Source organism: Dermacentor andersoni, chromosome 3, assembly GCF_023375885.2.
Source record: "Dermacentor andersoni chromosome 3, qqDerAnde1_hic_scaffold, whole genome shotgun sequence".
In the NCBI taxonomy this organism is placed as follows: Eukaryota; Metazoa; Arthropoda; class Arachnida; order Ixodida; family Ixodidae; genus Dermacentor; species Dermacentor andersoni.
Window position 1 is genome coordinate 124763545 of NC_092816.1, and position 72089 is coordinate 124835633.

Here is a 72089-nt window from a genome sequence, read left to right on the forward strand (position 1 = left end):
GAAAACAAGTTTCTCCTGTCGCCTTTCCTCTCTTACTCGCGCCTGTCATCTATATACATGCTCTGAACCACCCACCGACGTGGTGTGCGCAACAGAAGCAGCCCACAGCAGCAGCAGCATTAGCAGCAGTGGGAAAGTCGAAGGAAGAGGCAAAGAAAGCTTCGCTTTAAAAAAGTTGCAGTTTCACCCAAGACGAAGCATCGATTGTGACAGCAAATTAGTAGACAGCTAGCTATATGAAGTAAGGATAGTAGTTTTATCAGCCGCATAAACTTGTAAACATTCGCTTACTGACTTAATTAACAAACACGGTGTCACGCGTGCACAGGTAAACATGAACACATCTCACTTGATGACCGCGGAAACTCGCTGTCAAAACGCTGTAGTGAGGAAGCGCGGCAGCAGCAGCGAGTGAATTGACCTTCGTGCTGCCTTCCACTTCAACGCAAACTAAGCGTCGAAAGCACAGCGTAGACAAAGCTACAAGCGCTCGGCGCACTTTGTCCACATCGCAGATCGCTTTGAAAATGAGGCCCCCATCGCTTCTCCCACTCTAACCGCGGCTGCGCACGGCACGGCTGAGCGCGGCCGCACGCAGCTTATCTTGGGGGTAACATGTGGTAGACGCAAGAGGCTGGCAACCCGACATAGCTAATGGCTTTGTGTGTGCTGTGTTGTCGTTCACCTAGATCACGCTGAAGCGAGAGGCAGCACGAAGGGCATTTCGCTCGCCGCTATAGTCACTCTGCATCACGTCAGCATCCTGACAGCGAGTGGCCGTGATCCTCGAGTGAGATTTGTGCGCATGTTGCTTGTTAATTTAGTTATTAAGCCAATGTTTACATTACTTAGTACGGTCCATAAAGCTACTGTCCTTAATTCCCACAGCTGCCTCATAATTTGCTACCACAATCAATGGTGCGTTTCGAAACTGCTACGTTTCTTTACCCTCCCTCGGTACCTTCGAATCGCTGTAAAAAAAATTAGTTTTGGCATGTGTTAACTGACACTTCGATGCGTTTCACAGAATTTGAAGGCTTATTTCTCATAATTGCACTAAGAACAGAATTTCTGCTAAAATGAGCATTAATTCATTACTGCTGGGCTTCTATTCCTAAATTGCTACAAGTACTTTAAGGTGATCAACTACAGGTTAGTGAAATCTTCTTAATCAGTCTCCTTAATCCCTCCACAATTTACCATAATAGTGCCCACCTATTCAAGTAATCCAGCTATATGACAGAACTGCAACATCTACAACAGGACACCTACAATAAGTATGTTTGTATTAATATATATATATATATGTGTGTGTATATATATATATATATATATATATATATAGACAGGGCGTCCTAACCATTATGAACCAAGATTTAAAAATATGCAAATGCCGTGTAGCTGGACATAACCGAGGTAACGTTGAGTGCCATTTTGGAGATACTCAGATTATTTTTACATCCCACCTGATTACATAATTAGCCTTAATTAATAAATTAACTTCTCAAACATTATAATTAGATTAAAAGCGTCAATGAGAAAATGGTGGGGCAACATGAAAAACTCCCCATACAGCTTTCTGTTGCTCAACATGTGCTACATAAAAGTTTTTCGGAGCGCGAAAGAAGCCCATGAACACACGCAAGATTGCCGCACAACTGACCGCTCTACGCACTTTGCATGTATAAGGCTGTACAGATCCTAAACATTTGGACATGCACATGCGCAAAATAATGCAGATAAAAATGTCATTATGAGGTCTTACATTTCAAGCCAACAATATGGCGCTGTGAGATGCTATACTGGGGGCTCAATTTTTTTTATCACGTGCGGTCATTTAACACACATAAGAAGCTTGGTAGATGAGAATTTATGCACCCCACCCCGATCAGACGAAACTGCCACAACTGGGAACTGAACCGACGACTTTGTATTCAGCAGCAGAAAACCATGGCCATTCACTCTCTGTGGTGGATTCTCACATGCACAGATGAATGAACAGGCAGCAGGACTGTCAGTGGGTTACCTCCATGTTTTTCAAACTGCAAGAAAAGTGATGCGCAATTCAAAGAAAATAAACTATATTTTAATGCACAGTTTGTAGTTTGGCTTAATGCAGATATACACAAAATATATTTCACTGAATATGATCTCTTTACAGAGAAATGGCACTTCCATGTACAGGCAATCATAGCATTGCATTAGCACTTCTCATGGCATAGCTAGGAAACAAGCGCTGACACTCCTAGTAATGGCACTTGCTCACAAGGCAAATATAGATGGCAGAAACATAGCATCTGGCACAAGCTTACACATAGCACACAGCTTGAGCTCTTCTTGTGGTGCTCTTATTCTAGCAATTACTAAATTTAAAGGTGCACTCACAAGAAAGTATATTGTCTAATTTTCTTTTTTTTTCTTGATTACGAAGCTGTCGATGCACAAGTAAGGCACAAGGCATCAATTTCTCCAACATGAAAAAAACAACATTGTCTTAGAATGCAAGCAGTTTGGTATCCACACCAAGTGCAGCAATGCTATGGGTATGGAACAACAAGCAGGTTACACCGTGAAAACTGGAGGTGTCATTTGGGTGGTATAATAAATGAGTGGCTAGTATGCCAATGAGCTCAGTGCAGTGGCCAAAGGCAACACAATTATTGTGTTGCCAAAGGCCGGTTGTGCGTCTCCACATTGGCTCTTCCATCGTCTCGTATTCTGCGTATCTTCAATTTCGACAGGGAATTAGGCCATGCCTCAGCTGTCACTTCCACAGAAACCCAGAGTACCTCTTTCACCTTCTCTCCCATCTTAGCCTATCGAGTGCTCGGTGCAATCAGCTTTTGGCAGCATGATCGCAATATGGCTCGGGAGGCCGTTTCACTAGGCCAAGCATTGAGTGTATCACGAATGTGTGGTACTTCAGACCACCAGCGGCAATTTTCATGTCGTAACCTGCAGCTTGCTACGCATCCACACCACAATACACTTGGCATGTGTTTGAATCAGTCGTACCAGAAGACGTAATTGTTTTGTTACGCTCTTGAGGTATTAAGGTTTCATACTATAATTACTGGGTCAGGAAATAATGTCTGTTAGGAAATGAAACGGAAAAATGTTGCTTTTTTAACATACATTGCTCAACATGTACACTTTTTAGAAATAAAATGTTCTGTATCGGATACAAAATGGCACAACATTTGGTGTCATAAGCAGACGCTGGCAAGATAGTGCGCACAGGATAACTTTAATGTTGTTCATGAAACTTACGGCCATTTGCTCTAGGCAGTACTATTTCTGAATTTCTTTTAGGAGAATAAAGAAAAATGGGCCCTGTGTGTGATCTTTCCTATTTTAAAATGTCTCATCATGCCAATCGGTAACAGCTAGCTGTTTTGTACAATGCAAAAATGTATGTGCCATGGTATCTGACATCAAGTGAATTTTGCCACATATCTGGAACAAAACACTGTAGCCCTTGTGTTCCCCTCCCTGCTTTCATCACCAGTACCAGCAGAGATCGATGCCTATAGCCTGCAATGCATCTGTTTTCTTGCCTTCTGATACGATTGTATTGCTGTATATGCATGGAACATTATACACTATATAGCCTTTTGTACTCTGCTAAAGCGATTCTCAGGGCATTCAATAACAAGGTGTTGCAACAACCATCTCCAATTATTAAAACAAGCAGATGAGGCAACGTGCTCCTTTATGTTAGTGAAGATACACAGCTTTGGAAGGCATCAAAATTTCTGCCAATAAGATTACTAACAAATTAATATAAAGTACCATTAAACTTATAAATTTAGCAGGAATACTGAGACCTTCGTGTGCCAGTTTCGAGACTCTGTCTCAAAACTTGCAAAAAAATGCATTGGCAATCTTTTTATTTTTGTGATGCTTTGTTTAAGCTCTACTGGTCAAGACTATGTATCAGAACACCAATGTATTTCACAGAAAACATTGGGCAAGATACCTCAGAGCTGTTTCTAGTCTCAGAATTTTACCTAAATGAACGTGACTTGAGCACTAATTGGTTTCAGTTTCGGAACAACATATGCCCTAAGTTATATATATTTATAAGGTATGTTGAGTGAAACTGAGATAATTATTGACTGTATGTGTGATTACTGCGCAAATTCTGGTGTTTGCGCCCCACTGCCAGATAATAAATGAAGACAGTCGAGGCAGAAGCACTCAGTATATCCGACAGCTATAAATGCACTTGAACACAAGTAGGAACCGGTAAATGTAGCACTAGAAAAAGAAGAGAAAACATGACTGCATTAATATTGCTCTTAATGTCACACCGAAAGTATACATCATGAGCTTATTACAAAAGGTGTTAGCTTCTTTTACAGCCAGCTATGTTTCATACTTCATATCCTGCTAAAAGACATGCAAGAATAACTTCCATGTATTAAAGCTACCTAGGCTTTCTTGCAGAGCTAACAATTCATGCACCAACAGCTGCTCTTTCTACCTGCATGACATTTCCAACAATATCTTGCACATCAGTCATAATGTACACTGACACAAAAATACATTACTTTGTCATTGCAACAAATAAAAAGTCCTTGTACAGCTATAGTAAACATACATTAGTTTTTCTGCACAAGGCAGATTCAGGAAATTAAAATATGTAACTGAAACATAAAGAAGGCCACGCACAATCAGTCATCATAATGAATATGAAAGAAAAAAAAAACTGCCAGCTAATGCACCACCAAGAACAATCCACACAGTTATAAATGGCAAAAAAAAAGCCATTACTTACAAGTGCTTACACATGACAATTAACAATTAATGAGTGCTAAAAACAAGCAGAACCCAAAGAAAAATGGGGTGGACACAGGGCAATCGTCACCCCCTCCACATTTTTTGTGTGCTGTCTTTATTTTTAGCACTCATTATTTATGTCATGCATACACCAAAGATGCCAGCAAGTCCTTTTAAGCACTTACACAACAGTTCCAGCAAAGGTACACAAGAATAAACATGACCACAAAGAAAAAAAAAAATAAAGTCAGGCAGGTTAGCAGGTACAATACGAAAACTACTAAAACAACACTCTTTCAAACACAGGGCATTATAGAAATGCTTCTAAAAACAACATATTAAATGTAGATTATAGACAAAAAAGTGACAGCTTCGAGGCGAAACTTAGCGAGGAACAAATTCAAAACTGGCAGTATGTTTCCAAAACAATCAGCTTAAGAAAACATGCATTCATGCTTAAAGCTGCAAAGGGAACTTCCAAGGTTCAACTTCGATTGTATAACATGGGCAAAACGAAAAATGCTGAATACAAAGCGGGCAACACACAATGCAATTGCACAGGACAGTTGCAGAGTAACAGAAGATAAACATAAAATTGTAAGGCAGGTACGTTTACTATTGCTGTTAATGATGCCAACTGAATTTCAAGGGAAGTGCTCATATATACTAAGTTTCTGTAATGCTGAGAATAAATTTTTGTCTAATTCTATTTTTTACTGTTATGCTGAAGAGTGAGCAGGAAGCCTGAACAAGCATAATGGACACTGTTCTGAACAGCCCAGAAAACTATTACATATAAATGAGGACTCAGCATTGCCAATACTGCTGAGATTCCTGAAAATGTGCATGGCTTTCACTGAAAAGTCCAGCGTGAGGCCGACTCTTATTTCTTTAGCCATATCCCATATGAAGCTGCACCCCCCAAAAAGCTAAACTGATTCCAAAAAGAAATATTATTTTACATTTAGAAAAAAAAAAAAAAAAGCACCTAGCTCTCTTCAAAATAACCCCACTGGAGTCAATACACATGCCCACCATTTCCTCTCAATGTTTGAAGCAGCTCTAGAATTCCTCAAGCTCAAAACTCTTGAGAGGCACCTGTGAAGCTTTCTTCAAGGAAATTAAGATAAAGGTCAGAGGAAGCTCGGTTCAATCACTACAGTAGGCAGGGAATGCCGGCCCATCCCCAAGAGGCCAGATACCACGTCACAAACGAATCATTGTGAGCTGGGGTGCTGTTGTGATGGACAAACGGATCGCTGCATTCTGCAATTTTTCACGCTTCCCTCGTGCATTCTCTCTCAATAGCCTCAACACTTCCAAGTAAAATTGTGCGTTGACTGCCAGTCCAAGAGGAGCTAATTCCCACTGCACAATTCCATAAAGGCGAAAAAATAAAAATAAAGAAGAAACAAAGACCATTGCGTTCAGACTAACGAACTTTTTGCAATACTTTCTTTTTAATCTTGCTGAGAAAAGCATTAATAAAGGGAAAACTAGACATCCACCCAATCGTAGCAATGGCTACAAAGGAAACCCATATGGGTTCCTCGAAAGAAAAGCCTCGCAGTTGAAGAAAAATTTGTCCTGGTCCGGGACTCGAACCCGGGACCACAACCTTTCCGGGGCAGTCACTCTACCATCTGAACTAACCAGGTGGCTACAGATCGTAGGACGCAGTTGACTTCATCCACAACTTGAAGCAAAGGCAAGAGTTCGACGTAATAGTTCTGCGGAAACCCACAAGTTGGAGAGAAGAAATTAATAAAGGGAAAATGAGACATCCACCCAATTGTAGCAATTGCTACAAAGGCATGTTCAAATAGCTGAAATGCCTGAAATGCATGCCTGTTTTCATGCATGTTCAAATGCCTGAAAAGCTGTTTGGTTACAGAGCCACACCCATAGCACCACCTTTTGTCGCCTATCCAGTACAAGTCCGTTCATTTAGTTAAGCGCCTCCTCATACAGCCAAAGATACTCTCCTTAATTGGTGAACTGGTTTGAAATTAAATTAGTTGTATCTAAAAATGCCAGAATGTTTATTTATGCCTTAAGCTGCCAATGTGTAATAAAATAAGAATCATAGCACTAAATTTACGACTCCCATGACTCTCTACAGAAAAGGGATATCCGTACATTGCATCTATGAAAGTGCGAGAAGGAGACATATATAAGGTAAGAGCCCACATGACATCGTTTAAGGTCAATTTTGCAGAAGTCCTGCTCACAAATTCGAGGCGCGATTCCAAGTGGTATGCATTGCACCAACTTTTTCCCACTTTAGATACTGTAGTTTTATGAGTTCACAGTATTGCGATTTATTTTTGTAGTAAAGTTGGTTATAAATTTGATGCTTCATATTTATTCTCCTGGTTTTGACAACATCTGCAAAAAAAAAATTAAACTGAAAGTCTAAAAAATTCACTAAAATTTTAACCTTTCCTTTTAAATGCAACAAATTTTATCCTGATCAGATTAATGAATGCCGAGGAAAACAATTTCTCTGTTTCGATGGGGGCGAAATGTGAAAATACCCGTGTACTTAGATTTAGGTGCACATTAAAGAACCCCAGGTGGTCGAAATTTCCGGAGTCCTCCACTACGGCGTGCCTCGTAATCGGAAAGTGGTTTTGGCACGTAAAACCTCATAATTTAATTTCATTTTTAACAATTTCTCTGTTCTAATGTAATTAAATGAGAGAGTCCAAGCTAAACCTTTCGCTTAAGAAAAAGTCGTACTCCAGCGTCATGCACACAATCGCATGGGTCAGAATCAGTGACGTGAGGGTGGCAAACAACTTTTTGTACTCCAGCGGCATGATACAGCCGGCTTAACTGGCGCCATGAGGCGCACTCTAATGTCGCCAGTGCATGGAGAACTCCTCTCCTATTTCCAATCAGCCATGATGGGCCATGTCAGCCAAGCGCCCTGGCATTCTTCGTGGACAGTTGGAAAGAATGGCCCAGTCAGAGTGCGCCCCTGCAAATGTGGCTCTCTGTGCTCTCTGCAACAGCTGCTGTGGAAATGCGCGCTGTTGGTGAAGTTGTGGCCGGTCGCAGTGTACGTAAAATGTAGAACTTTCGCCAAGTTCAGCACCGCCAATGCAAGGTGGCTAGCTTCGGTCAGTGCAGTTCAGTGAGCTGAAAACACTGGAGTATAACTTGCTCTTCAGCACCAGGACAAACTCACTGACTGATTCATGAGATTCATGTTGCCAATAAACCTGGGTGCTAAGACAGGAACCGTAGTTAGGTGCTCTAGGTTAATTTTGACAGCCTGCGGTTCTTTAACGCGCACCTAAATTCAAGGTAAACAAGCTTTCTTTCAAATTTTGCCCCAATTAAGATGCGGCCGCCTAGGCCAAGGGTCAAACCTGCAACCTCAATGCCACAGACACTGCAGTTGGTAAAGCTGGACAGCAATGTTAAGGAAGCGAAATTACAAAACGGGAGGAAATCAAACACTGCAATGTTTGAACACAGCACTTCACAATGTTTGATACGGCATGGCAATATGGAGACACATCCAATTTGAACATTCGAACATTTTAGCTGCATGCCAGGCGCACTATGTCTAGCTGGGAAGCCGAGGATGGTTGGAAAATTCTGAGCCTGTTCTGGGAGTGCCGTCTGGCATCTGACGAGCAAAACACTGCTACCGTATATAGCGAATGGCACGCACATGCTTTTATGGAGCAGCAAGCACTCAAGAGTGTTGTCTTTAGGTTCCACTGCTATGTTTGCGGCTTGAGCTATGGCACACAACATATGAAAGAATAATCCGCAGCCGCAACACTGAAAGCACGCACACTCGCACACTTGAACATTCCATGAACCTTTATGCAGGACTCTCTGTCCGCAGTAAAAGAAAGTTATGTTTGCATGCTGCTGTCTTTGCTGCAATAAAAACACAATGTGCACTTTATTGAAAAATTACTTTGCACATGTGTTAGTAGTTAACAACACTTACAAGAGGCAGTGATTCAGTGAAATACAACACAAGTGATAAATTTTACGAGCACAATGGATGGTATGCGAAATCCCGCAAGCGGGCTTTCTTGTGCACCTAACTTGCCCCAGTCAGCATGGCCTCGTTTCCATTAGCAACATTAAGGCCGAGACATGCAAGCAACTCGAAAGCTTGGATGGTGCAGGAAAATGGAGGGCAGCAGGAATGTCACTAGCCAGGATTTTGACCCCCTAATTACAATTCCAAACCAAATTTAATTTAGAGGTTTTATATGCCAAAACCATTATATAATTATGGGGCACACCACATTACTCAGGACTCATTTTGACTGCCTAGGGTTCTTCCGCGTGCACTTAAATCCGAGTACACGAGCATGCTTGCATGTTTGGCAGGTTTCGCATAGCATTCATTGCGTCCCGTTAATTCCCATAACTGAACGGTTTGGAGAAATCAACTGGGCACAGTGTGCTTTGTTCGTGAAGTGAATTTTTTTTATCATTCTCGTGAATGCAAATGTCTCCCCTTGGCAACATGCATCCACCAGGTGCAGCTGCCAGCAGCTCGCACCTAGCTGTAGCCAGTGCGTCAATGGCGCCGTATACTACACTGCAAGTCAGACCCATATTAATGTATCACACAGTACTACACTTCTGCTGGGTTGCGAACAGAAACTCACACTGCATGCAAGTGTGAGAGCAACAGACTTGTGACCTTTGCTCCAGAAGTATGGTAGACAAGTAAGCGTGTAGCATGGCTATTTCAAGCTCTTCAGCAGGTTGATGCAATGTCAGTGACCTGCTTTTTAGTAGACAAATTAAAAGCAAACAGGTTGCAGCTAACTACAGCACATTTCCATTTGTACGAAGTTTACTACAAAAATTACTAGAGGGCACTAGTGTCTATGGAAGCTGCAAGTATGGTGGTTCAGTCAACATGGGAATGATAGGTGTTACATGGATTTGCCTAAACTTCATCCTTCTGGCTTCGAACGAATTTGTGACTGGTAATATACCATTGCGGTATAAATGCAACAATGTGCAACAATTAGATATGTGCATAGAGACTAAATGCCTGTCTAATTGTTTAGAAAGTTATGAGTGCTCAGAAATCTAAAAAGCTGAAGTGCAAGAAACGGTGCCACAAAAAAATTTAGTTTCCCCCGTAACGTGAAGCAGCGACACAATAGCTCGTAAAATTGATGACAGCTGGTGCAGGAAGCCTTAGATTGCTTCTTGCAATGTTTGCGGGAGTGAATACAGTTGAACCCCTCAATAACGAAAACCCTCAAAAACGAAATTCTCTAGGCAACAAAGAAATCTGGCACCCCCGGCGAACGTCCGCTGAGTTCACTGCATTTGCCCCCCCCCCCCCCCCCCAACAATGAAGAGTTTTAAAGAGGCCCTAAACCACTTCTTATCAAAGTGGAGAAAGGCATTTGAAGTGAGAATAGACTATTTCAAAAATGCCTTGTCGCAAAAAGTACTTCAACATGTTCAGCAGAAGCGGAGTTATTGGCAATCAAACACGGCCTCCGCTGTGCTCCCATTCATTCTTTAATGCCTTGCACTGCGAAGGCTATGGTGAAGTGGGGTGTGCTCACAACGCCGCACCTTCTTAACGTCACCGTGGCACGCAGTTCAAATTTCATTTTGGATGTTAACATAGACGTCACGACTTCTGCCTTTGGTGCCTACGACGCGCTAAACATAAGCAAAGTGCGGTTGTCCTTGGCGAGCCACAGTGCTCTTAGCCAGTGGACTCGTGGCGGCACCCCGCGGAGGCCGCAGTATCTCAGCTATGTAGCTGACCGCAGCTTGATGTCAGCTATGGCCAATAGCAGCCGTCGAAGGCAATGACAAACTAGTGCATCCGATGACGAAACAGTGCATCTAGAAGAGAATGAGGACAGGGCTTTCTGCTGAAAAGCGAGCATTTGAGAGAAAGGTGACTCCGCGAACCGCTTCTGAGCTCCACGTGCAGCATACAAAAGCAAAACTTGACTGAGATGCTACCGGCGCACTATGCTATTTCACCAAGCCCGAGGGACGGTTAAGGGCTCCTTTAAAAAGCTGTCCCACTATAACAACACTTTGAGCTAGTGATCTAGATTTATTTGGCACATGAGCCAGTTGGGAGCCCCAAACTAGGAAAATTGCAGCAGCACAGCTATCCAACGAGTCGGGCACATACATGTCTGCCAAGAAGCATCGGCGCGGCTACTACCGTTTATATTTGATCGGATAATGATAACTATAGCAATGAGATTTTGTATGTTCACTAAATATCGCGTTTTGTTAGCTCATCTGTTGACAACTATGTAGGCACTTCACGTTTCACCTGACCACACTGCCCCATAGATTGCCCGCTGCCACACAGTGTCACCGTTTGCTGCATGCATGCCAAGATAACCCGCACCTTGCTTACGTTCTGTGTTTTGTTTGGCCTCTCAGAAAGATGCCGCCTCCTGTTAAAGAGCGCAACTTTTCTATGCTTCAGGAGAAGTCTGCGATCATCTCCGAAAGGCAGGAAGAAGTCGGACATTGTGGAGGAGTTCAGTATCCCATGCAACTCACTTTTTAAAATATAAGCGGCTACAAAATAGGCAACCGTCTTGGTTAAATTTTTGTTCTGGAAAGTAATGGGTGTGCTTATTTGTCCATTTTCGCAACAGCGACATTTTCGTATGAATGAAAAAAATTTTCTTTCCCGGAGGTATTGTTATTCATGGGTTTCACTATATTCACCGGTGCAAGAGCAATCTTCTTTTGAGAATTAAAAAAACGTGCGAGTCATTCGTTTGTGGAAGCTGCACCTCCTGTAGTGGAGCAGAAAAACTGGGCTCCTCTTCCTTCTCTCATCTATCCGAATTTAGCCACTGGTATATTTGCTTAAACAACCCTTTAGCCTCTTGCTACTGGATTAGTTCAGCTTTTGTCAAGTTTACATTAGAGCTTCCCGATTAATAAGCCTCACGCTATCGATTAAGAGGCCTCATGCTATCCATAATACAGGAAACAATGTCGTCAGTGCCATCCAGTGAGCATGAAAAGAAGCTGAGTGCTAGAAGAAGACTAATGAAGACAAAGCAGATGTACTGAATCATTGTCGTTACATGTAGAAGAAAACTTCTTTTAGGTCTTCCTTGGCCATTGGGAAGGCGACGTGCTAGAACAGGTAGAAGGCACAGATGCCAGCTTTATTCAGTGTACAATTGTTCAGCGGGCGTTGGCCAATCAGGGCAACTGCTGGCACGGTCACACTATCCAGTACCATTACAGTGATTGCGTGATTTGATATTGTATTTTGTATACTGTATTGATTTTGTATTGATTAGATGCTGCATTTGGTTTCTCTGCAGTTATTTGCCCCCCAGCTATGATTTCAAACCACTCTACGTGTACATTGTCTATGCACCCCTCCCCTTTTATTCTCCCCTGCTGTAACATTACCGGAGTGAATGAGAGGTACAATCCTGAACTGTCAACTTGTTCTTCATCAGTTCAAATCATTGTGGCTCAAAGAGAATTTTTTTTTTCTTCTCTTTCTAATTTTCTCACAAACGACTTAGGGATTACAGCCAGCGCACTGACGAACATCAAATCGACCAAGGAATCGAGCTAGTAACAGTTACCACTGTAAAATATCTGAAGCCAAGCCCGATTCGGCAAAGAGTAACAAATCCATGTACAGTACTAACCATCATTCCAATGCTACCTGTACAAGTTCAGCACCAGGCTAATTTGGTGAGAGTAACCAACTAACTTTTTTTCAGGAAGCTGTAGGTCATGTTCACTTTTACGGCACGCATGCTTAGTTTGGGGACTACAGAACCTTTGGCAACCACATAACGTTGTGGGGTGAAATTGTACTCCAAGTTTGGATTTCTTGTTTTCTTTTTCAGGTGCAGTTCATGTGTGCTTCGATCAAAAAATATTTTTTAATGTCGCACGAGATGCTCTACGTAATATTATTGGAAATCAGTAAAAAGCAAAGACTGCTACGAAAATGTCTGTCGCTAAACAGAACTTAACACAGTCAGGTTCTTCACTTGAACAAAAAATACCTCCTCAATAAACAGTCACTCATATGAATACATGATGGTTACCTGTAGTAGGTAAGGAACAACGCAAACCATGCAAACACGCACTTGGGGCAATAGTGCAGCTACCGAGTCAACATAAAAAATCTGAAACAACACTTTTACGATAAGAAAGCTGCACTACTAAAAGCTAACAAAGAGAAAAAGTTTTGATCTCATCTGCTAGTTTCACGACATCGTATAAAAAAAAAAAAAGATGCAAGAAAACAAGTGCTAGCTGCTTCCTTGCACTGAATATGATGGACCTGCAACCATAAAATATGGCAAAGGGCAACAAAGAACAAGAATTGTCTATAAACAAATAGCTTGTGACTAGATAAAAACACAGTGGATTGCATTTACACACCTTGTAGTTCACATGAATAAGGCTACTACATGGCACCACATACACTGTGGAGATAATGTGTAATGCTTGCACGTTTATCAGTGTCTGCAGACACCACTGCTCTGGAACTCTTAGCCCATTGTGGTCACAATGACTGTGAAATGTAGTTGCGAGTATTCAAAACAAGATGCATGCTCGCAGTCTTGGGCGGCTCAGTTGGCATACATGGAACTACAGAAGTATGACTGCGAAATTAGAAGAGCTTAATTTTACACTGAATTATTAACCTGGAAGTGTGTGTCACATTTCAAACCTTCGCACACTTCGCACATGCCAACAACGGAGTGGGACATCCCACTGTCATCTCATCGATGGTATGGAAGAGTTGCAGTTCCCGTGATAAATGTGAACAGTACCGTTGCACCTGTGGTACTCGTCAAAAACGTCTGCGTAGCCGTGATGCCGCCACCACTCGCACAGCTGTCTATTCCACGTGCACGGAAGCACGTAGAACAGCTCGGGGCACTCCCAGCCAAGGAGCGAGTAGAAGTCCTGGTCTCCGAGGTTGCCTCGAAAGCTGTATTTCTTGACCAGAAACTGGACTCCCTCAGCACTGAGGAATTTCTTGTAGGTGGACGAGTTCCTAACGGCCTCGAGATCGATGAGCAGTACGCCGCTGTTGAACCCGGGGTTTCCACGCGGCGGAGGCTCGCCGCACTGGGTACCCGGGTGCTCCTGCCGATATTTGTGCAGACCGTGACGATACACGGGCTGAAGCTCGTGCCCCAGCCCCATGATGGTGCCCGGAGGAAACAGGGCAAAGTGGCGATGCAGGACAGCAATGTCTGAGCGCAGCTGGAGATCAACATCCAGAAGGATGAGGTGACGGACCTCTGCAGGAAACAGCCGATGTACGCCTGTAGACAGGAAGAAGAGCTTCTTGCTGTAGTAACCTGCGGAGCTGAAGTGGGGCTGCATGAAGGACATCAGGTCCAGGAGAGGAGCCAGCATATCATCCACGTGCACAAGCTCCGCCTGCGAGAAGAAAAATATTTTACTGCAGTGTGCATTAGGGATGTGCCTTGGTAGCAGAAGAACCGAGGCAGCCCTTTAATGACTCATGAGTAAAATTGTGTGGCGTGAACAGATGAAGACACGAAAAGAAAATGATGCATAGACAGCACTTAATAGCCCCAGTGTGGATGGTCCCTGAGCAACAGCTGAATATTCACACTAAAACAGGTTTTCTTTCTCTGTTTTCTTCACCGCTAGTTTATGCTACTGTATCGAAAGATAAGCTAAATATGGTCAAAAAGGCCTCATTTCCCGTACAAAGTCCAATAAAGCATGACAATGTGGACTGCGAGTTCAGTTGAACCCACAAATGCATATAATTTAGGGTTCTTCAACTTTGGGTAACACCAGATTTTTGTAGCCCCAATTTTTTATCAAAATCAGGTTAAATCTGACTTCTCCCTCAAGTCCTTTCTTTTCATGAAGGGTGAGGAAAGATGCAGCTGCCCGAAGGCTGCATCTTGTCTCTGAGCCACCACTCTGCATTGAAAAAGAACAAGGGAATCTCATTCGATCAGGAGCTTAGCCCTTAGCTCGACACAGGTAAGAAATAAAAAAATTAAAATAAAGGAAGCGTGACATCAGGCTGCGAGCCTTCCAAAGGAAACCTCCTCAGACGTTGCCGTCTTACTGCTCTCATTCACCCATTACACACCCGGAGCACTGAATCCTAAGAACAGCACACCGCGCAGTTTATTCCAGACAAGTCATGATGTTTGACTTGAGGCAAGTTTTAATACCGTCGAAACTGTCGCTGCTTACTATCGATCGTAACCCATGTCTCATGCCACTTGCTCACCCAAAAGGAGACCCTCGCCTGGGTTAATTATTCGTAAATGTTCCAAGGAAAATCCCCAACGTTGGGCTGCCAACAAAAATGCCTATTTTTCTGCAGTTTCTCCTTTTAAACATTTAGCCAATTCTTACCTCAGAAATTTCAAAAAGTATAAAACCCTAAAACTAAGGGCTCCACATTTGCACTACAAAGAACACATAGCTGAAACATCTTTCGCCTGCAGCACACACAATGCACCAAGAGTGACGTCACAGCAATGCGAGGCACATTTAAAACCAACTGCTGGCTTCCTGTCGCTGTTAACGACAGATCAAAATATAGAGTTTTCCCAAACCCAGCCAATTGCAATACAAAGAGAGAGAGAGAGATAAAAGGGAAGAAGGAAAGGCAGGGAGGTTAACCAGACTGAGTCCAGTTTGCTACCCAACACGTGGGGAGGGGAATGGGGAGTGAAAGAAAGAGAGAGAAAACATGAGTCTCTACCGCACTTTCACATGCGCTAAGATAGGTGTAGGATTTCTATAGTCTAGCAATCAAGTCTGTTGCCTTCAGGTAGTGAAGAAGCGCTCGAACTACTTTCTGGGCTAATGAACTGTGAGGCCAGGCTCCCAAGACCTTTGCTTCTGTAAATGGCCTGTCATCCAGTCTATTCAAGGCACACTGGAGAGTATTACGTTGGTTATCAAAGCGAGGACAGTGGCACAGACAATGACTGATGGTCTCTTTGCACTTGCACTGAGTGCACATTGGTGAGTCCGCCATTCCAATACGATAGCTGCAGGAGTTTGTGAATGCTACTCCTACCCACAGCCGACACAGCAGTGTTGCAACACGTCGTGAAAGCTTTCCTGGGGATTTACGTTTTAGTGATGGGTCGAGGTTGTATGAACGACACATAAGAGTTCTGTGGTGAATGCCAGTAACTTAATGTGATGGTACGAGGGAGACGGTGAAGCTCTCTTGCAGCGTCTACTCTCGATAAAGGTATAAGGAGCGTTGGTGCGCCATCCTGGGCACGTCGGGCAGCGTCATCAGCGAGGTGGTTACCAACGATGCCACAATGTCCCGGCAGCCACAGAAAGATGATATCATGGCCTCGTTCAGAAGCACAATGGCAAGTGTCATTGATTTTAGACACCAGCGGTTCATAATTGCCACGTCGTAAACCTCGCAAGCTCTGGAGGGCTGCTTTCAAATCACAAAATATTGCCCATTTGTTGGGCACTTTTTTCAATGTATTCGACAACAGTGCGAAGAGCAGTCAGTCCGGAACCTGTAGATGTCGTTAAGTGTGAAGGTTTAAACTTGATGACAGCCGATTGAGATGGTATAACAATGGCGCCTGTCGAATTTTCCGAGACGGAACCATCCGTGTAAACATGGATTTGGTTAGTGTATGAACAATGCAAAAGTTCCAATGCGACCTGTTTGAGGCACATACCCAAGGGGAGGCCCGTGGGGCCCAGGCCCCTCCCAAAATTAAGCAGCACCCCCCCTCCCCCTGCCCATACCATCACACACATTCCTAAAGTGCCTACAAATTAATCCTGAGACTTGACAACTATTCGGCGGTTAACATTTTGCTGCCTTTTTCACTCCTTTTGGATATTGGTAGTTATCAGAATCTCCTGGGCTGTGAAGGCCAGTTTTCTCATCGATTCGGTGCCCAGGCATTTAACTCGAGGTGCATTCAGTTGCCACCATGTATTGCAACGGTCACGCGCATGGCTCTTGCTTTGTTAGTTCAACCTTCTTTGCTTAGACTGATCCAGGCACCAGGAAAGGGATTCAGTTCGTAGTCAGCTGGTCTGCACTCTCGTGGAACGAGTTGTGGCCGGAGAAAATGCCAGTTGCGTTTAACTTTTTCTTTTGCTTCATTATTTCCTCGAGTGGTGGACCACCGCGATGCTGGCAGATCCTCAGAACCATATACCCGTGATATCGGTCAGATAAGGTGTAAAATAATATCATGCGAAACAGCGTCCGTCTGCAAACCCAGCAGTAAGTTTTAAACCCATAAGCAACATGAATGTCACCCGTTATCTCGTCTGGTTTCTCTCTAATTGTACAGTACTTTTCGTGCAAAATTGGCAACTGGAAGCAAGAGTTGCTAGGAGTTGAGAAGTTAAGCGATCTCTACTGAGGGAGAGAGCCATGGCAACAGCCAAACAGGAAAAGTGAAAATTAACAAATTTATTTGTTGTTTATGAAAACATATATGGATCAACATCTTATTTAAAAAGGAAGTAGAGAAAACGCCACCAGAACTGGAGAATGATTCCGTGTGTTTTGAATGACGCTTCTACAGTTATCAGTCGAGCCACCTGATGGAGACACTTATCTGCTGTGCTTATGAAGGTGTTTTTCTAACCTTCGCGGTGGTCGCAGTACGTCTAGAGCCGCAGCGTCCTGTGCTCTACGCAGTTGTACGGGACTGGCGGCCACGTAGCATTACGCAACTTCCCAAACAACAATACGAGGTGGAGTTGGCACTTATTTGGTAGAACTGTAATCGAGGGATCCCAAGGAACTGCAATTGTTCTGCGAATATGTATTTCTCTACAATTATTTCAGAGCTATATCAGAAAAACACAACTACAAATCTTTATTTTGCACTTTCACTTGTTTACTTGTTCTTGGCAGTGTTCTTCCTGCGCTTCTTTCCTATGTGAGTCCATGTGATGCGGTTCCTTGTTTGCCAAGTAAAGGAGAGGTGCATCTCACAGGCGTACCTGTGAGATACACCTTATTTCATTTCTCTTTTGCTGGTTTGCGCATCTTTATGGCGAATGGCGGGCATTATTCACATTTGTGCTAGTAAAGATACACCCCCCTCATTTGCATAGAAAAGTTATCTTGTGTTGCACCCCCCCAAAAAAAAATCCTGGGTACATGCCTGAATGTTACGGTGATATTTAATCCTAGACACACCCTAAGCAATCTATGATGTTAGAGCTCTTCCACAGTTGGCAGGGAAATGAGATGGGCCATAGTTGAATGAGGCACAGTCTAAGTAACTTACAAAAAAAAAAAGAAAAGCAGTTGGAGGCAATGAATAAGGTGGCAAGAAGTTCACTTATTAATTTATTGATGAAGTTTAATGTAACAAAATAGCCCAGGGGCTAGGGACGTGCGGTATTTTTACTCCTTAGTGTTCACTGACGTGCAAGCAAGCATACTGGATGAGCATTTAAGCAAAGAGAAAGCTTTAGGTTGGGAGTTCCTATCTAAATACATGAGAAAGAAGAAACCTCCTCTTTCTCATCAACCAATGCACCAATTTTCATCATGGTTGGTGCATTTCATCATCACCATCAGCCTGTTTTATATCCGTTGCAGGACAAAGGCCTCTTCCTGCAATCTCCAATTACCCCTGTCCTGCACCAACTGATTCCAACTAGCCCCTGCGAATTTCTTAATTTCATTCGGCCACCTAGTCTTCTGCCGTCCTGGAATGTGCTTCCTCTCTCTTGGCACTCATTCTGTAACCCGAACGGTTCACTGGTTATCTAACCTACGCATTACATGACCTACCCAGCTTCATTTCTTTCTCTTAATGCCAATTCGAATATTGGCTACCCCATTTGCTTACTGATCCACACCGCTCTCTCCCAGTCTCTTAATGTTACACCTAACATTCTTCGTTCCATTGCTCTTTGCACGGTACTTGTTTTCGAGCTTCTTTGTCAGTCTCCACGTTTCTGCCCTATATGTTAGCATCGGTAGAATGCACTGATAATACGCCTTTCTTTTTAATGATAATGATAAGCTTCGAGTCCGGATCTCACATTGTCTGCCGTAAGCACTCCAAAACATTTTCATTCTTCTGTAAGTTCTGTAAGTTGCAGAGCAGGTGGCAATTGCTCTTGCATTGATGGACAGTGTACGTGACACGATTTATTCAGACTCCAAGACCGCTATCAGGGCCTTTCAGATGGGAATGGTGGCTCCCCAGGCCTTACGTATCATCCTAAATGCTAAAGACCTCAAACATCACTCATTGGCTTGGTTCCCTGCGTACCTTGGAACCACTGAGGGTGCCTCACTATACCCCAACGAGGAGGCGCACGCAGCGGCATGAGGTTTGACTGATCTTGCGTCAGGTAACGCCTCTCCTGGGCAACCCGAGCCCCTCTGCTCGTACAACGAGATCTTCAAACACAATTATCTATCAAGAAGACTTCTGCCTTTGCCGCACTCCTCACTGTGCAGGGCCCAGGCAGTCACTCTCAGACTTCTACAAACAAGCACTTACCCGAGCCCCGCGGCGCAGCACACAATGTACCCCTAACGCTTCCCAAGCCCGGACTGCCCCCTGTGTGGTGGTTATGCAGACTTCGAGCATGTCCTGTGGGGATGCGCCTCTGCAGGTCCCCCTTTCACCCAAGAGGAAATGATGAAACTTAATAAGGCCTAGGACCAGACCTCTCAAATCCTGGCAGTCCAGAGGGCCTGCGAGAGGGCTGTCAGGTTTCACCTGATGGTTCCTGAGACGGCCTAGCCAGGTGAAGCTGAGTTTACTCGCATCTATTGTGGACCAAATAAAGTTGTTTCACTCACTCACTCTGTAATTTTCCTGCTCATGATCAGGGTCCCTGCGAGAATTGGCTTAGGTAAACATACTCATTCAGAGACTCTACAGGCTGACTGGCGATCCTGAACTCTTGTTGATCCTTATCTTTGTATTCTGCACATTAATCTTCAACCCCACTCTTACACTCTCTTTTTTAAGGTCCTCAATAACTCGTTATAACTTGTCCCCAGTGTTGCTGAACAGGACAATGTCATCTCCAAACCGAAGGTTGCTGAGATATTTTCCATTGATCCTCACTCCTAAGCCTTCACAGTTTCATAGCTTGAATACTTCTTCCAAGCACGCAGTGAATAGCATTGGAGAGATTGTGTCTCCTTGTCTGACACCTTTTTATAGGTATCTTCCTACTTTTCTTGTGGAGCATTAACATAGCTGTGGAATCTCTGTAGATATTTTCCAAGATATTTACATTAGGCGTCCTGTACTACTTGACTACATAATGCCTCTATGACTGCAGGTATCTCTACTAAATCAAATGCTTTTTTGTAATCTATGAAAGCCATATGAGAGGCCAATTGTACTCTGTGGATTTCTCAATTACCTGATTGATGACATGGATGTGACCGATTGTAGAGTATTCCTTCCTGAAGCCAACTGTCTCTTCGTTGAATGAAGTCCAGTGTTGCCCTTATTCTAATGGAGATTATCTTGGTAAATATTTTATATAATACTGGAAGTAAGCTAACGGGCCTATAATTTTTCAATTCTCTAACGTCTCACTTTTTGTGGATTAGTATAATGTTGGCATTCTTCCAGTTCTCTGGGGCCCTCGAAGTTGACAGACAGTTTGTTTAAGGGCTGCCAGCTTTTCAAGCATTATGTCTCCTCCATCTTTAATTAAATCGACTTTATTCCATCTTCTCTAGCCACTTTTTCCCATTTCATGTCTTGCAAAGCCCTTCTAACTTCATTGCTAGTTATAGAAGGAGCCTCTGTAACCTGTCCATTACTACTTCGAATGGAGGTATTCTGGCTGTTGTGGGTACTGTACTGGTCAGTATAGAATTCTTCAGCTACTTTTACTATAACTTCAAGATTGCTGATGAATCTCTTAATGTATACATCTTGGTTTGTTCTATGCCAAGTTTCCTTCTCACTTATTTCATCCTGCGTCCACGTTTCACTGCTTCCTCAGTCTTTCTCACATTATAATTTCGAATATCCGTTATTTTCACCTTGTTGATCAGTTTTGACACTTCTGCAAATTCTATCTGATCTCTGAGCTTACCTACTGGTTGCTTTGGTGCCTTACCTCCCACTTCAACTGCTGCTTCTCAAGCCCAGCCTAGTTATGGTTTCATTCATTACCTCTATGCCATCTTCATCTCTCTGTTCTAAGGCTGCATACTTGTTTGCAAGTACCAGCCTGAAACTTTTACCCTTACTGCCTTACGGCCTATTTCTTCTTGACCAATTTTACTTTTTCTCTCTTCAAATTAAGGTGAATCCTATCCCTCACTAACTTTTGATCACTGCACCTTTACCCTACCCAACAGTTCTACATCCTGCACTACGCTGGGATCGGCAGAAAGTATGAAATCAATTTAAGTTGTTGTTTGACCATCCACCAAGCCACTGCCGTGGGTAGTAAAAATAAGCGAGAACAGCTGAGGAGAAAAGAAAAGGCCGCAAAAGATCCATTAACAACGGCAGCTGCAGATGAGGCAAGAACTCTGTCGAAGCAGCAGTTCCATAGCAAGGACTGGCACAACTGGAGAGGGGAACTAAGCATGTTCATTTTGTTAGTTTAGTAGGACAAGCCTAAATGTGCTGCACTTTGAAATACAAGAGGGTACATAATGCTGTGGGAGAAATCCACCGAGGCTGAATATAAAAATCTTTTGCAAGCGTACAACACTGCTATTGCCCCAGTAGCACTGTAAACAGCTTTCCACCTTATTCAGCAACAGAGTACCACTTGTTCGACACTATTCTTAAAGTTAAACAGCTTTGATTTTTACACTGCACATAAAAAGAATGCAATCTATTCAGCATTGGTGTTTGTTACTTTTTCTTGTTTTGAGATCAATACCACATTATGACAGTGCTTCCAGGCTATCTTGAGAAATGCTCAGCCACTGTTGTCATCTATGCTCAGCTTTGATCTGCAACAGTGCCTCCTTCACATGAAGAAAGCCAAACAATTTTTTCATATAGTGAAATCTTTTTTAAAACAGTGTGACCAGCATTAGTAGCAAGTGATAGATGTCAAGAAATGTGGGATAACTGATAAGTTTATCAGCAAGGGTTTGCTGCCTCCCTAATTACTTCAGGCCACTTGTGACTACTGCAGAATTGAAGCTGGGCAGCGTTCCAAGACTTATGCAGGAAAACTAGGTTAACTGGGCAAGTCGACAACAGCTAAACAATGCGAAAAGCAAAGGCAAGAAAAGAGGCAACTCAAAAGAAAGGAAGATAATGGAGGCATTTTATGAACACAGTGACAGGTTTTGCACGAGCCAGCCTCTAATGCCGCCCTTTGAATGTGATGACATGCTGCTATAGATGTAACTGTCACAGTGCCCCTCTTGCTGTTTTCTTTTTGTAATGCCAGCACACATAGCGGACACATTAATACATTTCTGTGTAAAGACTCCCTCTGGTGAAATAAACATGTGCTGAGAGCACTTGGTGCTGTTGCGTAACAGTCAACTTGACCTTGACGTTGATGAAATCAGTCATATTATCCTGGATGTCAAATTACAGAAGAGAAAAAAAAAAGGACAAACATACTGCTGCTTGATTAGGCAGTATTTAGCCGATTTAACATGTCCCTGAATCAAACGTGCACCCAGTTTTATGGGTCAAAAGAAGAACGCTAATGCAGGAATGACATTAGAGCTAAGCAAAGTAGAAGTGTAACACGCACCTGAATATTTAACAAGAAAAATGTAGCATACCTCTGATTGTGGCGTGCAGAACTAGATGAGAGCAGAAAAGTTTACCTTTACAGAATCGAAATTTATTTGCGCTCAATTTACATTGTTGTCACTCTCAGACAGCACTTTATTGCTGTCTATATAGACCACAACATTTGCTCAGTACAGTCCACTGTATGTTTGATATTCCACATCTATTGATTGACGCTGTTGCAATAGCAAACGGAATGGTGGCCCATGCCTATACTAACCACTTCACTAGTTCAACCAGCAACAGTCGACGCAGTAAGATAGACAGGAGTGCCAACTCGCTTGATAAGGCATTCCAACTTGTGTTTCAGCGAGCCAGATGCTTTGTGGTGTAAACCGTAAAGAGATGAGGGGTGCAGAGGCAGAGAACATGGTGAAATACTAGGCATTTTTTGTTGGTGAAACATCAGTTGGCCATGCCAAATGCATTGCAAGATGGGAGAGTCGCAGTTTCTGTCATCTTACTTCGTGCCTGCGACACACGCATTGCTCTGGAATGCGAAGAACATGTGATGAGGTTTGTTGGTAGCTTAGCATGTAAAACAAATTGTATTTTGAATAAGCTTTCACAATCAAAGACTGAAAGTAATGCGTCATTGCCATGCTAAGCGCGAACTAGTTCTGTTAACATCTTGTGATGACAATAGCAATGACGTTGGCAAAGGTAGACCTGGCAATAGGCTGTTGGCACTGCAGTTTTCGTTCTCATTCTGATCGACCGGGCAGGCATTTTTCTGGCCAATTTTCTCGGAATGAAGGAGCACTTAGATTCAGGTAAATGTGGTAAGCATGCTATGTTAGCTGCCATTTTTCCATGAAATAGGCCTTTCTGTCAGGAGGTAATGCATGTCTAATGCATTCACTGACGTCTAGTGCCAACATGACAGGCACTCTCTGGGGTCAATAGTGGGATTAGGTGAAGCATGTTGACTGATAACGTTCAAAGTATTTGTAAAGTACAATTTCAGACCGAAGTTTTGATGCACAGAAATGTATGAGCGTGGGCTGGGACTTTCGGGCGGTATGATGGAGTAGGATGGACCGCCAACTCTACTACCATGCAATGCATTTGGCAAAGCCAACTAATCCTCCAGCGATAACAGGTGCCCAGTAGTGCACCATGCTCTTGGCCTCCATTCATCTCTTCTCTTATTTGTGGCTTTCCAATGCACTCTCCTCCTGTTTCCCCTTCCCTAGCTGTTGGCGCCAATTGTGCGCATCGTGTAAGGTTCAAATCGAGAAACAAAAATGTAGAGAACTTTTTTAGCTGTCAAAGTACAGTAAAACCTCGTTAAACCGTACTCACTTAAACAGTAGTTTTGTTTTGAAAGTAGTAAAGTCAAATCCCCGACTCAGCAGCCATTGAACAAAATGCGTATTGTATCTGCATAAATAGTACCACCTTAATGCGTACGTATCGATTAACACGTAGTATTTCCACTGTTCATCGCGCAATAACTTGACGCATTGTCCCCATCGGGCAGCCCGGCAGAACAAAAAGCCTCAGAGATCAGAACAAGGGCCTCCAAGCACCCTGTGCGTTTGCGCATGAAGCCACATGAACATGAACATCATTTCAGCGCCGTGCCAGAGCCATAGAGTTTCCTACAATATACTAGAGGGAACTCTGGCGTTGCAGTTATTTACCTACCATGATAATGATGGGAAGTACATCGATTTGTCTAATCTCCATGCTTGTGGATTCAGATGTTCTTATGGCTTTGTATATTAGGCTATATATTCCTTCATTGTCGTAAATTTCAGAGCAATCTATACTCTTCAAAGTGCAGAAGACACTGCAAACACCAATCGCTACCAATTGCAAAGACTGAGCTAGTTGAGGTGGCCAAATCGAAATGTGCGAAGTGTCTCAAGGCACTGGCATGCCCGCGATAAATTCATAAGGGCGTTTCATGTTGCTTGTCGATGCAGGCGCCTGTGGCTTAATGGTTTCAATATCAGGCTTCTCTTCTGTGCTGGAGTTCCAGGTGTTCGAATCCTGCCGTCAGATGATATTAATAATGCTTATTTAATTATTTACTGCATAGTTCATTGTTGAAAATGACGAGTTTACAAAGTTGCAAAGCCATTTTAAGCCAGAAGGACGAAGTTTAGGCAAATCCACGTATTTCCCATAATTCCCATGCTGGTACAACCACTTCCATTGTAGCTTCCATAGACACTAACGCCAGAGTTGCCTCTAGTAATTACTGTATAAAACTCTATGGCCAGAGCATTGTGGCCTTGTGCAAGCAAGGTCTCGCATTATGTCGAAGCTTGGACAAAAACACCGAGTGCTCAGCATAGTATGAAAATTGGACATCATTCGTGCTATGGAACATGGCACGAAGAAGTCGGTGCTGGCACGCAACAAGGATCTACAGTTGACGATGGTGCGCCGAATTTGGAATGCGAAGAAGTTGCTTGGCAGTGCTGCTGCAACGGCGAACAGATGTTGGCTACGAGGACCGACTTTTCACCATCGTTGCCTCTGTTGTTGCTGAAGGGTCACCTAACAATAGTGATGAGGACGACGTGGAAAGCGATGGCACGGATGATTCAGGCCCAACAGTGGCAGAAGCTGCACGTTACGTCAGCCTCATAAATGCAATCATCACGACGAGAACAGCACCCTGCATTGAAAAAGCAATTTCTGCAACTTCTGCAGCGCTACTGCACCCATGAACGGAGAATATGCAACGCCAACGAGGAATCTGCCATGCGAGTGTTTGCCAAGTGTTTGGCTGAAACGCTGGCTGGCAGCTTCAGTAAGTTTGAGGCCACTGTCGTCGCTGCCATGCCACCGCGGCATCATACGAAAATAACAGACTTTTGTTGTACCAAGTGAATAAACACTGCATGTTTTTGCCCTTTCACTGCACTCACCGAGTTCCGTTTTAGACAGGTAAGTGGGCGATCTCATGCTATTTGAGTTAAGCAGTACCACCGTTTAGTGCATACTTTTTTCAAGATCCGGCCAACTATGGTTTAACAAGGTTGCACTGCAATAGGTGGCTGGATGCAACTTTTTGCTGTTGTTGCTGGTTGAAGCAGGATATCACTACAGCCAGCACATTTTAAATGGCCCTTCACCAGGTCTGGCCATTTTGAGTTGACAAGCGCATACAATGTGCGATAACGATTGTGTCTGCAATGTATTACATCGCTACGCACTGCGGAAAGATCTGAAATTTCAAACCGAACATTGTTTTCCCATCTTCTCGTGGCCGCCGTGCTCCAAGCCAGAGGATGACGTACACATACTAGTGCGCCAACGCACGCTGCCCGCCTTCTTGGCCAACCCTTTCGTGTAGGTATGTGCCATAGTGTAGAAGCCATCATCACAATCAACACGTGGACACGCTTCTTGGCTGTTGCCCCATTGTGGGTATATGCCATAGTATAGAAGTCATAATTACCTACACGCGGCAATAATTTCAAAGAATTAGTTGGCGTTGGCAATCGTGGCCTAACAGTTAGAGAATCGGGCTGCTGCACTGAGGGGCCAAGGTACAAATCCCACTTCTCTTTTTTTAAGAGTCATGAGGAATCTACTCCGTGAGAGCCTGACCAACAACAGGCTGGCCTACCCAGTCTAAACCATGGAATGGTAGGAAAAAAAATTTTCACTTAAAAGAAAGTATCACAGTCGCCTTAGTGGCGAAATTATGAATGTGATACCAACATGTGAGAATATTACAAGTGTAAGACTCATAGTAGTAGTGGCAGTATAAGTAAACGTAAGCTGACTAAGTAAAAATGAGCTGTTGTCGCTGTCCTGTTTGAATCCTGCCATCGGACAATTTCATTTATGTTTATTAATTAAAGCCAACGTCTTTCTTAGCAACCGTCCCACCACTTTTCCGTATTGGGTATGTTTCAAACCTCTTTCCTGCACCAATCCCAGAGGCGGTGCACAGCCATGCCAATAAAATTACACCATTTTAGGGTTTGAGCTCTGTTATTGTTTCGCACTTTTAATATTTAAGTCTGAGATTACTTAAGTTGATAGGCATGTGCTGTTGGTGTTTCGTTTCAGGACATTTGTTTGTGCACAGCCATTCTCAAAATTCTGAGGAGTAATCTTATCAAAAATGTAAGATGTGGAACGAGCAACATTAGTGATAGAAAGGTGTGGCATATAGCGTGCATATATCTAAATATGCAGGGTGCTTCGCACCCTAAAGGTTAGCACATGACCGGGGTAGTGGGAGAAGTATGGTAGAGGCCTTTGCCCTGCAGTGGGCATAGCCAGGCTGACGATGATGATGATGACAGGGTGTTTCATGTGACATGAACCAAGGATTAAAAAGAAAGTGATTAACCACATTTGAATGAAGCCAACAACATATAGTATGCCGTCATGTGGCACTCCTTAGGGTATTTTCTATACTGTGCTTAATTGGTTAATTAACTAAGACCAATTATGTAAAAAAATTTATGTTCAATTAGGGCCAAGTGCGTTTTGTTACGCTGTAGAGAGCAAACTGCACTTTGTGTGAAGGAACCATGCACGCAGACCGTGGAGAAGTGAGCGCTGTGGCCCTAGGCATCGGCTTCACGGTGCATCAGCATCTTTGACGGTGGCACACGGAAGGGAAGCACCACTGTCCCTGATAAGCGATAGGCTCGACGCATGGTTGAGAACGCTGCAATATGATAGTGCACAAACACAGTCACGTGGTTTTATTTCATATTTCGCTGGCTTTCGTTAAACGCTGGAAAAAATTACCATGTAGCATGTACGTTGCCACAAAAAATTGATTTGGTCATTTTGGAATACCCTTTACAACGTAACGAAATGCACTCGAGCCTAAAGTGAAAATTAAATATCTTGCATAGTTATCGTAGTTAATTAACTAATTAAGCACAATATAAAAGCACCCTAAGGAGCGTGACATGAAGGCAAACCATATGTCATTGGTTTCATTCAGTTGAGGTTAACCCCTTTTTTAAATCCTTGGTTCATGTTACGTGAAACACCCTGTATACGGAACCTCATGGCGATGACGACGGCAAAAAATTGCTTGGAGTGCCTATATAATTGCTATCGCAATAATAGTTCTGTTGGTATCATTGATGAATTTCTTCCTAATCTGTACATTATCATCATCATATGTGTGCCCTTCTATTTCATTGCCCATGCGAAGGCATCATCAACGCGGATGGTAAGGCTGAATAAAAGGTCAGCCTAACTGCTATGTATCAGTTTCAACTGACTGTGTTCCTCTTCGGTGTCCATTCAAAAGCCTCCCAAATGCGAGTTGGGGTAGCCTACTTTGGTTCGACAGCAGCACCTGCATGCTTGAAGCAGCCTTTTACAGCATAAGGGTAATTCATGGAAAACTTGTCTTGGCCCCTCCAGGCCAAGACAAGACATAGGCACAAGCTTTTGGCTTGTGCCTATGGAATGCACACACATGGCAGCGCTACAGGTTAAAGAACCCTGAAGTGAATTTTCAAATTCGGATATTTGTTGTAAACCGCACACACTAATGGCACTGTCCTGTAGGGTACAGAGCTCCAAGTTACTGATAGAACGCAGAAAGAGAGGGAACAGCTGGTGAATTCGTTGGTGCTGGTGCGAGCAGCTGTGAGCCACGAGTTAGTGGACAGTTCTAGTAGAACATTTTTTGACTGCCTGCTCCACACGTGCAAGCCCACTCTGTTACAGCAGTTAGTTGATTGAAGGAACACCTGGATTTGGCTCAGCGTTTCATGCTTACAGCAAAAATGCTGTTGCATACTGTGCTGCATGGTTGCAGATGAGACTACAGCAAGAAATTTATAGTGTACAATATTCATTGGTTAAAGCTGACCAAGCAATGCAGTTATTATTGCTGTATTCTGGAAGCAATTTACTGAAATTGAGCATGTCTTTCTTTTGGCACTTGAGTGCAGGTTTATCAGTGCCTCGCGGTTTGCGAGTTATTAGCACATTAGCAGAACTGTGGTGGCAGAGGCAGCTATTCTGCATTTTCGCCTATCTTGGTCGCTCCACTTGGTGAGCAAGACGGTTGGAACGGAGGTGCTCAGCTGCTCACACGCTTGCAGCTGAGCACAGTGCATCTGCAGTTGAGCCCTAGCTTGCTGGCCGAGTCGAGCACAAAAAGTGTTCTGCTAACACCGTGTATTAATATGCACGTAATTGGTTGATATCCCTAAATCTCCGCTAAATACACCGAATGCAATGCAATCGTGCTTTAGCCCACTTTCATGACTCCAGCTTCCCGTCAGTGCAGTCACATGCGGCGTGCAATCTGGAAGCTGGATGCGGCGCCAACTCTAAAAATTAAATGCTAGGGTTTTATGTGCCGACCCCATGATCTCATTATGAGGCACGGCATAACAGGGACTGCAGATGAATTTCATGAATCCGTAAAGTGCCCCCAATGCACAGCATACAAGCAGTTTTGCACTTCACCCTGACTGAAATGTGGCCTCCGTGGCCGGAAATCAAATCTGCAACCTCGTGCCTAGCAGCACAATACCATGGCCACTAAGGCACCATGGCATGAAGTCATCAACTGTGTGCCTGATAATGAGTACAAAATCATGCCATACCACAGAAGGGCGCGAACGGAAGCTTGCCTTTGCATGCACTAGAATTAATTCTTGAGTTTGGAGTCTTTCATCACTACACTATGTCAAGGAAAACATCCATCACGCAGACTTTCTAGCGTGCTCCATCACCAGAAGAAACGTCTTAAGGTCCATTATTTCCAAGTACAGAAACAGGGGGCTAACCATCTATGAGCAAAATATTTGATCAACATTGATTCTACTGAATTTTTACGCATCTTCAGCCATAGAAGTTTCTGGAGCACGGTATCCATGAAGAAATGAAATTGGGCCACAGCCATTACACCCAGCGAATCCATTAGCTTAAATAATACTTCTTCATAGTACCATCACATTTACAAAACATATTCTAGGCTAAATAGCAAATTTGTGACGAAATTTAACTGCATTGCGGCTTTCCTGATACAAAAAGTATTGCACTGAGATTCACTTAAATTTGCTGCACTGTAAACACTGAATATTTGGCTACTTTTCTAGTTGCCAGCTATCCATTCTCTAGTCCTAGTTTCTTCATTAATTTTAATTTGTTCAGCTGTCTAACTTTTCACATTTCTTTCCATGCTCTACTATAAATAAGATTGCATTGCTTTATGTTTTCATTGCTTATAGGTGTGCTTTCAAGAACTTGTTCATACATTATTTTGTCACATCAGTTTTTTTTTTGCGCTTTGTGTTTTAGTGTTATATTTAATCTACACCTCCACTGTTTGGACCTTATAATAATGCATGTGCCATGGGAAATAAATAAATAAATAAATGGGATGTTCTGCTTAGGCAACATTACAAACAAAACCAAGACTGTGTCACTCAGACTTGTACTCATTACAGGAAAAAGGTATGGATTACAATTACTTCATTCAAAAATGCAATTTGAGTTCAATGACTAATTACTGCCCAACAAAATTAGTTGAGAAATTTCTAAAAAGTAATCAATTACTTTTACATTACCTCCCAACCGTTATTAACATAGCACAAACATAACTAAACAGAACAAGCTGGCCAGGCTTTTTCAGTGCACCCTCTGCAGGCCTTCAAACATTGTTTAGCTGACTAACAACTGCTTTGCAATATTTTCATCTTTCCCCTTCGCTTGTTTTCTTGATAAGATATCAGCAGCAACATTGAAAACTCGCTAAATATGTGTGCTGGAGAGAAGGAAGGTGTTGTAACATAAGAACATCTTGCACACAAGGCTGTCGTAACTCAGTGTCGGGATGCTTGCATGTGGATCCTCTATGAAGCGCAGCGCTTCATTGCTGCTGCTGCTCGAAGGAGGTGCCATTGGTAGGGCCAGAGAAACACCCAAAAAAACTGTCTGTACATCGTCTTAAGTACCCATCACTATTGAGCCATAGCAATACCAGTTCACATCTTCAGCCAAAATCTGGTGGAGTGTTAAGATAGGAAAACAAATACGCACTGAGCAACCAGGTTTGCCTATCCGAGCATTGCTCATCCACGAGGCTGCTATGTGGCATGATATCATGAGCATTCTACTGTAGTTGCTGTCAAGTTCAAATGCTCAAAGCTCTGTCACCTATTAAAGCTTGCCTTGTCAATAAAGTAACTGGTCGAATCTAACTGGTTAGTGAAAAAAGGTACCTGAATTACAGAGACAGCTACCAAGTTGAAGAAAACGTAACTGATAAACTAGAAAACTGCCGTAACACGTAACTGATCAAAAGTACTTAATATGTAGGCACTGAAAGCTGGACAGTACACACACTGCCATATTAGCGATTCTCTCCTCCTTCCCTCTGTACCTATTCACGTTCATAACACACCAGTAATAGGAACTGGCTTGCAAAGAGATTATATATATCTTTGAGCTGCGTTAAGGAAGCAAGACATACTGGCTCACTTTGTTCTGTGGTTGCTGCAGCTCCTACACGCATGCACAATCAGCAGAGATGCGTAGAACACTTGTTTATTTTTTATGAGCAGCACCATCATGCCTAGTTTTACTGTGACACAATGTCATCGTATTTTGCTCTATGTAATGATGTCTCAACAATTTCAATAACGCCAGGTCCAGAAATGTGAATAAAGTTCAGCACCAAATTATAATATCTCTCAAGTGCTTCCCATCTTTCACACTCACTAAACATGATGCTTTTCTGTGTGAGAAGCATGTAGTAGAGTTTCTATAACTTTGAAAATATTTTTGAGTACTCCTTTAAAAGCCAATCTATACTAGTGTACATTGTGAACCGACTACCGGTGAAACGGTGATTACGTGATTTCTATAACTTTGAAAATATTTTTGAGTACTCCTTTAAAAGCCAATCTATACTAGTGTACATTGTGAACCGACTACCGGTGAAACGGTGATTACGTGCAGCTTTACTTGGCGTCTCATCATGGAGAACACAATTAGCCGCATAGCGAACTAGCCATGGATGTGGTTGATAATTGTGGAGGCTGTTCGACGCGGCGTCACTTTAATTCCGGCTGCAGAGTTCTCCTTTAGTCTTTAGATTTGACCTGTTGCAGTGTTCTACTTTGGTCTTTAGATTTGTCCTGTTGCTCTCCTTTCCTCTTTTCTTTTTCCTCCCCTCCTTCCTATCTTCCATTTCTGTGTTGCTGTCACCTCCCTTCAGAAGAGTAGGCAGGCTTTGTGCCCCTTCCGGTGGCAGTTGCCAGCCTGCTCCTCACTTTCCCTTTCCTGATACCTGTGTATATGTGTATATGTGTTCAAAACAAATAATAATACTAGTGAAGTATAGGGCGTGTGGGTGATTCTTGAAAGGTTGCCTTGAAAGGTTATCTGGAAAACGTTGGGTTGTGCGTGACATGATTGCCACACGTTCGGCCGGTATAAGTACCATGCTTTTCTGAAATAAAATTCAGTTGATAGTTAGTGCATGTCTCGTCATCTTTCTTGTTTTTGTCAATCCATCACTATGGCTTCAATTGATAAGAACACACATTGCGGTAAAGCTTTTGAGGAACTGTGTAGACCTCCTAGAAACAATAGAAAGGCACACCATAGTGGGAGACTCCAGACTAATTTATACCACCTAGCATAGCTCACGTGCACCTAAATCTAAATAAACGAGCATTTTTGCATTCCACCCTTATTGGAATGCAAGCGCTATGGCCAAATGAATCCCACTATCTTGTGCAACACCACAGATTTAACGAGCTGTTGCAGTGACTATTCTGAACATACTGAAAGCCGTAAAGAGCATGTGGTGGAATACTCGAAAGCCCGTGAATGCTTTAGAATTGAAAATGCGCAGGCACAACACGTTTCCCAATTATAGAGACAGCTACCCGATCGGTCAGAAAAGCCAATTCTCTGAAAGTAATTAAAAATTGTCCCTTCGCTCAATTCAGGGCATTCATAAATTGTAAAAAGCGGAGCAGACTTGCCAACCCTTTAACCTTCAGCATTGCCATTTCTTGGGCGTGTTGGTAAACTGACATTGAAAGCATATTTAGCGCCAGCAAACAAGGACAGAAGGAAGACGCATTGTGGTGTTGTCTCCCTTCTGTGCTTGTTTGCTGGTGCTAAATATGCTTTCAATGTCACTTTAACCTTCACTGCAAATCTTAGCAGAGACTTTCTTTACCTTGAAGATAATGTGTATTTGCCAAGCTTGGTTTGCCAAACTAGTGAGTGGCTGTGTGTGCAAAACACTCCCTAAGCAACTCAAGAAAGCAAGATAAGACACTGGTGGCAAGTAATGCAGGAACGAAACAACAAAATGAGATAGGCCATTATTGCATGTATAGACAAGACAGCCTGCAGCCTTAACAATGCTTCAGCAGATACTGTGTGAATATGCTTCCTTCAAAAAGTCAGAAACTGTTTGCTCCTTTATCAACAAGTGTGCTTTCTGATAAAAGCTGCAGAAGGGGACCTCGACCAGTGTGTCATAATAACATACTGTGGCATGTACTGTTGCAGTGATGTATAGGATACACACCACATTTTTAAAAGGGTCATGACATTCACGTTCGGCTACACACTATAACATGTGCAGGTGTAGATTTGAGACTCTATGAAGCAGTGATCACACCACTTGACCTGAAAGAGACATTTTGCATTAGGAATCACAAGGAAATATGTGTCGGCTAAGAAGTGACAACGGTGTATGATGGTGAATATGTGTACACTGGTAATCTATTGTGCTTTCTGAGTTTGCCTCACATGTTGTGTACTTGTCTTGCTGCTTCATACAAAGGAGAGCACCCTCCCTGGCGCTGGTACCCGTCAGCAACCGAGCTGTTGCCATAAATGCATGCGCCGCAGTAAAATCTCGCAAATCTCGCTTCTTTTTCAACTGTCGTTTTCGCGGCAACAGAAAACGCACACAGTTGCACAAGTATAAGCACAGGGAAACGCGAATAGAAAAGAGAACGTGCCTTCGTTCCTAACTTTGTTTTGATTAGCGAGATCGCACGAACGGGTTCACCAAAACCCGTGAGAAAAAGTTTTAAGCGGCGTGCTTTTCGAACAGACGCCACGGCCGCACAAATCCCAGCGGAATAGCCAGACTGGAAATATGACTAACGCCCATGGAGAACGCCGCGCGCCCCACGCACACCACAGCGCGGGCAACCAAACATTGTGAGGGCGGTCCCCTGCACCGTTCACCGTCCCCCTCTCCCGCGGGGATAGGCACCGTAGGCACGCGCGAGGCGGGGGTTTCACCACGATTTCTCGGGGTCGGCGTTCGAGCGGCGCCGCGGCCTAATTGTAAAGCGGGCGGACAGGATGAACTACAGGGAAGAGGAGACGGGGCGAACCACGCTTGATGTCTGCTGCGGTTGCGCATGCAAATGCACTCACCAGCACATCCGAAGAGGCCTTGGCGGAGGCGTCCGCGAGAACCTGCCGGGCCACATCGGCGCTGGGGCCGTCCGTGACGATGTAGACTCGAAGCGGGACGCTGCTCAGGGCGATCAGAGAGCCTAGGCAGATGGACAGCTTCTCGCGCATGTTACTCGCTTCGCGAACGTTCGTGAAAATGAGCAGCACGTGCACCATTTGGTCGGAGTAGTCCAAGTCGATAGTGGCATTGGCTCTCGACTCGTGTCGAAAGCGTCCCAGCACTCTGATCGGAAACTTCCATGCGCTGGCATTGTTGTTGTTGCTGCTGCTGCTGTTGTTGTGGTACGATGTCACGGCACTCTGTCGCACTGAATCCCGGGATGCACCACCTCCGATTGCGTTGCGCAGCTCGCGTGGACTGGCGTAGAGGATGACGAGCACCGTAACGACGCCGAGGGCGAACAGCAGCTGTCGTGTGCAGTGTTTGCGAGAAGTGACAAGCTCCATCTACACCGAACACGCAGCGCTTACGGGCGCTACATCGCTGGATGCATACACCAACGCCGTGGCAGTTGACAAAACGCATTAGTGGCATCCGCGCGCACGGTACGCACCTGCACGGCAAGCGCACGCGAAGCGCACCGCTCTCGCTGACACTTTGCGCGCTTTCCGTGTTTCCGTGCGTGACCGTACCGCTGTGCCCCCATCGCAACAATCCAAGCCGCGCATGCGCGATGGTGCGTGAGGAGAAGCAGGGGCTGGGAGAAGCGAAGGGAGGCGGTTTCCGACGCAACCTTGGGGCCGAGGGAGGAGGTGAAGAGAGAAAAAGCCAAACAAAACGCGCTACTCAGGCAAAATATTCACCTGACCTGTGACGTACGTAGGCGCGGGTGCTTTGAAAACAAATAATGTTCCATGCGTGAAGAACTGCCTTTAAAGCAGCCGGAACAACAATGTCATATACTTTGCCATATGCTTACAATCAGGCACGTACCCAGGGGGGGAGGGGGGCCCGGGGGGGCACCACCCCCCGAAATTAAGCGGCTCCCACGCCACCAATCCTCACACACATTCCTAAAGCGCCGCCAAATCAATGTTGAGACTTGAAAGCTATTCGGTGGTCAACTTTTCGCTGCCTTTTTCACTCCTTTTGGATGACGGTATTTATCGGCATCTCCTGGGGTGTGAAGGCCAGTTTTCTCATTGATTCGGTGCTCGCGCGATTAGCTCGAGATGCGTTCGAGATCTATTGCTTCGTTAGTTCAACCTTCTTTGTTTAGACTGATTCAGGGACCTGGAAAGGGATTCAGTTCGTAGTCAGCTGGTCTGTATGCTTGAGGAACGAGTGGCAGCCGGAGAAAACACCAATCGAGCTTAACTTTTCATTTTGCTTCATTATTTCCTCGAGTGGCGGACCACCGGGATGCTGGCAGATCCTCGGAACCATACACCCGTTATATCGGTTAGAGAAAGTGTGAAATAATATCATGCGAAACAGCGTCCGTCTACAAACCCTACAATAACCTTTAAACCCATAAGCAATATGACTGTCACCCGTTACCTCGTCTGGTTTTTCCCTAACTGTACAGCACTTTCGTGCAAAACTGGCAACTGAAAACAACAGTCGCAAGGAGTTTAGAAATTACGCCAAGGCAACAGCCAAACAGGAAGGAAAAGCGAAAATGAGCAAATTTAACCATTGTTTATGAAAATATTTATTGATCAACATCTTTTTATTTAAAAAGGAAGTAGAGAAAAGGCTGCCCGAAGTGGAGAACAATTCTGTGTATGTTGAGTGACACTTCTACAGTTATCAATCGAGCAGCCTGACAGTCACTTCTCGGTTGTGCTTATGTAGGTGTTTTTCTAACCTTCCGCGGTGGGCGCAGTACGTCTAGAACCGCAGCCTCCTGCGCTCTACGCGGTTTATGGGACTGGTGGCCATGCATCATTACGCAACTTCCCAAATAACAATACGAGTCGGTTTTGGTACTTCACTTGGTAGAGCGGAAAACGAGGAATCCAAAATAACTGTGATTATTCCGCAAATGTATATTTCTCTGTAATTCTTCCAGAGCTATTAAATAAAAAACGCCACTATACTCGGATGCAACTTTAAAGTCCGCAGTGAAGCCCCGCGCACGCCCCCATAACCGCCAGCCACTGTTCCCCCACGAAGCTTCAAGTAATTCGTACTTCAAACTTTTCCTGTTGCCCAAATAAGGCGGTAACCACAAAATTAAAATTATTAGCGCGTAATTTTATACGTTTTCCCTCGCCTATCATAGTGGAATGGCGAAAGCCTAATTCTTTATTGAAGTTATATAAAATGCTTGCTTCGCGGCAACTATTTATTGTCAAGTTTCACTTCAGTTGGCAATGAAATTTCATGAGTAAAACGGGCTCGGCAGTGAAATGAACCGCAGACCTTTGAGGATGTTATTAATTAGTGAGGTTCACGCGCCAATACCACGATCTGATAATGAGGCAAACCGTAGCGGGGGACTCCGGAAATTTGGATCACCTGGGTTCTTTAACGAGCACCTAAATCAAAGCAGACGGGTGTTTTCGCATTTCGTCCCCAGCGAAATGCGGCCGCCGTGGCCGGGAATAGATCTCGCGACCTCGTGCTTAGGAGCCGAACACAATAGCCACTAAACAACCACGGCGGCAGACTTTTGAAGAGTGAAATGCTCAGACTTCATGCGCTTTGTCCATTTCTGTTGCACGCCCCATTGCTTCTGTCGATGAAAAGACCCTTCAAGAACAGCAGACGCTCCGGAGGTGTCAAGTACGACACCATTTTTAAAGGGCCGCATGACGACGATTTTGTTTGCTTCTGTGATTGGCTGGTGGAGTAACACAACCCCCGCGGTCCGTGTGCCTTGGTTGCCAACTGCGTTTTTTTTTTTTTAAGTTGTATGCTACTACAGCGACAGGCCTTCGTCCTGCAGTGGACATAAAATATGCCGATGATGATAGAAATCTTTATTTTGCACTTTCGTTTGTTTAATTGTTCTTGGCATGCAGTGTTCTTCCTGCGCGAGTCCATTGAATGTGGTTCCTTGTTCGCCAAGTAAAGGAGAGGTATCTCACAGGCGTGCCTGTGAGATACACCTTATCTCATTTCTCTTTTGTGTGTTTACGCGTCTTTATGGCGAGTGGCGGGTGTAAAATAGCAGCGGCAGCGTAGCTGCCGTCATGTAAGAAGGGAGACGTTGACGACCCAGTGGCTAGCCGAGAACAACGCACAAGTGTTTAATGCACGAATATATAAAGGGGAAAGGGAGGAAACGTTTCAGCAAACGTTTCAGATTCCTGGCTTGTGAACTGTGTTCCATTGTAGGATACGAGGGTTCTTGGTACCCCTAAATGGCTAAATATATCCCGCAGGCAGTCTATGGTGGTTGCCGAAGTAGCCTTGCTCAGTGGCACTGCTCCTATCCACTTAGTGTGGGAATCTACTACCACGAGAACCATTTTACCTTCTATGGGCCCTGCAAAGTCGACGTGAACCCGCGACCATCTCTCCTGCGTATGAGGCCAGTTTAACGGCGGGGCCGCTGGCGGCAAAGGCAAATTGGCAATTCAATTCTCGCATTGTGCTGCCGTGAGCTCTACTTCGCGGTCTATTCCTGGCCACCAAAACAAGGACCGCGCAACTGTTTTCATTGCCGAGGACCCCTGATGCGTTTCATGCAATAGTTGTAGCAAGCGCTTACGTGCTGCGACAGGTATGACAACATGGTGTCCCCGATAGATGAGAGAGATAGCTCAAACTTGCGATCAGCAAAGGGAACCAAGGAAGGGTCAAGTCGTTCTGCGCCTTTCGGCCACCCGTGCAACACGTTTTGTATACGCGAGCTAAGGTTGAGTCATTGGCGGTCAGCTCCTTCAGCTCCGGTGTTGTGATTATCCCTTCATCCAGGCTTTTCAAACAAAATACGTACTCTTCAGGGTCAGGTTCCGTAACGAGATCGGAACCCCGCAGTGGCAGTCTGCTCAGTGCATCCGTATTCAGTAGCAGCTTTCCCGGAGCATATTCGAGCTTGTAACGGTAGCCTCCTAGATAGAGGGCCCAGCGTTGGATGCGAGCTGCAGCCATGGCAGGCGTCTAGCGGTCGGGCCTCAGAAGTCCTAGAAGTGGCTGGTGGTCGCTAACCAGGACGAACTCTCGACCTAAAGTGCTTCACGTTCTAATTGAAAATAATTTCTTTCGGCTTTTGTCAGCGTTCTTGAACGGAACCCGACTGGTCTGTTGGTGCTTCCAAAAATGTGAAAAAGAACAGCGCCTATACCACGAGCGGATGTGTCGCATTCCAATTTCAGTTGCCTCGATGGATCAAAATGCACAAGGACCTCGGCGTCCTTAAGATGCTGCTTTGCCTTCGGAAATGCAAATTCCTGTGAGGCCTTCCACTGCCACCGCGCGTTTTTTTCTAGCAACTGGTACAATGGGAACAATGTGTCTGACATATTGGGCAAAAACTTTGAATAGAACAATATCATCCCAAGGAACGAACGCAGCTCACATATGTTTTCGGGACTAGGGGCATTCATGATAGCATCTACATTCTTCTCAGTTGAGTGAAGGTCGGTACGATCAATACGATGCCCGAGATAAGCGACAGATGGCTCGCTAAATTTACACTTATCGTATCTGAGCTTCACGCCGTGTTCTCTGAACCGTTCTAACACAATTTGCAATCGAGCTCCGCAGTCTCCAACCCTTTCCGAGACTAGAACGTCATCCAAGTAAGCCTGAACGCCAGGTAACCCAGACAGTATGGTATGAAGTTTCTTTTGGAAAATTGCTGGAGCGGAGGAAATGCCGAACGGAAGCCTATTGTAAAAAAACAGGACTTTGTGAGTGTTAATAACGCAAAGCTTCCGAGAGTCCTTGTCCAAAAGAATCTGGTTATCAGCATCCCTCAAGTCGAGCGTACTGAACAACTGGCCTCCTCCTAATGACGCAAAGATATCTTGAATTACCGGAAGTGGGTACTGCTCCGTGGCGCAAGCAGGATTTAGAGTAGCTTTAAAATCACCGCAAACTCTGACCGAGCCATCCTTCAGGACGGGTACAATGGGCGTCGCCCAGTTCGAATGCTTGACTGGCGATATTACACCCAGCAACACTAACCGGTCAAGTTCTTGCGATACCTTGTCACGTAGAGCATATGGAATAGGTCTCGCCTTACAGAATTTGGGAACAGCGTCGCCCTTCAGCAGCAGGCTGGCTGGTGGTCCCTTGATCAACCCCAAGGTTTCCGAGAAGACGTCCTAATTTGTGTCGCGAATGGCATGGATCCTGTGACAGTTCGCTTGATTCGCCGTGGCCTCGCCTTCACCCGTCACTCGTAGTACCGGAACGCCCGCTTGTTCCAGGAGCATTAGCAGGTCTCGGCCGCACAAACTTGGTCCGGGGCAGTCTAGCACTACAAGGGAACAGCCAACAGAAATATCGCGGTATATCACAGAGAGTTGAAGCTCGCCCACCACCGGCAATCTTCCATTGTAGCAGGATAGCTTCACATGTGAAGGTTTCAAGCTTGGCCAGCATTTGCGATGTTTATCAAAAAGCTGTCGCGATATACGCACACTGGAGGACCTCTATCTACTTCCATGGATAAATCTAAGCCTCCCCAACTAAACGTTCGTCTAATTGGTGGCTCAAGAGCATTCTTTCGTGCCGACACCAACGTCCAGATTTGCGCACTATCGCTGTTGTCCTCTTCCGAAGCGGCGTCTTCCACCGCCAAGGCTTTCGCGTGATGGACTCGCCGATTGCTGGGAACACCGTTACCATTGCGGCTGCGACACATTTTTGCCAGGTGACCCCTCTGACCGCAAGAGTAACACAGGGCTTTAGCCCATCTACAGCTGTTGCTGTCATGTCTAAAACTGCCACACCTTCCGCACTCCAATCGCACTGCGCTTTCCCGTGCTTTATCTCGAAGGTGGCTTGCGACGTGCTTCCACTTTAAGCACAGGCGGTACGTCTACGGACATTGTCCGGGCGTCTTGGTCGGCAGTTTCAGCGACTATTGCTATAGACTCCGCTTCTCCAGCGTTAATTCCTTCTTTGACAGAAGTTGCTCTTGCACCGCCTTTGAACGCACGCCACAGACAATTCTGTCTCGAAGTAGCCTGCTCAGTGAGTCACCAAAATTGCAATTGTCTGCTATGCGTCGAATTGCAACGAAAAAATCATGAATGGATTCATTCTCATGCTGGCAGCGGTTGAAAAACTGGAAACTTTCAGCGATTTCGTTGCGCTTTGGGTCATAGTGGTCATTTAACACCCTGACTACTTCGTTATAACTTAGGGCATTGGGCTTTGCAGGTGCTATCCTTCCCATTAGGATTTGGACCGTCGATGTGCTAAGTGCAGCCACTAGAAGTGCCCTCTTCTTAGTAGAATGCCAAATAGCTTTAACTTCAAAATATGTCTCCACTTTGATGAGGTAAGGCTTCTGCGACGTCGTCGAAGTTCGGAAGTATGTAGGAGGCCATCGTAGTCAGCGGTACGGCTGCATCTGAATGCTTAGCGTTGGGTGCTAACTTGACTTGGCGAATGGTGGGTGTAAAATAGCAGCGGCAGCGTAGCTGCCGTCATGTAAGAAGGGAGACGTTGACGATCCAGTGGTTAGCCGAGAACAACGCACAAGTGTTTAATGCACGTATATATAAAGTAAAGAGGAAAAGGGGAGTGAACATAGAAAATGAACTTGGCGCCTGCGCATTGACAGTGCGCACATGACGCGGCGGTTTGATTTATACTAGTAAAGGTACCCCGCCCCTCATTTGCATAAAAACGTTACCGTGGGTTGCCCCCCCTCCCCCTTCTAAAGAAAAATCCTAGCTACGTGCCTACTTACAGTATACAAAATCATATACGTAGGTGGGATGTCGTCTTCCTCTTCAAAAAACAAGGCTGGAATTTTTGATCTATTGTTAAAATTATACTGCCAAAAGGAACCCGGACTACGAAACGAATTCCTGACTCGGTATGACTAATGAGCAACCAAATACTTATTCCTAATATTCAAAAAATCAATAACAAAGTGTTCCCTTTCCCGCGAATTGAAAATGGCTAAGGTAATCCGAGCTCACAAAGGAGGTAATAAACCGAGGTTTCAAACTTTCGTCCCATTTCACTAGAAAACACCGTATGTGAATTACCTGAGGACATCATCCTGAAGCACATAACCCGTTAGCTCTAAAAGGAACAGATCCTGTCTCCACTTCAGCACGCTTTCCGCAATGGTCTGTCAACTAACCGAATTGATACGCGACGTATCGCCAGCCATTTACACTCAAAAACAGATTGATGTAATTTTACTCGACTTCTCCGAACCGTTTGATCGGGTATCACGTCAAAAATCAATTATAAAGATCGAAGCGGTATTGGGTAAAGTGCCAATTTCTAATTGGATTGGCGCATACCTAAACTACCGGAAAGCCGCCGCGGTTAGCGGATACGGTGTGGCGGTGCTAAGCACGAGGCCGCGGGGTCAAATCCCGGCCGCGACGGCCGCATTTCGAGGGGGGAGAAATGCAAGAAAAACGCTCGTGGCCCGTGCACTGGGGGCACGTTAAATATCCCCTGGTGGTCAAAATCAATCGGGAGTTCCCCCATTACTTCGTGCCTTGCTAATAAAGGGAAAATCAGACATCCACCCGTAAGTAGCAATTGCTACAAAGGAAACCCGTACGGATTCCTCGAAAGAAAAGCCTCGCAGTTTGACTATAACGTCAAACTTCGTGCCTCACAATCAAATCGTGGTTTTGGCGTGTAAAACCCGAGGATTCAATTAAACTCAAAACGTCCGGAGTAAGTTATAGAAATTAACCGCCAGGAATCACAAATGACGGAAGTTACATCAGCTGTACTTCAGGGTAGTGTCTTTGCCCCATTTTATTCGGTATATTTGTTAATTATTGACCCTGATCTATCGAGACAAATATAAGGCTTTCTGTCGATGATTGCATCATATAAAAAGAAATTAACTATGCCAATTAGCACATCGTCCTCAAGAATGCTCTGAAATCAGTGTCATGCATAATGGTGCACTCTGTGGCAGATGACACCGAAGGGACACTAAAGCAAAACACTGTCAGTTTAGACGGATAAAACGTCGTCTCTAACTCAGTTGTCGTTAATTTAGAAATAACGTGCTCTTTATTGGACGATCAAATTAAGGTCAAAATTTAAGTTCGCCGCGAATCCCCAACGCCGGTACGCCACTGTGATGTCACGGGTTTCGGAGTACTGTTTCCTTTGCTGAGTCGTTGGCTCGGCAAAAGGTTCCCGAAACTTGCCATGTTCAATCTTTGGCCCCTTTAGAACAAAATGCAGATCATCATCATCATCATAACCAATTGCAGCAGCAGCAGCAGCAGCAAGCAGTGGCGGCGGCGGCAGCGGCAGCAGCAGCCTATTTTACGTCCACTGCAGGACGAAGGCCTCTCCCTGCGATGTCCAATTAGCCCTGTCTTGCGCCAACCGATTCTAACTAGCGCCTGCGAATTTCTCACTTTCATCACTCCTCCTAGTCCTCTTTGATTACGTAATGCCTCCATGACTGCTGGTATCTCGACTGGATCAAATGCCTTTTCGTAATCTATGAAAGTCATATGGAGAGGCTGATTGTACTCTGGAAATTTATCGATTACCTGATTAATGACATGAATGTGATCCATTGTAGAGTATCCCTTCCTGAAACCTGCCTGTTACCTTGGTTGACTAAAGTTCAGTGTTGGTCTTATTCTATCGGAGATTATATTGGGGAATATTTTATATAATATTGGAAGTAAGCTAATGGGCCTATAATTTATTAATTCTTTAACGTCTCCCTTTTTGTGGATTAGTATAATGTTAGCATTCTTCCAGTTCTCTGGGACCCTTGAAGTCATTAGGCAATTCGTATAAAGGGCCGTTAGTTTTTCAAGCATTACGTCTCCAAGATCTTTGAATAAATATACTGGTAGTCCATCTTCTCATGCTGCTTTCCCTCTTTCATGCCTTGCAAGGCCTTTCTAACTTCGTCGGTAGTTATAGAAGCAGTATCTCTAACCTGTTCATCGCTACTTTGAATGGAGGTATCGTGGCTGCTTTGGGTATTGTACAGGTCAGTTCAGAATTATTCCGCTGCTTTTACTATATCTTCGAGATTGCTGATGATATTACCCTGCCTATCTTTCAGTGCATACACCTTGGTTTGTCTGATGCCTAGTTTCCTTCTCACTGTTTTCAGGCTGCGTCCATTTTTTACTGCTTCCTCAGCCTTTATCACGTTATTTCATTTCATTTATTTCATTTATTCAACCTTAAGGGCCCGAAGGCATTACATAAGGGGGGGCATGCAGCAAAGTCGAACAGCTTCATAAGAAAGTTGCATAATAAAGTGCACATAATTTCGAATATCCTCTATATTCTCCTTGTTGATTAGTTTTTACAATTCCGCGAATTCTATCTGATCTCTGGAGTTTGACACTTGCATTCTTTGTCGTTTCTTTAATAGGTCCTTTCTTACTTGGGAGAGCTTACGTACTGGTAGCCTTGGGGCCTTACCTCTCACTTCAAATGCTGCTTCTGATGCCAGCCTAGTTATGGTTTCATTCATTGTCTCTATGTTATCTTCATCTCTCTGTTCTACAGCTGCAAGTTTGCTTGAAAGTGCCAGTCTGAATTGGTCTGCTTTTACCCTTACTGCGTCTAAGTTGACCTGTTATTTTTTTGCCAATTTTACCATTTCTCTCTTTAAATTGAGGTGAATCCAAACTCTCACTAACCTATGATCACTGCACTTTACCCTACCAAACACTTCCACACCTGCACTATGCTGAAAGTATGAAATCAATTTCTTTTCTTGTTTCAACATTAGGGCTTTTGCAGGTCCACTTTTTTTCCAACGCTTCCTAAAGAAGGTGTTCCTTATTCGCAGCTTATTCCTTTCCGCGAATTCTATCATCTCTCCTCGAGTGTTCCTAGAATCCACGCCGTAGTTGTCAAGCAAGCCGTAGTTGTCAATTGCTTGTTCACCAGCCTGCCTTTTCGCCACTTTTGCATTGAAGTCCCCCATGGTTACAGTATACTGAGCTTGCACTTTTCGCATCGCTAATTCAACATCTTCATAAAACTGTTCTATTTCTTCATCATCGCGACGGGAAGTTGGAGCCTAGGTTTGTACTACCTTTATTCTATACCCCATATTGGTCACAAATCATTACATTAATGGTCCATCTTTTGTGGCTCGAAGGCAGCTCTCCAGTGTCTGCTGTCCCCTTTTAACCACGGACCTAATATGTAATTAGTTGCAGACTAATCATGCAATCGACAAGGGGCACAATATCATCTACCAGTGGACACCGGGTTACTGCTAAATTTCGGGAAATCACGGTGCGGATGACGCTGCCCGATAGGTCCACGATGGTGCCCGTATTATACCAATACCACTGTCAAGAACAGATGCAGCCACAAGACTTCGCTCCCTCGTACGCGAGCTTACGCAGAATCTTTGGAACACCAGTGAAATCACGAACGTACGTCTCCACAGAATGGATCCACGTCTGCAACTCCGTCTTCCACCAGGGTTACCACGAGCGGAAGCAACACTTCTGTGCCGCCTGTGGCTCGGCGTGGCAATCACGAACTCCTATTCATTCCGCATAGGAATGGCCGACAGCCCTACTTGTGACACCTGCGACTGCGATGGAGACGATTGAGCACCTGCTTTGTGACTGTCCCCGTTACAAAGTGCCAATAAAGTCCTCGTGACCGCGCTCGAAAAACTGGACAATCGCCCCTTTACAGAGGAAAAAGCTGTAGGACACTGGTTCAGACGGGCTTCGGCGCTCAAGGCCTTAAGGGCTTTGCTGCAGTTATTAAAGGCGTGCGAATTCTGCGACCGTCTTCGAATGTTGTAGCGCGTAGCATCGCGTCACTGTGTGAATTTTTCTCAGTTTCTTCTTCTTCTTTCTTCCTTTATTCCCTTTACCCCTTTCCATAGCACAGGGTCGCCAGCCGGTACTTACACTTGCTAACCTCCCTTTCTTTCCTCCCCCTTTCTCTCTATCTATCTTTCTCTCTCTCCCACTTAGCTTTATTACGACTATTGCTACCTTCTCGCTATTGCTGTAGAATCTGTCAATGTTGCCCGCTATGTCCTTATGGATTAGGAATCCTGCTCCGAACGGCTTCTTATCGTGTAGTCCTCTGTAGCAGAGAACGTGGACATTTGTCAGCACTGTATAAGCTTAACCAGTTCTTCTAACCTCACTAAGGCCAATGATATCCCAAACAATGGCTGATATGGTTCCTTAAAGAGTCCTGCTAGGCTAGCTTCACTCGAGAGGATTCGGGTGTTAAACATTGCAAGGGTCAGTTTCCATTGGCGGCCTGTCCAGGTCCAGATATTCTTAGCACCCTCTGCTGCGTTACAGGTCTGACCACAGCTGCTGGGGACTAAGGGCCATTGAGTAATTGAATAAGTCATTTGGGAGGGGGTGGCCGAATACTGCACCAGGGAGGCCAATTCCATTTCTGGTGAGGGAGTGCATTGTTGAAGCTTAGTGGGTCTTCCTAATTTGGTTGTACCTGGGTTTGTAGAGCGCTACTTGCTCTCGGCTTTTTTGCCGGTGTCAGGCGCCGCTCCAAGCCTGGACATGCAGTGTTCTGGGGGAGGTGAGTCGGAATTAACCACCTTAAAAAAGAAATAGAAAAAAAAAAAACCCGTGAGGATTCGAACTTTTCACTGTGGCAACCGAGTATTCAAGCTAGCTCAATCAGATGGCCATGCGTGTTGTCAGGCTATTTTAGGTCGGAGAATTCCAGCCCAGACGATCCTACGCGCCTGAAAAACATGCTTGAATTATCCGCGGTATAGTGTTTTTGCTGATCGCGGCAGGTGGCACGGCGTACTATTTCTCAACGGTTCGAACATCGTGGTTTCGGAGTCTCCCGTACGCATGCGGCCATGAACGCGGCTAGATACACAATATATTTTAGACAAACTTGAGTAGCACACAAAAGTAGGGCAAGAAAAAAGAAAATTAGAAAAAAGAAAAACCTTTCAGCGCTTACCGGGAATTAACAAGTGGCGTATGGAGGGAGGTACACCAAGCAGCTTCCGGTCTCGGCTGCCTGCCTCAGTCATCGAAGTCTTTCCGAACGAAACGGAACTGATGTAGTTATATGTTAACCACTAAATGATTAACTACGCCCTAGAAGGCACTGTCGAAATCCGTGACGTCATGGCGCGCTGGTGCGAGAACTTAAGGCGGTGTCGCCACTTATCTTTTGTTATCGCGCTTTTCCTGGCTTAGCAAGCGTCTTATTGTGGTGAGAGTGGTGTTCTGATTTTGTAGAAAGATAATTTACTGCTACAGAAGTATTTTTTTCTCTTTAGTGTCCTTTTAAATGTAGCAAAGTCAACATTGCGAAGAATAACAAGGAAATGAAACGTATCTAAGTTTTCCTACACTATTGATGACACCCAACGACCTCCATTAAAGTGTACAAGAATCTTGGATGAATCATAAAAGATAAACTCAGATGGGAGGCACAGGTAAATTATATAAAAATTATATAACGTCATCAGCGCGAAGAAAGCCGTTATTTCTTAAAAAGCCGTCTTCATTCAACACCTCATACAACAAAGCTCCTTGCCTACATCACCTTTTTCGGACGAATACTTGAGTACGCTAACGTCGTTTGGTTCCCGTGTACAAATGAATTAATTAATAAACTACAAGGCGTTCAAAGACCAGCAGTTGGGTTCATGTTTAACAAATACCGCCTATCTGATTCCCCTTTAGAATTGATTGGCAAGGCTGGAATTTTCACCTTGCGTAACTGCGCTAAATTTGCATGTCAGAAAATTATGTTTCAGCTTTTCCATAATAAGCTTAACATTTATAGTTCCAGGGGCCTAACTGGGAAATTAGACACAAACGCCATAAACATCCCCAAGCTCTACAGGAATACTGATTCAGGACCAACTGCTTTCAGTACTCATTTTATACCTCAGTCAATTAGAGAAAAGAATATTCCACCAACATTTAAACTAGTTGTAATAATGTATATAATTTTCGGTCATTACTCGAAAGCCACTTAGGTGTCTCACAGAGATCAACTGTAGTACTATAATTTTCGGTTGCACTATTGTATAACATGCTCATCAAGTCCTTCATCACTCTATTGTCGTTAAAACATTTGTCCGCATTTGTTCAAGTAGTAGATTAAGCAACTTACTCCTCTTGTAAACACTAGTCACTTCTTGCAATTTGTTTGCTACTTGTCCCAGCGCTTCGTATTTAGTTAGAATTACGCTGTATACGATTTGTACCTTTTGTACTTATACGCGCACTTCCTTTTCGATGCTTGTTGTGTGTGTGCCCTTCCTGATAAAGGCTCCGTTGGGATTGGCAGCATGTATGAAATGAACGTAAATAAATTACTGCTCTGATTCGCAAGAATAACTAACACATGCTTCTGGAGTCAGCTCACATAGCTGCTGTGTGGGCTTCCTATGACATGTTTGAATACGGAGAGAGCAGTGACACTACCAGTGCGCATCATTTCTTTCGACTTCCGAAACATCGCGAGTTCTGGCACGTGTCAAACAAAGGAGCTCCGGTACTCATTTGCTTAAAAAAGACGTGTAAACATGAGGTGCAGTGCGTGCGATACACATGCCTTAATTACATGATGTGTTCTATATTAAAGCTTTGTGCACAGGGGTAAATGCTTCTATGGCTGCAGACCCGCTGCTTCGTAGCCTAACAAAGGACAGGTTAAGGGCAAGGTGACACAGACAAGGTGGTGAGCAATTACTCACAACTGACTTATTTGTTTGTTTAGAGCACGCGCCTTTCATTTACAGAATCCAAAAGACAGACGAAAATTTAGAATGACTGGAAGTTGAGCAAGTTGGTAGGGTTTCATATTACTGAAAGGTCAAGGGAAAAAAATTAAGAGACGCCATCCCAACAGAAGTATAAAGTGGCACAAATTAAAACTAAGCATCCCACTTCACTCGCCAACATCTGTGTTGAAGTTCACACCTTTTTTCCTTTTCTTTTCGTAATTTTTAAATTCGGAAAGCGCGGCGTTTAAAGTTACGCTGTATTTCGTACGCCTCGTTATAAGGTCTGTCTGTGTCACGTTGTCGTTAGCCTGGACTTTGTTACGTGACAAAGCAGCAAGTCTAGCACACTGGTGAATCGAGAGGCGGCGGGGGAGGGGGGGGGGGGAGGGAGCAGGTGGCCTGCGGCCCCCAGGCATGCCGGCTGACAGTATTGAGTGTGCAGCAAGTGCTCGTGGCCTAGTTTTTCTTTTATTTACTTTCAGACATTAGGCAACTAGATCAAGGAAAAACTGGTGTCATGTGAATGTGCTACTTCGTTCTCCACCGCTGAACTTCAAGCTTGGTGGGCACTGATAGATCTAGAGAGGGAACCCTTTGGATATACGAGCTGCAACTATATAGCTCTCACTGGAAAGCAACTCTATAACAGTATTCATTCTGAAAGGCTAACAAGAGCATAATTTGCAAGCTGGTGTTTTTTTATAAGACCGCACAAGTGCAAAATGAGTTTTTGCACTTTATTTGTTTTGGTGGTTACTGTATAAATATTTAATAAATCCTGTGTCAAATATAGTATGCTGCTGCATAACAGCTTTTAGGCGAGCCTTATATCGGGCCTTCGGGCCTTCATATTCGGTTCGGGCCTTCATATTCGGTTCATGCTTTTACACTACAGTACGAAGAAGCGGCGATGCATACGAACATGCCTCGGCCCGGTGATTCTTTATTATATTGAAGAACTATTTCATATTTGCCATGCCACCCTGCACGGAGAACCAGGAGGTTGTATAAACCTTCTGGATAGGCAGTCCCTGCAGTCGCCTTTGACAGCAAGTGAAGCTGCGGCGGCCATATTGCTAGAGGCAAAAGAGGTGCGTCCTCAGCACAGGCGACCGCGGAATAAGCGCGGAATTAAGTCGCATTTGGGGTTCTACGATAACAAAAAGTTCATTTTAAGATGGGTAGGGGTCAGACGGTAAGGGCAGACGCAGGGGTCTGCATGCGCAGACCCCTACGTCTGGGTCTGCGCATGCGCAGTTCTTGCGTACGCAAGCCGCTTGCGTCCCCTAAACTAAAACTCTCTATTGTCAGCGCTGAAGCGCCAGCGTGGCTAGGAGGGTAGAGGTCTTCACCCGTCAGTGCTTCGGTATATGTCGGATTTACAGGCCCTCCTCGAGACAGCTTCGGTGAAGAAAACTTCTTTATTCAATAAAGCTTTTCTCTCTCGATACTCTCTCGTAATTGGTACGCGCCTGTTATATGCACCTTGCGAGGGTATAGACGCGCGAGAGTCGCGCAGGTATGCTTGCCACATATCCGCGAGTGCACTGGAGCTAAGGGGGAGGAAGGAGGGGTAGTCGAGGCAGGGTTTTTAACGAGTATACTTTAAATATTCCTCAGTACTGGTCTGCTAACAAAGATGGCCTGAAAATGCCGTGAAAATTGCTTGGATCTATTCATACATGCCCTAATACGGTGCCCTGCGTGGGAGGAGAAAACTCTCCGTATATTGGGCGAATATAGTCACAATCATAAATACGCAGTGGCGCAGGCGCCTCGGAGAAGCGAGAGAAGGACACCGGCGAACCGCGCGCACTAAGTTCGGAAGCATTTATAGTCTGAAGCAAACCTCTCTGCCTAAAGGTGATGCGCCAAATTGCACCGCAGTGTTTCTACACAGCGGACGCACCGCAATTATATAACAAAGGTAAGAACCCTCCTCAGATTGATGCGCCTCTACGCGCGTTATCGATACTGCACGCAGATATCGCAGCGCGTGCTGTGCGGTCGCTTTGGGCAACTAAGTTTTTTTCGCCCACTTTCATTTCTTGGTATTTTATTGTTTCTACCTCCCATTTAAAGCGACAACTAAGTTCCCCTATGCTTTTCTTGGCTTCATTGTCTGTTGGTTTCGTCTTGTGACTTAACACAATCGGGAAAACTCGATTTCCTCCCTGCCCCTCCTCCTCTTTCTCAGAAACATGGGTTGACGAGGAGCGACCCCACTAGCGGCGTTGCAGCCGTCGCGTCTCGACGGTGCACGAGATGCGGCCGAACGAATCAACGACCGGTGTTGGGTCAGCACCCACAGAAAGGGTGCAATTCAATTGACCTTAATTGCGTCGTGTTCCATCGACATTCTAAGATATATCTAGACAGAGATTAGACAGAGAGAGAGAGAGAGATCAGATAGATTTACTTTGACATATACTGTGCGCTCCGCTCAGGCAGGTAGCTGCCTGGCGCAGAGCGCCCGGGGCCAGAACGCTTCCCTCACTCCGGCAGAGCCGATGTAGCCCGGCATGACGATGCGTCCGCTTGGCGTCGTAACTTTTTGTAGCCGAACGCCCTGCGCTTTTCTCTCTCTCTCTCTCTCTCTCTCCCTCGAGGCTTTCTATACAGCCTCCACGCGCAGGCCGCGCACGCGCGTCTATATCGTTACAACATGACAACTGTGACAGCGGCGCCAACATCGACGGCGCAAACGCGCCTCGAGCGTAGACGCATAAATGCTACCGCAACAAAAAAAGTTCTGTCGGCCAGCTCAAGCCAAAACCAATGTTTTGCTTAAATCTGGGGCGGCTTGCACGAAAACAATAACGAATTGAAGAACGCATTCATAATGTTTCCTAGAGAACTCCAAGCCCGCACCAGAACTCGTTCTTAAAAGTTCCTTAGACAGCTCCTAGTCTGCTCTAGAACGCGTTCTTAAATTCGTTATTATTTTTCTTATTAAATGTTCGTGCAAGCCACCCCTGGTGTGTGAGTGAGCCTATAGGCTAGAGAAGATTTAAAATGAATCGCTGGACTATAGAGTGGCCTCTAATATGACTAGGCTAGGGACAGCTGCGTGCGCCATTTATTTGAACTACAAGCATATTTGCGCTCTCACAACACCGGTTCATTGTGATACCTCCCCCTGCGATAAAGTATAAAGGGTGCCCCAGCTAGCGTTAGCCAGGCTGTTCAATGTAAAAAAAATACTTAAAAACACGGATCAAGATACGATCCTAAGACCTACGTTGTTTGGTCCGCAGAGCTTCGATGACCGAACACTGTAGTTTTTATAACTGTATCTTGCACCGCATTTTTAATATTTTTTTCGTCGTACAGTTTGACTAACATTAGCTGGGACGCACATGGAACATACCCTATAAAGAAAACTAAAATAAAGAGCCGGCTTCTGGGCCATAATATCGAATGCTGTAGGCCGACAGGCCACACATTTCAAAGGAGGACGTGGCCATGCATAATGTGATCACATTTTGTTCCTGAACCTTCCTTTTCAGTGGCAGTGTCAACTTTCCTAAATAACGAGATTGCGTCGGTGTTTTATTGATGTGTTTGTTGCGACGATGCGGTACTTAGCTCCGTGGCAGCCGTAGACGGACTCTGTAGTTGAACGCTGACGACACTCCAGCTGGAGCCACTATTCATGTGTACCCTCTGCAGTGGCTGAATAGACGCGGCGTTGTAGGAAGTGGCGGGTTCGATCACCGGCTATGGTGACCGCATTCCGACGGGGCCGTCTAAAAAAAAAAAAAAAAACGCTGGTGTCCCGTGCATGGGTGCAAGCTTAAAGAATGCCTGGTGGTCAAAATGCTTCCCGGTTCCCTCCGCCTCAACGACGCCGTCCCTCATAACTCACTGTATCGTTTCGAGAAGTTAAACTCGATAATTTAATTGAATTTTCTATTCATAAATGATAAGGCGTGTTCCGACTTGACGCCCTGCCGAAGCAATTGTTGGCGTCTCTCGAGGCATGTGCGCTCGCTTCCTTGACCTTGCTACGCCCGCACAGCAAACCATAGAGCGAGCAATAAAACCCGTCGAACAACGCGTCGCCCGCTGCCCGCAACCGCCAGACCACCGCCCCACCGCGAGCGTGACCTCGCCGCCCATCGAGGCACCTGCTGCACCGCCGGCGCCGTTCCATCCTGTGCCCTCTTCCTCTTCCCTGACTTGTGACCCCCCCGCAACCCCTTCCTTCGCTCGTCCCTACCGCATCGCTAATCTTGCCGAACAAGTACGAGCCCTGTCCTGCCACACGCCCGCGCCCGACGAGAGAGAGGCGCTCGCGGACAGCCTCGGAGTTGCGTCGAGGGGGCATTCACTTGGAGGCTGACCGATTTGTGGCTCTCAGGGTTGTAGGTGCACGTGCGGGTGAGGTGACGAATAGCGTGTCCTCCCCGTCCGATAAAGAAAGCAAACTGGTACGATTGGAGGACAGCTCCGCGAATACAAATACAAATTAAGGGCTCGAAGTTTGAGCTAACAAGGTGTTGTTGATTTACAGAGGACACAAGTGAAATCGACCACCGGGCGGTTGAGAAAAGACATAGACATCGTACTTCAATGGTTGCCAAGTCGACGCGGTATCGTTGGAAATGGCCAAACAGATGCAGCCGCTCGATCTGCCGACGACAGTGGCGATTGCGTTGCCATCCCCAAAATCGAGAACAGATATAGCAGGAAAGGCGTCTTTGTCAATTCGGCAAGAATTACAAACGAGTGCCTTTGTTACCTGGATCCACATGTAAAGTTGCGCCTTCCGCAAGATTACTACGACGAGAAGTAACTACCATTTGTTGTCTATCGCCTGGATTACCCTTTACTAATGCCTATGCCTGCCTCATCGGAATGGCCAGAAGTCCCTAATGTCAAGCTTGTTGGTGTAAAGAGACGATGGCACAGCTTCGGTGCAATTGTCGTCGTTTCAATGCGCCATGTCTTCAGCACCACGCTTGACTGGACGGACAACCGTCCCCTTACGGATACCGGAATTCTCGGACCCGTCCCAGCCGACGTTGACCCGAATTGCTTTACAAGCGCTAGTGTGTGTTTTTAGAATTATTGGGAATGACAGAAAAAAAGGGTCGCAGTTCCGCCTGAAAGCCGATCGCGATAGCAAATTAGCCGACAGCCACACGAAGTAAGTATAGTATCTGTATCGGCCTTATCAGGTTGTAAACATTCGCTTGCTAATTAACTTAACAAGCATGGTGTCTGCGCGCACAGCAAACACGAATACATCACATTCTATGACCGAAAGCACTCGTTGTGAAAACGATGGCATGAGAAAACACCGCAGCAGCAACGAGTGAAGTGACCTTCGTGCTGTCTATCGTTTCAACGCAAAGTGAGGGCCGAGGACACACAGCCACACAAAGATACATACGAGCCGCCGACGCACCTATACTCGCGGACATCTTTTTGTGGCGACGAAGGGAAAGCTACGGGCAACGCTGCTAGACTAGGTTCAGTTTTCAAACTCCTGTGACTACGTGAACCCACCACCGATCCTCGCATCTCGTGGCGGTGCTGTCGCACTTGGCTCGGTCAGCACTGCGTGGGCGGCGCGGCGAAGCACTGTCCGCGGCTGTTCAATTGTACTGGCTGTTTGTTTGCCGTCTCTTCGAGATACTCATATTATTTTTCTCATTCAGCCTAGTTAGATAATTAGTGTTAATTAATTAATCAACTTCTCAAATATTATAATTAGAACACTAGTGTCTATGAGAAAATTGTAGAGCGACATGAAAAACTCTGGATACAACTTTTGGTTCCTCAATACGGGCTACATAAAAGTGTTTTCCCGAGTGTGAAAGAAGCCCGCAAATGCACGCAAAATTGCCGCGCGACCGGCCGCTAGAGGCGCACTTTGTGCGTGTTCGCGGGCTTCTTTCACACTCGGCAAAGCACTCTTATGTAGCACGTATTCAACAAGAGAAAGCTGTATTGGCAGTTTTTCATGTCACTCTACAAACGCTCTCCCAGCCAAGACCCACAAGTCCGAGATAGCAGAACAGGTCGCCATCGCACTCGCACTCACAGACCAGACCACCACCCACGTCTACAGCGATTCACGCTCGGCCGTCAAAGGCTTTCAGAAAGGAGCCGTTGCAAGACAAGCAGTGGCGTAGCCAGAAATTTCGTTCGGGAGGGAGCTCCCGTTGCAGCTTGGCTTCCTCCTTATAGAATTTGTCGCGGGATCAAATACGTGAATAATAACTGCATTGTCATTGCCAAAGATGCTGCAAACGAATTCTTGAACGTTACGCAGCACTGTCAAGACAAGTAAAAGATGTATTTTTTAAAAAGGAATATGTCAAAGACTGTCAAAACTTGTGCCCAAAATAACTTATATCAATGCTTCCATGTTATTCCTCTATTTAATAAGTAAAGAAAATATCACATGAACTTTAGAACAATATCAGTTTGAAACCAGCATAGCAGTGCATGCCGCTGATATGAAAAATGTGAAGGAAATGAAATGAACAAGCTGAAGACAAATATTTTAATGAAACTTTGTCATTCAAGAACTTCGTTTACATATTTGTACATATGGAACGGCCAGGTACAATCTCAATGATGCTGTCCCTTGTTACAATGTATTGCACAGGAGCAGCTCTCATCGGTCGTGTATTGCGAGTAATTGTAGCGAAATTATAGTTGTAACAGAGAGCACATATAAAAAGCAGGGGTTCTGCATAATATGCGAGGTCGAGTCAAATGAAAGTGACCCATTGCGAATATATGACAAACGTGGTGCTTTATTTAAAAGTAGTATCCATGAGCATTTAGACATTTGTCTCACTGACTAACGAGTAGCGTGATTCCCGTCTCATAAAACTTGGGTTGCTGATTCAAAAATTCTGTAAGTGACTTGAACATTGACTTGACTTGAACGTCATCGTGCGGCACGAATCTGGTTCCATGGAGCGGGTTTTTCAAACGCCCCAAAATGTGGAAGTCTCAAGGTGACAGGTCTGGGCTGTTGCAGTGTTTCCCACTTGAACTTTGCCAGTTTTGTGTTAAACACATCAGCGACATAGAGACGGGCATTGCCATGAAGGAAGATTACCTTATTCCTGAATTTTCTATGTCGCTTGTTATTGATTGCGACACGCAGCCGATCCGGCGTTTCACAATATCGCAAACGATTGATAGTTCCTCCAGCTTTAGCAGATTCCCTCAGTAATAGCCCCTGACGATAGAAAAAAAAAGAACAATACCTTCCCGGCAGAAATGACGGCCTTTGCTTTTTTGAGGCTGGTGAATTCGAATGTTTCTACTGTTAGCTTTGCCGTCGTGTTCCAGGCTCATAGTAGCGGCAACATGATTGGTCCCCTTGTCACAATTGTAGACAAGAAGTCGTCACCTTCATTGTGACACCAGATTAGATGAGCCAAGGCAGCACCGAACCCCTCCGTCTTCTGGCGGTGGTTCAATATCTTGGGGAACCATTGCACACACAAGAGCCGATAACCGAGATGTTCATGAATTATGGTGTGACATGAACCGTGACTGATGTTCACAAGCCCTGCCAATTCGTCGACGCTTATCCTCCGATCTCGTCTGATCAGCTTGTCAACCTTTGCAGTTCTGTTGGGAGTGATTGCACGGTGGCTTTGGCGCGGTCTTGGATCGTCTTTGCAACTTTCACGTCCTTCTTTAAACCGTTTTCTCCAATGCTTCACTTTGGCCAATTAAATGCAATGTTCAACGTACACGGTAGCCATACGGCAACTAATTTCTTTTTGGAAAACACCTTTAGCTGTGAAAAACTTCACGACACCATGCTGTTAAACTTTTGGAGTGTCCATTATGTCACGCAACCATGTTCAACTCGGTTTACGAGAGCATTAAAGGACCTTTATCCTCACACCTGGGTGTCACTTTTGTAAATGAGAATGCGTGTGTGCTGCGCGCATGTCTCGCAGATAATGAACCAAACCATTATTGCGCAGGGTGGGTTTACTCAGTTTCATCTGACTCGGCCTCGTACATTAAAAAACCGGAGATACAGCTTGATAAAGGGCAAAAGATGTCACTATAAGCAAAGTTCACTGCACGTATACACAAAACCTCGCAACAATATATTTAAATATACGTATAAGTCTCCAATAAATCTAAGTATATAAGAATAAGTCACGGTATATAATGCGTAAGACAAGGCAAATAGACCTGTTGCGCAACCACATATTCACAGATCACAGCACCCCTTCCCTCCACTCGCCCTGATGTATCGCGCGCGACAGGAGGCGGCGCACTTCGTCCCCGCTTTTCTCCCTTGCGAGCACATAAGCCTGAGTCACTAGCGTCGGTCGAGAAATTCATTAATTAATTAAAACTTCTTATCTAACATTGGAGTTCGTCAGTTCGAGTTCGTGAGCAGCTGATACCGAATTCCACGTGGTCTCCTCCCGGCGCGCGTTCTTGAGGGTTCCAGCCAGGTGTCCATCCGTTTGGTGAGTTGCCCTCGTGGCTTCTTTCTGTTTGTTTTTCCTACGTTTAGCTGAGCGTTTTGGCTTTTACGCTCGTGTAGTGTTAGCTTCACTTCGGCTAGGCGTGGGCACCACGTGGTTTTCACCGCGATGGTGGCCCCTTCGCGGCTTCGTCCGCTGACTTTCTTCGGTTGTGTTCCGGAAGGCGCGACGAATGTTAACGTTTGTAAGGCGCTTCTGCAGCGCTTTTCGCAGTTCGAGTTGAAGTCTGTTCAAGATTTTGGTGCGGGTCGTTTTGAGGTGACGTTCAAGAATAAGGCCTCGGTTGATTGCGTCTCAGCTGGTCCCACGTTGAAGGTTCGCGATGTAGAGGTTCGTTTCAAGTATCGAGGTGCCGGTGGGAAGATTGCGAAGGTTTTTGGCTATTTCGCGGATCTGCCAGACCAAGCCCTCGTCACCGAGCTGGAGGTCTTTGGTAGGATCCACGGGATCTCAGAAGAGCGCGTGCCGGGGTTCTCTGGCATTGGTACAGGGAACTGGTGCATTCGGGTGGAGGTGGCGTGACCCGTTCCTAACCTTCCTTGCGTAGGAGAGTGGATCGTGCAGTTTGAATATGAGGGAGTCGTTCGCCTGTGCCGTAGGTGCACCCTAGAAAGTCATCACGCGGCCGTGTGCGACGCGCCGAAGTGTGTGCGCTGCGAGCATTTCGTTTACGTGGCCTCCGACGCGGCGTGCGTACGATGTGGCGGAGACCACGCGGTCTCGGCGTGTAGTTTCCGCACCTACTTGTGAGTAGCCGCATCAGGAACCTGCAGCAGTGGAGGCGGTTGTTTCGCCGCTAGATAACACAGCAGCCTACTTGGAGGGCCGGGACAGCTGGGCTTCTTTGAGCGTGGTAGACACCGCCGAGGGTGGCGACGATTCCGTGGATTCCGATGCGCGCACTCCCCTGTGAAAGGAGGTTCTTAAAAGAGAGAGGCGGTCGACGAGGCCGACGGCCTCAGCGAAAGTCAGAAGCGCGTGAGGCAGCGGCCTGTGTCGTGAGGGGCAGCCCGAAGGGCGGTGAAAGTCGTCCATTATTGCGCACGGCTGATACATCAACGTGCGGAGAGGGATTGGGCGAGGAGGTTGACGCGACTGTCGCTGCTGCCCCCGTAGTTGTTGCGGTGACCGCCGCGCCGGCTCCGGCCTCTGGCAAGCCAGAGCAGCTGACTGGCGCAACTGACGGTGTTCCTTGGACACTTAAGGCGAGAAATAAGTGTAAAAAATGGCGCAGTAAGTGCGCTGGCTTGGCTTCCGGGGACACGGCCGCGCGGCGGGCTTTGGGCTCGGATGACGGTGGCTGTCTTGGTTCGGAGCTCGGCGCTCCCAAAAATAAGCGCACTGCTGTGGAACCTTCAGATTCAGACTCGGACACTGACAACCCTTCGGACACAGAGTACTTCCAGTAGTGTACACAGTAAGGGTATCGGAAGCGACTGCTGCGAAATGTCACATACCATGTACGCTTCTCCTTATGAGGGGTCTGCAATCTCGGAGACTACATCATAGGCAGTTGTAGCTTTTGTAACCTATTCGACTAGTATTATACTCAATTCTAGTCAGTTATTTCTTTATTTCTTGCTCTAACCTTCTGTTGTCTTTCCCTTGCTTTTCTTAGGTTTTCGCTAAATTTCCTTCACTCAATATGGCTCCTCTCACTATAGCTTCTTTTAATTGTAGTCGTTTGCCTCGAGCTTTCAAACAGTTAGAGGTTGTCAACTTAGCTAAATTCCAAAAGGTAAATAATCTCGTGCTCCAAGAAACTTATGTCCATAGGTTGGGTCAGATCATCCCAATGACGTAGTAACGGGGGGGAGGGGGGGTGGCGTGGGCCCCGGATGCCAGGGGAGGGGGGTGTAATATGTCTGAAGACCCCTTTCCGACGGCGTGACTGGGCGTAAATGGCAAAGAATGCTCCGGTAACCAGCAGCACGAGCTCATATACCAGATGTGTAGTGCCGCTTAATTGTCGGCTGCAGCTTTATCAACATACTACGTAATAATTGCACGAATGTGCGAGCTGAAAAATTTAATTCGCCAAATGGTCGCTAAAGTGGAACGTTTCATGTGCGGTGCGCTCATGTCCCACCATGGTTTACGTGGCGTCAGTATCAATACAGTGTTCCATTTATCAGTTTTGTATCGTTTGTATTACTTTTGTATCAGTTTCGCGGTTTGAATAAAAACACTGTCTCTTAGTCATAGCTAACTGTATCTTTGTCCTTTTTCGTTGTCGCGGTGGAGTCCTACAGGGCGGGGTATTGAGCCCTATTCTCTTTAGCCTAACTATCGTTGGCCTTGCTGACATTTTACCCAAGACAGTTCACCTATCAATGTACGCTAATGATATTTGTCTTCGGTCTTCTGCGATGACTCGTCTTCAAGTGCGCGCAGGAATTCAGCGGGCAGCCACCCGAACTTATTCCTATGTCCGCAAACAAGGCCTTAGTGTGTCCATCGAAAAATGCGCGTTAATCGCGTTTACGCGCAAACCTATGGCACCATACCCTGTTTCTCTCAATGGCCAGGGTATCAAATAGCAGATGTCTCACCGCTTCTTAGGTGCGATTATTGACAGGAACTTTTCATGGAGCCCCCACCGCATCTACCTGAAGCGGAGACTAATTTCGATTGTACATGTACAGGTTCCTGTGCGAAAAAACCTGGGGCACGTTGGTACGGTCCACGATGCAGCTGTATAGAGCACTGTTTCTGGTCTTCTTACGGTACAGCTTGCCAGTTTATGCAAACACATATAAAAGAAATATTCATGCCCTCGAAAGCTTGCAGGACCAGGCATGTCTTGGACTGCTACGATGCACCTCGACTCACACAATGATCAGGATTGCTAGAGACTACTTGGTTCCAACATATATAGAAACTGACAAACTTAGAGCACACATGTGACATCTGTTTTGCCTACCCAGTCACTATATTGCTGCTTTGCCAGCGCAAAGACATCAAGCCACATTTTCCCAACTTGTCGCGACACATCAAGGCTACCTTCCGTCAGGCTTTACACCAGCAGCAAGACTACTGTTACCCCTCTGGTGCCTACGACAGCCACAAGTAAGGCTCACGATTCTGGGAATTACGAATCATTCAACAGTGGCTGTACGTCAGTTCACACTGTCATCACTGAATAAGGCATATGAACAAAGAACGCATATTTACACCGATGGATCTGTCTTAGCCACCAGCTCCACAGGCGCTGTTATCGTACAAGCCTTACAAGTCATCATTACGTTCAAAGTGTCCCATATAACGACCTCTGCGGCAACAGAACTTGCCGCTCTACGTGCCGCTGTTATTTACATCGCACAAGTCAAACCTCGAAAGTGGGTCGTTTTTTTGTGACTCCAAGGCAGCCCTTCAGATTCTGCAGTCCGCTTTAATACGCAAGACCCATGAACAACTAGTGTTCGAGACCAGAGAGGTTCTCCATCAAGCCCTCATAAACGGACAGGACATCATCTTCCAATGACTTCCGAAGCACTGTGGCGTCGTCGGAACTGACCTTGTTGATTATGCCGCCTGGTCAGTCCATAAAGAAACCCTGACACTTCCTATACCCTTATCAAGGACAGACGCTGCGAGGGGCCGTTTACTTGCTCAAGCCGAGGCTGAAACTTTGTGAAACTCCCCGATTTTTTCCAACTGCCATCTCCACCGGCTGGATCCTACATTGAAGCTGCAGATTTCATCGAACTTCTCCCGCCATGATGCAACTTTGCTGTGCCGCCTCTGGTTGGGGGTGGCTTTTTACGAAAGCCTACTCATTCCTTACTAGAATAACCAACACACCGATTTGTTACTCGTGCAAATGGGAAGAGACGATCGAGCACGTGTTGCGTTTTTGAAATCTCTATATGAGATCGAATGCGACGTTCTTCGCAGGGTGTTAAACCGGTTAGACAGTCAGACCATTTTCAGAGTCTAAGATTATCGGACCATGGCCCCACGCGTCGCTGGGTCACAAAGCGACGCGGGAGCTGATACGTTTCATGAAATCGACTGACCTCAGTGACTGATTATAGGCGTGAAGTTAGAGACAACCGCACGAATTCACACTGATAGCACCTTTTCCCCTCCCTCTCCTTTCTTTTCTTCCCGTAAACCCCTTCATCTGTGTAGGGTGGCAAACCGGACGTGCGTCTCGTTGGCCTTCCTACCTTTCCTTCCTTCTTTTCCTCCTCCTCCTCCACTTCCTCCTGTTGTTGCTTTATGTCACAAATACGGTGTCCAGTTTCAGCATCACACAGTTATACAAGAAGGTGAATATTGTGAGGATATCTCCCGATATTCTATCAGGTCATATGTCCTCGGGACCACTAGAAATTCAGTGTCGTGCAAAATAGGGCAGATAGTTAATAACGATATCTTAAATAACTGCTTGGTTAGCAAGTATGGAGGAAACATTGTAATTAGATAATTGGGGACCCAAAGTCAAGTCAAGTTTATTTACAACCTGCACAAAGTACAGTGTTGAAGGCCACCTTGGCAAGCAAGCTGTAAACATACAGCTTGACGAGGCCACGGGAGCCACTACCAGGCAACATCAGCAGCGCCCAGATCCGCAATACAAACAATAAGCTTTCGTAAGTAGCTTGATTAATGCAACAAGTGGTATATATGCACTTCCCTGGGCATGAATACATCTACATACATGTATACGCATTACGAGCGCATTGAAATTGCTTGCGTCTCTTGAAACGTGCAGAAAGGCGCGCTCGTAAAGTTCACCTGTTGAAATACGCCCCCCCCTCCCCTCACCCGTTGTGCTTCTTTGCTTGGCGAAGTTTGTCTGAATCTAGTGACGAGGGTAGTTTCATCGCTTCTTAACCTGTTCAGCGAAAAGTAGTGAGTTACGACCGCCAGATAACTGTGTAGTTTTCGTGCGACTGCGCTGGCCGACGAGCTTGGCGTCCGACGATAGGATCAGCACTCTGCATCTAAAGCTTTCGTCGACCTCCAAAGAAAGTATGTTCTCTGCCGAGGTGCGATTTCGACAACCGTACGGCTGGCCTTTTCCTGCATCGCTTTCCGCGCTGAAAGCTCGAATCGCCCATCATGCCGAATGGCGGGGCATTTGAATATATAGCTGTAAAGGCAGGCCAACAAAACAAATTTCGCACCTTCGAAAACGAAATGACGTCACTTCTCTTTTTAACGGATATGGCATGACATTATTTTTTTCTTCCGCCGGAAGGGTTCCCTACACATACAGATGGCGCTAAGCCCCATGAACTGCCGATGAACCGCCATGTTTTGAACGTATGGGTTCCTACGGAAACTTCGCTACCAGGTATATTTACCTTGTCGTAAATGTTGTATCTCTATGAAACGCAAAAGTAGCGGGCATTCCCACAAATACGCTTGCATGTGTGACGACTTTTGCGCCCTTAACGCTTCACACGATTGTAGTCTGTACAATTTATTGGCGTTTTTAGCGTTTGCGCTTGCGTTCCTTGCGAATTATCTGCACTTTACGTGCGTAGTCTAAAGGTACCTTAAGAATGTGTCTAGGAGTCTCGAAAGCTACAACCAGTCACCTGACTACAGAAGCGCGGAAAGCACATTACACCATAATTCGCAGCCTGAAAACATGCCGGCATCTCTTAACAATTTCTTCTCAGCACTATGTGCACCCCCTTCTTTCCATGATAGAGAACCGTCCGTGTGTACGGATACACACCATGTTTCAAATACCTTAAATCACGACTTCCACGATTGGTTTTGATGTGAAAGCGTCAAATGGCTCATTGAGCGAAAAAGCCGGCGTCCGGCGTCTGTAGCAGCGAAACGGCACCTAAATTTCCCCAGGCTGCGACGCCACGTCACGAGCGCGCGAAGTGCGCTCGTGGCCTTGACTCATGCTTGTTGGCTCGGACCTCGACGGAGGAGAGAGGGCGAAAGGGAATGCCTGCTGCCACGGTGTTGCCTGAGGGGAGAGATCATCGCCGTGACGCTACATTACCCTCACTGTTGCTATCGGAAGTCTGTGTTATCCCCGCCTTCCTTCACCGCGCAACCTCTCGCCCGCTTTCTAAGTGCGCCTGGGAAGGCGACATCAAAACATGCCAAGCGTCTCAACACGCTTGCTTGCCAGCGAGGAGTTCGTAACTTGAAGGACCGCTCAATGGGGCGCAGTTGAACATTACTGTTTTGGCATCCACCGCTCATAACAAGTGCTTAGGTGTCCTCAGATTTTTTTCGGCACTCAGACCTCTGCTACCCACCATGGCTTCTACAAACACCGCAATAGAAACGTCAATCGAAGGTCTTAAAGCGAAAAGCGATGCTTCCACATCATCAGGTAGAAAAACTAGATATACATCGGCTATTTGACGAAGTATCAGAACTCTGTTCACGTCCACACGGACGGTTCTCTAGTCAAAGAAAGTGCGACTGCAGATTTTATCATAATATTCTTGCCGGTGGAGTTCGCTTGCCAGCTAGGGGTCACGTTGCCACCAACAATAGCGCAATTAGCAATTCGTCAAGCCACGCATATTATGAAGATATATATGAGAGAAAAAAAGTGGGTAATTTTACGGACTCCTGATAGGCTGTAGCATATATTGAGTATAGTAATGACAGCAAGGCACATGCACGAATAACGTGCACAGTACTGACCAGTTTAACTGGTCAGTACTGGAAACACGATTGATACCATAGTGGTTTCCGAGACATGATGGTATAAAGGGAAGGAATCAGCGGACTACGCAAAATCGGGTGATAACGATGCAGAAATTCCACTTACCCCTTTATCGCCGATAGACACGCAACGGTTATTAAAGGTACTAAAGAGCAAATTGTGTATCTGCACCTCGTTTAATGAAATTACCAATCGCTTCGTTACGAAGTGGACCCCAAACTCACATACCAGATGGATGTAGAACTTTCGAAAAGTACTGAGACACTAATTCATCGACTGTGCCTTGGCACAGCGTACACAAATTTTCTATATCGCATGAAACGGGCTTCATGCCCGGCTTGTTCCGGGGGTAACTACGATGATGATGTTCACCGTCTACTAGTCGAATGCCACAGACACGCAATGCAATGACGGCAGCTGCAGCAAGAGCTACATTTCATTGATCCTCACCGACATCTCTCACACGCAAAAGTGGTTGGCCCATTGTCATCGAAAATAACACAGCGAAAAGCATTGAACGCACTCGAACATTTTTGCGAAGGCACACGCATATTTAAGGAGTGCTAGATGGTGGACTGAATACTAATGCAGTGCAACTACAACTGGCTTCCATTATCTGTATTCGTTACGCTTATGCAGGGTGTTTCAGCGAACACTTTCAAAAATCTTTAAAGGTTGCCTGCGGCAGATATCACAATTGTAGTGCGTGAGCTGATCTACTCGAAGCGGCGGACAATACTTGCCCCAGAAACTCAGCTACAAAATCGACTAATTATAAGAAATTCGCTAATGAAGTTTTTAACTAGTTAAAGTATGGCCCATCTTGCAATTTACAAATTATAGCCGTGGAGTTCGCAAGGTGGGTCCACTCGGAACAAATTTTCAATGTGACACCAGTTCCGAGATATAATTTACCGAATTTTTGGAGAAATGCATTGGGCGTTCCGGTTAACTTGTTAAAAAAACGTCGTTTCATGCACTGAAGCACACACGTAACTGGAACCCCAATGCATTTCTCCTAAAAATTCATTCCAAGTGGTTCCGCCTTGCGAAGTCCACTGCTAGAATTTGTAAATTGCGATATGGGTCACAAGATATTTAGCTAAAAAGTTAATGAGTGAATTCTGGTTAAACAGTCGGTTTTGAGTTTCAATTTTTTGTACAAGTAGTGTCCGCTGCTTCGAGTAGACCGGCTCGTAAACTATAATTGAGCTATCTGCCACAGGCCACCTTTAATAATTTTGAAAGTGCTCGAACACCCTGTATAATATGTGTTGTACTCTTCTGTATTCTGTGCTGAAACCCACTTTTCACTGTGATATCTCTGTGCATACGTTATTTTCTCAGTGTGTATTCCTCATCTATTTACCTGTTCATCACAGACTGCATCGCGGAAGCTTGTGTGTGTTTGCGACTCTGTTTACGAACTCAATATGATGGGACTTGCCATCGCCTTTTATACCTATATGTTAAAGTGTACATGGCTGTATGCTGTGGATTTACGACTTAGGCCGGTGTTCCCTTTCCTTTTCTTATGACGCATGTATTTTTTATTGTTGTTTAAGCTATAGGAAGAGGAGTAGCCGTGACAATTATATGGTGACTGCATCTCTTTCTTTTATTTTCATTTCAATAAAAAAAAATCAATGTGGATCTCATGCGAGCATATGCGTTTGACTTCTCTTTTTGAACGCTTTGCTCCGCCAGACTAGGAACTCAATGAAAAGAAAATGAACATGCACGTCGAGAACGTGTGCTTCGAAAACATGGGAAAAAGACAAAAAATTTGACCGGCACGGCGATGTCCCCAAATCGCTGCCGTAGCCCACTTACTTCGGTTCTGTAGTAACTACAGCGCCACAAGAACACAACGCACAGGAGATGTTCACTCCGTTCTTGTCCGTTGTCTTTTCTTCGCACTGAAGTTAATGAATCCACGTCAACTCGCACGGTTTTCAGTACTAATGTCAGCTGCCTTGAACTGGTGAGCTCGAGGTCGCCGGTTTGATTCGGGACGCGGCGGCAGCATTTCGATCGGGGCGAAGTGCAAAACTTCAAGCAAACGTAAGCCCTTCTTATGAGTTGCGAATGCGAAATCAGGGCGGTCCTTAGAGTTATGAACTGCTCGTGGGCAAGTGAGCTCGTTGAGACGCTGGGCCAATGCCTCCTAGATAGCACGACGTCGGTGCACTTCGATCCGTGACGTCATGCTACCTTCCCCGATTACCATATAATATAGTGGGGACGCCACGCTCCCGAGTAAGCCGCGGCGATTTTGACGTCAGCGGCTTAGTCACGCCAGGCTTGGCAATGGAAATGTAGGTCGAAGTATCATGACGCCGTATAAAGAAGAGTGCACAGGCCTCCTGCATAGGAAGCGGTGGCTTAGCTCAGTGGGTAATACACTCGACGTCTGTGCGTTGGGTCGTAGGTTCGAAACTCGCTATCACCAAACGCCTTATTCTGATTTTCATACAGTGAATTCTTAAAGCGATTACCGAGGCGCAGTTAGAACGCAGGCGAGAGCTTGCGTGGACAAGGAATGCGCGGTAACGCAGAATCGCGGCAGCGAAAGTGGCGTGACGCCAACGCGATGCCCTCTCCCATTATGCAACACCTGGCGCGGTGTCGCGTTAGTAGGCTCCTTCTTTCCTTCTTTACTGACTCTGCTACATCGAGGCGAAGTTCGTGACGTGCGTCGCAGCCAATGGGATGTCGGTCAGGACACGCTCGTCACGTGGCGTCGCAAGAGATGCGAATTTTAAGTGCGGCTTTCTGCCTCAGACAAAAGACGCCGGTTTTCTCGCTCAATGGGCCATTTGAGGCTTCCGCATCAAAAATGCCCCAGTATTTAGATTTATGATCACGTTAAAGAAGTCCAGGTGAAACGAAATTATTCCGGGGTCCCCCACTAAGGCATGCCTCACAATGATATCGTGGTTTTGGCGCGTAACACCCCAGGTTTATGTTGATATTGTTACTGGAATAACGCGTATATCGAAACTATAGCTATGTTCAAGGTTACAACTGCCACAAGCAGCGGCGACGGATGCAAGGGCTTCGCGTGCCTCTGGCCACTTCGTCGCCGTAGCCTTCTTCTGACCGACAGTAGCAGCCCCTTCACTGTCATAGAAGGCTTTTTGGGAAGTCTGGGACACTGTCAGCGGTTCACGAGCGATCTGGTGAGGTTCGTCGGAGCGCGCTATGGCGTCGTGAACGCAAGTGGATTAGCTTCGAGCAGCGGGAAGTGAAATATCGCGAGGCAGCGAAGGTTTGCGTCTATACAGAAGATGAAATGGTAAGTAGCCAGTGGTGTCAAGCCTAGACGAGTTGTAGGCGAAAGTAACATATGGAAAAGTAGCGTGCCAATCGCGGCGGTCGGCGAAGGCGTACATTGAAAGCATATCGGTCAGTGTTCGGTCCAGGTGCTCTATGAGTCCATTCGTTTATGGGTGATAAACATTTGTGAGCTTGTGGCAGCGGAGCATGTACGAAGGATGTTGTGGATGATACGAGACAAAATGCAGTGGTCTTGATGGGTCAGAAGCGGTCATGAAGCACCATGATGCAAGATGATGTCATGAAGAAGAAAGTCGGTGACATCCGTAGCGAAGCTGGTTGGGAGGTTGCGGATATAGGTGTAACGCTTCGCGTAGTCCGTCGCGAGAACAACCCACTTGTCCGAGGTCGAGCTTGGATAGGGGCGAAGAAGGTCGAGCCCAATATAAATGAACGGTTCGGAGAGAATGTCGATATTGCGTCTTTACGCACATAATTGCCTGTTTGCATTGTTTTTATATATATATTTTAAGTTTTTGCATTTCCCGCAAATTGATTTTCTCCTCTAAATGTATGGAATTGATGTCACTGTATTCCATGCTATGGTGCACGTACCCAGTCAAGCCTTTTCATGCTTTTTGTCCGTGCTCCAAACATCTGGCATATGTTGAATAAAGCTGCATAGAATTGAATTGAACTCAATATTATGAAACAGAATATTATGAAACAGACTGGCCGCTTGCAGCACTACTATTGGTCGTAGCTAGCGACATAGCATTGCACAAAGCGGTAGAGAAGAGGTAAGAAGAAACGCCGCCTGACGCTGTCATAAGTGCGGGTGACACCTAGGTGACCATCAATGGGCTCATCGTGAAGCTGGCGGAGGACAGCTGACCACATATGGGTAGGCACGCAAGAATTCGTTCACGGCAGTCTGGACGCATATTGTGGCCGTGTAAGGTGCCATCGTGAAGGCGGAGCAAGTGGAGTAAAGGATCGGGTGTGGCAGGGCTAAGACTGGCGATGATAAAATGTAAAGCCGAGTCGTGGCGTTGTTCGTCCCGTATGTTAACAAGATCCGAAATAGACAAGACGCAGGCGTCGGTGTCTTGCTCGGTGTTGTCAAGGAAATCCACGGGATGCCGTAACAGGCAATCAGTATCTCGATGAATCGGACCGGATTTGTGCACTACTGAAAATGAATATCCTTGGATGCGCAGAGCCCAATGACCAAGGCGGCCTGCAGGGTCTTTGAGCGAAGAAAGCCAGCAGAGGGCATGATGATCAGTTACGACGGTGAAAGTGCGGGCTAACAGGTAGGAACAAAATTTGGCGACAGCCCAGACAAGTGCACGACACTCGTTCTGTGAATAAGTAATTCTTCTCCGGTACGGACAGGAGGTGGCTAGCGTACGCAATAACACAGTCGCATCCACCCTGACGCAGATCGAGGACGGCACCGATTCCATGGCCGCTGGCATCCGTGCAAATTTCTGTCGGTGCAGTTGGATCAAAATGTGCTAAAATAGAAGAAGCCGTGAGGGCATCGATAAGCGCCGAAAAGGCTGAATCTTTATTGAGGAGCGCAGTAAGGGGACGTGCTTTGTCGCCGAAGTTATAAATGAAACGGCGGAAATAAGAGCACAGTATACCGAAGCTGCGTACGTCTTAAGCTGAACAATGTACAGGAAAATTCTTTATGGCACGAAATTCTTCAGCATCGGGCTCGACACCCGCCGCGTTGACGAGATGACCAAGTACGACTATTTCACTGCGTCCGAAACAACATTTTGATACGTTAAGCTGGACCTCGGCATTGCGAAATACCTCGAGAACTGCGGAGAGGCGCTGAAGATGGCTGTCAAATATTGGCGAAAAACGATGACATCTTCAAGGTAGCAGAAATAGGTTGACCATTTGAAGTCATGAAGAAGCGAATTGATCGTGCGCTGGAATGTGGCTGGAGAAAGCCGGAAACACTCCTAGGGCCGTCGCCGGCTAACACAGAAATATCACTTTCCTGCTTCGACGACACGGTGGCAAGCGGTATAGCGGCAGGTAGCACACTGGATGAAAGGACAAAGTTCAAAGGGGGCAGGCAGGTCTTGGTTTCGCGTACGGTGACCACAGTGTGCCGGAGGACGACAAAGTACGTGGGGACCAAGTCGAGAATCGAGGAAACAACGTATTCACCATCGCACACAGCAGGAGAGGGACTTAATGGGACGTACGTTGCGGCTTGCGGTGGCAGGCGGAGAAACCCTACAGAACAAGCGGCTGGGAGTGTCGGGTATTGCGCGGGCGTCAGAAGAGAGTTCCAGGTGAAAAATACCTGTGGAGCAGTCGATACGGGTTGAATGCGTCGAGAGAAAGTATACGCCGAAGATCATGTCTCGAGGACACTGCGCAAGCACGGCAAACAAAACAATGGTATGATAGCCAGCAAAGCGCACTCGGACAAATCACATTCCAAGAATGGCAGGCGTACTGCCATCAGCGACCTGTACGGTCCTCTGAATACCAGGCGTAATAACTTTGCGGAGTTGAGCACGGAGAGCAGCGCTCTTGCTTGAAATATGCGATCGGGTGTCTATGAGGGCCGTAACGGTAACGTTGTCCACTTGAATGCCCAGAAGGTTTCGACGCGTATGTACAGTCAACGGAGGATTCTTATAATGAGTCACTGATGCAGCGTCACCTCCGGGAGCTGCACGGCTTAGTTTTCTGGAGCCAAGGTACCAGGCCGTGCAAGGGACGATGACCGGCATGGTCGTTGCGATTGAGATCGACGGCCTTGTGGCGATGGCGAACAGCTAAACCTGGAGTGTGGAACGGCGGCATCGGAAGCATGTGGATCACAGCGAGGGGGAAAACGTCCAATGTTGCCTCCAGGACCACGCCCATATACAGTGCTCCAGTTTGAAGGCGATCACCAGCTACTGCGGCAGTGATGGACAATGTGTCCAACGCGAGAGCATTCGAAACCTATGGGTCGGTTGTCTGCCGTTCTCCAGTCAGTCAGGTTTGTGCAGCACGAATCGTAGACCTGGCTCTGGGTGACATCTGGGGGATATCTTTGGGCACACGGATGGAACAGCCAGCGTATGATAAACACAAGTTCGCGAACTCCTAGCGGACGACATGTTGTATGAAGGACACGGTGGGCAAGATGGCTGACTTAACGTCTGGAAGAACGGCCGTAGGAGCTATTGCTTCGAGTTCGCGGCGGACAATGCGAGTGAGGTCTTCTAACGCTGTAGACTACCCAGACGTCAGTGGGTCCTCGCATGATGATGTGGCTGCGGTGTTAGGTAGCAGAAGGAACTGGCGGGTGATGCGGTGGCTCTTCACTTGTTGAAAGCCTCGACATACCTTAACTATTGCGCCGACCATCGTGCAGTCCTTGAATACAAGTAAATGAAATGCGTCGTTGGCTATTTCCTTCAAAATGTGCGAAATATTGTCGACTTCGGTGATTTTTGTGTTAGCTTTTTGACAATGGCCTAGTACGTCTTGAATGTATAAATTTACTATTCAGCAGTGTGGACGCATGATCCCAGATCCTTTTTAGCGGCCTTCTAACGTGCAAATAGTCTGCCGAACAACTCACGCAGCTTCGTCTTGCAAGTGCCCCATCTTGTAGGATGTTCGCGCGTCTGGTACCATACGGGTGCCGTTCCTTTCAGATAGAATATAACGTTGGCTATCTGTTGTGCTCGCTGACGCGCTCGTACATGTCGGTCCACTTTTTGCCATTTAGGCTATCCGTGCCAGAAAATGTTCCTGTGTATTGTGGGTGCGAAGGAATCACTGGAGCTGGCGGCTGCTGCACCATCGTCACTTCGCTGGTCATCGGTGGCCGCTTCGAAGTTCCGTATTTGGTTGACGGAGCCTGCACGCTGGTAGTTCTAACCCGCACCTCCACCCCCCAAAAAATGTTATAGGAATAACGTGAATTTAGAAATCATAACTACATAAATGTTACAATTGCCACATGCAAAGGCGACGGATGCAAGGCTATCGCATGCCTCCGGCCACATTGTCGCCGTCGTCATCGTCCGACTGACAGTAGCCTCCCCTTCACTGTCCCGTGGCAATATGATACAATTTGGACGTAAGATTGATTGATATTTACCAGAGGTGCAGCTGCGCGTTTTATAATTGACAGAGGAAGGAAGGAAGGAAAAAGTGGAGAAGAAAGGCAGGGAGGTTAACCAGTTTAGCTTAACCGGTTTGCTACCCTACACATGAGATCGGGATGGGGGGGATGAAAGATGGGGAGAAGAGATAGAGAGCACATAACACGGCACACACATCGTTAGTTACAGTCTGTCACTCTTGCACGGTACGTGACACCCCTGTCACAGCCGCTTGTCCAAGCCCGTCTCCTTCATAAACCGAAGTAGTCCCTTCGTCACCTTCAGCTGCGATGTCTTCTGTTGGCGATATGTGAAAATAGTTGCAATTGACAATGGTCTATTGTCAAGGTGCGCTAGAACAGACGCCAGGGACTGTCTCTGAACATTATATTCAATGACAGAGGAGAAATGCGATAGAACATGGGAGCCCAATTATTATGGTTCTTGAAGCGCGGCTGTCGACTGGCTTGGGTTAGAAGCGCGACGAGCCTCCGGGTCAACACACCTGTCCGTGATTTCACCCTTTTAACTTCATCATCATCATCATCATCATCATCATCATCATCATCATCATCATCATCATCATAACGATCATCATCATCAACAACAACATTACCATCACCATCATCATATGTACTTTACTTCAACTCAACTTCGCTCATTACGACTGAGGTGACGACCGCAAGATGTACTGGTGATAAAAATACCTGCAATACCCAATGCACCGTGACTTTCAACGTTAATGCGACTAGCATTGAAGCAGTGTAGTGACCCACTGTCATGGTGACGACACCTTTACTTATAATGTTCAGTGCAAAGAGTAGGCTGCAGGTTCTAATTCAACTAATACATCCACTTACCACAGCAACACCGCAAACCACAATGTCTACCCCTTCAGATGCCACAAAGAAAGCTTCACTAATGCGGCATGCCAACCGCAGCCAGGTTTGTCCCTCTGGTAGGGTGGAATTGGGGCTCTGCATATATAACTTCGGATGAATTTTGGTGTGATTGCATAAGGCTTCTTACTCATAAGTGAAATATTCATGAGCCAGCCAGTAGAGCACATGATCTCATTTTGATCAGATGTACATGCCATTTCACTTTTTTTCTTTGTGAGAAACGACACCGAGGTTTCAGAGGCTGGTTGCCAGGCAGCAGAAGCACGCCAGAGTGGCCGAAGTAGACTAAAAGCATTGATCGCATTAACACGTGTTGCCACGTGGTTTCCGAGATAGCGATTCCTTCCAGCAGAAAGATTTCCCAGTCCAGCTTTGCGGCCGCATCGCCTTTGATTGCGTAGTTGCAATGCGCGTTGCGCGATAAATAAGCGCAGAGCATCTTGATGCTTTAACTTTTTTCCTGATACAAGCGTCGCGACGTGCGAGGACGGTTTTACGCCCAGGCACAGACCATTCTGTAAGGCCAGTGCGTGCTCGGACCGTCCAAAATCAAGCGTAATGTCGCCAGCCGTACGGCCTGCTTCAGGCACCAGCGTCGAGTATTTCCTCTCAACTTCGCGCCCGAAGCTCAGGCGCCTTCGCCGAGAGGCCCGTTTACGACGCAGCGTCCTTCTAGGAGCCGTCATCGAGAAGGCCGAGAAACTCAAGAGGACGCAGCCAGGGGCGCGCATTCCATGCGATGGTGCCATTGTCGCTCCGAGAACATGTTTTACTGCGTCGTCGCGGATTCCCACAGCGAGCTCCGCTGAACACAGCCAGTGTTCGCGGCGAAGT

The 72089-nt window shown here is 45.8% G+C and overlaps 1 protein-coding gene across 1 annotated transcript; it reads right to left on the minus strand.

Annotated features, from left to right (window-relative positions):
- Nucleotides 1–10127: 10127 nt before the first annotated feature.
- Nucleotides 10128–34571, minus strand: LOC126537591 (xyloside xylosyltransferase 1-like). The gene is made up of 2 exons (XM_050184724.3): nt 33933–34571; nt 10128–14214 (listed from the first exon to the last, which is right to left on the minus strand). The coding sequence occupies exons 1-2, from the start codon at nt 34419–34421 to the stop codon at nt 13540–13542; spliced, it is 1164 nt and encodes a 387-aa protein (XP_050040681.2). The 5' UTR covers nt 34422–34571; the 3' UTR covers nt 10128–13539.
- Between the last annotated feature and the right edge of the window lie 37518 nt (nt 34572–72089).

Bases quoted from the DNA above. Each gene is read 5' to 3' on its own strand.
- LOC126537591 (XM_050184724.3), bottom strand. From the start codon at position 34,421: ATGGAGCTTGTCACTTCTCGCAAACACTGCACACGACAGCTGCTGTTC. The intron at 14,215-33,932 runs GTGAGTGCATTT...TTCTTCTCGCAG, and splicing joins AGGCCTCTTCGGATGTGCTG to GCGGAGCTTGTGCACGTGGA.